The sequence below is a fragment of the Lathyrus oleraceus genome, chromosome 6 (genome assembly GCF_024323335.1).
Source record: "Lathyrus oleraceus cultivar Zhongwan6 chromosome 6, CAAS_Psat_ZW6_1.0, whole genome shotgun sequence".
In the NCBI taxonomy this organism is placed as follows: Eukaryota; Viridiplantae; Streptophyta; class Magnoliopsida; order Fabales; family Fabaceae; genus Lathyrus; species Lathyrus oleraceus.
In genome coordinates this window covers 6,025,534-6,097,622 of record NC_066584.1, presented here as the reverse complement: position 1 = coordinate 6,097,622, position 72,089 = coordinate 6,025,534, and the positions used below count along the sequence as shown (strand labels likewise).

The following is a 72,089-nucleotide window of genomic DNA, read 5'->3' as shown; positions in this document are numbered from 1 at the left end:
ATTTGGAACCAAGATCTCATGTGAAAGAGGATTGGAATTCATCAGAACATGGCTCAGTCCACCAAAACCCCAGAAAGGTCAACCGTGGTCAACTGTGGTCAACTGTGCATTTAATCAGGATTTGAAAGGTGTGAGATGGTTTGGAAAGTCTCATTCATGTCTATATGAGCCTCATTTGGCATTTCAAAGATCAAGGTTGAAGGAATTGAAGTCAGACAAAAAGTTTCCCAAAATAGAAATGACCTGTAATTTTCAGCTGCCAAAAATGGAAAGTTCTTCTCCTCAAAATTACATGTACAAGAAAGCTTCAAATCAAATTTTGTCCAGCATGAAAGTTGAAGATCTTGCTCTCGCCTTTCCAAAAAGTCCAAGAACACTCATTTCTCATTTGTGGTTGACAAGTTATGATCAAATCATTTTCAGAAAAAGTTGAAATTCAAAGTGGCATAACTTTTGAATGGAAAGGCCAAATTGGGTGATTCTTCTTTGAGCAAACCACATTTGATGTGTACTATCCAAATCCATTATCACATTTCATCAAAAACCTTCACATAAAAAGGTCATTTTTCAAGTGAACCATTTAAAAAATTGGTGGGAAAAAAGTCAAATTCAAAAATACATGGAATTTTTACACCAAACCAATTCAGTTCACTTCTAAACATGATTTGTGATGTGCTGCAAGCAGAAATTCACTATTCCATTGGCTACAAGTGCAAAAGGGCGATTTGGCCAAAAGGCATAACATGTGAACTTTGCTAATCACTCCAATTGGTGTTAATCATGATTAAGGCATTGGATTAACAAGACTATAAGAGCCTAATCATAACAGAAAACTCAGAATCAACAACATCACAATTTCAGATCCAAGACTTTTTCATCTCAAATTCTCTCAAATTCTCTCAAACTTTTTTCAATTTTTTCCATCGAATTTCTTGATTTCTCTTGCTGGCTTCTTGTGCTAATCGTCATATGCAGGCATTGTGAAGATCTGTTGAAGCAAGATCTTGGAGAATTCAGCAAGAATCGTGACTGTTGAAGCAAGCTCACTTCCATGGCAGTTGAAGATTTCATCGAGTTTGAGCATTGTTGAGCTATTCTGCAGCATTCATTCATCTTCCTCATCATCATAGATCATCTGTTTCACACTTCCAAGCCTTGATTTGCACGAATTCAGTTCTGCATCTTCAAGAGGTATGAAAATCGATCCTCTCCTTTCTTGATTTAATTATGTGATTCGCGTAGATCCTTCTTCTGTGAGAACACTGAGCCAAAAATCACTTGATTCCATGCTATAATGAGTGAGATTCGATGATTTGAATATTTCATGTTGATTCTTGATCTACTCGATCCGTGCTTGATAGGATGTTATTGGATGAAATAATTGTTGATTATTGTTGTTAGATGATAGATCTTTACAATGATATATGCCTTGCCAATTTCTGTACACTTTGAGAAATTCTGGAAAGTTTGTTGAAGCTCGCGCACTGTTCATCGTCTTCTTCATGAAGAAGATGAAGTTCTTCAGCCATGCGTCGACCATACAACAATGTTGCATCGACCGCTTGACTTCTTTGAGTCGACCGTAGCTGGTCTTGCGCTGACCCGAAGCTCTGGCTGTGTTTCTTTGAATCGACCATAGTTGTCCTTGCGTCGACCCTTCTCTGGTTAGGGTTTTGTGCTTGGCGCCTGTTTTCAAATATTCATGATATTTACAAGTTTGCCATTGTTGCCATTCATTTCATTTTAATTGTTAAATTTTTATTTCATTTCATCATGAATCTTCAAAAAATCATAACTAATTCATTCTTGATCCAATTTGAGTGAGGATTTTCGTGTTCATCTCCAAATTTTCTCTAGTTTTTTTAGGTATGATAATCAAAGTTGTGCCTGATTGATTTTTAATTTTGCCTAGAGACTTTGGACATGTATGCTTTTGACATATGTTTTTCCAATTCATTCATAAAATAATGATGCCTTATCCAAAATGTGTGAAATTTTACATGCATATTCTTGACTCTTTCCTGGTGATTTTGATGTATAGTTTGCTATTTTTGAGTCTCTAGTTAGAGAGATATGATGTGATCAAGTTGAGTGTGACAATGTATGTCACACTATGTTATGCCAACTTCATGAATTTTGTTTTCATGCTTATTGAATGCCATTTGCTCTGGATTTTTGCATGTGATTACATCTGTATGTCTAGTTTGACCATTATTTTTTGTAGGATTTGTTGATCAATTTCCTATTTGATTGGTATTTTTGTTTGCTGTTTACCATTTTGTGAACTTTTCTTAGAGTGTTCAACTTACATGACTTGTGAAATTCTCATGCATTATCATATGGAGCTGAAATTTTGTGGATTGGTTCTTAACATGTTAAATGTCATTTTGACTTTGGAATCATTCATTTCTCTTGTACCATTTCTGTTTTGCATTCATTTGAAGTTGGTACATGAGTGGTGGCTTTGTTTGAGTTGGTTTTTGCATACCATGACTTCTTGGATTTAATTTCCCTACTTCCACTAGTCCAAATCGCATGAAACTTGATATGTAGCTCATTGAGTGTGTCGTGTTTAGGATAGAATTTTTGTAGAATTTATTGAGCTGTTTTGATATTTGTTTGACTGAAATCTTGCTGTTTACTCATTTGTGATTCATACTTGCTTACTTTGAGTTGAATTGTGCATAAAATGAAATTGGTGCATAGTTTGGATATGAGACCAATTGGGATCTCTTCTTATTTGATTTATCTTGACTTTGATCATGTTTCACTTGCTGTTTTAAGATTTTTCCCTCCTTTGGACCCTAGGCTTGTCCTAGTGGTCTTGTTACTCATGTTTGAGTTTGACTTTGACTTTTCAGGTTAAGAAGCTAAAATGCTTAAGGAGGTTGATTCATAATTGAGTTGTTTCATTTGACTATTGTGAACTAACTTGTTTGTTTTGTAGGGTGCTTAGTTCACTTGAGCTTTGTGCTATGCATACATTGCATTATTGATTGTACATTGTTGTTGATTCTTATGTTGTTGTTTTGTTTATGTTGGGATGCTGATTATATTTGATTGATTTCAGGTACCCTTAGTTGCTCAGTTCTCTTAAGAACTTGCATTGCTTTGCTTGTATAGCATTTGCATTAAGGTAGACTCTCTTGTCTCCATGTAGTCTGGAAGACCTGACTTGTTATTTAGCCAGGCAACTGTCTGAAGTCCTCCTTAAGAGGCAATGCTTGTGATTGTTTATGTTTGTCCCCAAGCAGGTAAAGTCCTTTTAAAGGCAATTGGTGGATATAAGAGATATGTAGCCTATCTCCCACTATTCTGTGAGTCTTCTCCTTGCTCCCATTACATGGTTGTAGCATTGAGATCCAAGCCCAAGATCTATCGAGTCTAATTTGTGGAGAGAGTTCCATCTTTCTGAACTCCCACACCTTCTGATATTCAATACTCTCTCTGACCAGAGATAAGAGTGATGAGGCACACCCCTCATATCCTTTCATCTGCTTCACCTTAGCCCCTCAATGGCAAGGTTAAGAGCAACTTGAACCCTATTACAGTTGGCTTTAATGCCTCACCCTTTTGCTTGAGCCTCATTGAATGGTTATAGTGTGTGCTACTTGAATTTATGTGATTGATTACTTGATTCATTTATACATGATTACTCGGTTCGCCACTGTGCATTTACTATCATTGATTGCCATTGTGCATTTATCATCATTGTTTGCCATTAGTGCATGATCATTTCATTTGTCCTTGTGACATTGATGTTTTCCCATTGAGGACAATTGTAAGTCCATGTTGATTGGCTTTTGTTCCCATGATATGGAAGGATAGAGTGTAAGACCTCATTGGTCACCCATATCTTCTTTGCTCTTATTTGTTGTGTGAGAGGATGCAATTTGTAAGTCCCTGTGATGTGGCATTTGTATTCCTATGACCATACTTTGGAGGTTGGTTTAAGTCCAGATAGATTGGCATCCGACTTCCACGTTTTGTTTTACTTTAGGAGGTCGGCGTAAACCCAGTTATTGGTATCTGACATCCGCTTTTGCTTTTGTGAGATTGGTATAAGACCATTGATGGCATCCGGTATCATTGTTTTTATTTTAGGAGGTTGGTGTAAACCCAGTTATTGGTATCCGACATCCGTTTTTGTTGTGAGATTGGTATAAGACCATTGATGGCATCCGGTATCACCTTGCTTTATCTTTACTAGCTTTGTTGTCTCATTCCTAAGGACACACTTGAATCATCTTCTATGTGATTTCAAGAGGTGAACCTTTCTAAGAAGTTTTACATTCCATCATCCATACCCTCTTTGTCCTAAACTTTTTCACACTTTGCTTTCAAAAACTGTGACTTGTTGCGCAAACATTCTCACCTCTTTCCAAATTAGAAACTTGGACCTTAAGTCCTTGACTTTTCAAACTCCATTTCATAACACTTCTTTGAATCAAATTTTAATCATACCTTGACCATATTTTTTAAATAATCATAATCAATTAACTTCACCCATTCAATTGTTTTGGCTTTGTCCATTGTTAATATGTTTTCATACATTAGCCGTAGGTTTTAATTACCATAATGGTTGATGTAAACCTTACCTTATCCTTAGTGAGTTGATTGTAAGTCTTCCATACTTATTATAGGGTTAATCCCTCACTAGTATGTTGAAGCCGTCCTCGCATGGTGGATTGTTGATGTTGGTTGAGTTTTCTCCCATTGGTAATAAAAAGCCTTAGTGCTTGTGTTTTAAAATTGAATCCACTACCTTTTGGAAATTTTTAGCCGAACTACGGCGTTTTGATCCTTACCTTTGATGGGAGGTACGTAGGCAACGGGTTCATCCGTTCAAACCCAATAAAACTTGTATATTCTTTTCTCATCATCCCAATCATGTTTGCGCAATACTTATGTCATAACAAATAACAATTTTATACAACGAGTGTGAAAAGGGCTCCCTAGGAGTACCTAGGACGCAGTGGGTGCCTAACACCTTCCCGTTGCGTAATTTACCCCTTACCCAGATTCTCTGATCTTTTTATTAGTTTTCTACGTGTAAAACTTCTTAGGCTTTTGTTCGCTTTTTAGCCAGTCCTTTGGATAAATAAAAGTGCGGTGGCGACTCGAAAATTATTGTATGCTTTGCTTATGATTTAACCAATAGATCATATAGTAACGAATACACCGCTACAAGCAGTATCTAGCAACACATCACTGCTACCCAAGACACGAAAATATCATGTGATCTGACAAATCCTTTTGTGATAATACTTATGTGTAAAATTACCCTTTTTCCCTTATGTCTATATTGGACACAAGGCATAGACCGTGTCATCCTTGTCGAGTTCAATATTGGGCCCGTAGACATTTATCCTATTATGCAGAACGGACAAATTCCATCTAGGTCACTCATGTCCCTCAGCATGCTTCGTGGAGTACTCATCAACTGTCTTTATGGTCATCCAGTTACGGACAATGTTTGTTCAACAATAAGGCACTCGACTCTACATCTAGGGTCCATAGTGGTTTCAGGTCGAAGGATGGTATACACCAGTATCACCATGAAAATAACTTATGATACTTTGCATAACATTCTATATAGTATTCTCATAGCGAGTCAATCCAGTATAAATATTACTCTTAATATTTATACCTATGTTTAATACTTGATAACTCCTTATCTATGATCCATGAGATGCGATCATCAGTTTATATACATAATAGTCTTAATGCTTTAATGTTATCCCACTTTATAACAAAGCTCGACTACAGATACTTTAAGAATAGTGTCCTTATGTTTAATGGGATTTCATGATTAAGTCACACTTGATACATTAAACAGACTAACTATTCTAGCGACTTTATTAAACAAACATAATAAAGAAAAAACCTTTTATTAATAAATAATTCGATACAATTACCAAAAGTATTAGCCTATAGGGCTTACACCAACACTAACAATCAGAATTAATTATATGCTTGTGATCTTGCATACTTAAACATATGTTAGCATACTCATTTGTTCTTTAAACACTTTGTTATCATTAAAACCTAAGAGATATGAACAATCTTGTTTCAACAATCTCCACTCTTTTTTATGATGACAAACAAATGTATTTAAGAATAATAGTTGATCAATTTTAACTAACTTGACAACATCAAAGTCTGAGGTTTGTAAGCTTCCCCTAAGTCTAATAGTCCATAGGTTGAGTTTTGTAAGCTCCCCTTATGTTTTATCAAAGTTAATTTAAACTTATTTTGATATAAAAGTGTTAAGAAGAAATTAATATCAAAATAATTGAATAATCAGGGTTCAAGATTAATTGAAAGCATTAAAAAATACTTTTAACATTCTTGAGTATTCCCATAATTTTCTCTCCCTTTTGTCACCAACAAAAAGTGAGTTCATACATGTCAACAAAGAAGATGACAAATGTATACAATAATACAAACAGATATATGGAAAAGATTAATTCTAATAAAACATAATATGAACTACCCTTACACTTCCCAATAGTGAGAAACGGATAAAATTATTGAACTATTTATGCGTGTCTCGAGGTGTCATACGTCATTCAAAAGTATCAACCATTAGAAGTTATCATTGTAGGCATTAAATGATTTGATGTTCCATCTTCCCAAATGAAACGTATAAGACATTCAACTTCCTTTATAAAAGCACACGATCATAGACATACTTCTCATATTTTCATCGAACTATTCTTCTCTTCTTAGCAGTATGAGTTCTTCGATAGAGAAGGTGACCAACACCATTTCAGCGGAGCTCATATTACCACATTCGCAGCCACCTGTTGAGGAAGCTCATTCAACTAGGTCAACCTTTGCAAGGAATTATTTAAGAGTGGGGAAGCCAAATAAAAGCAAGAAAAAGTTGAATACGAATAATAATAATAATAATGATAATAATAATAATAATAATAATAATAATAATAATAATAATAATAATAATAATAATAATAATAATAATAATAAGAAGAAGAAGAAGAAAATAGTGCCAAATAGGACTTTCTTCTTTGATTCTGATGAAGGAAGTGAGGAACAAGTAGTTAAATGGGAAGATTCCGTTAGGGCTAAATGATATTGTTCTGATCTTGATAAGTTAATGTAATCCAATAACTTTTGTAATTTTTCCATCAAACAATGAAAGAAGTTCCCTTTTTTTTATATTATATTGACTCTGAATGACTTAATCCCTTTTTGAATGCATTTAAACAACAAGAGATTCTCAGAAAAATAATTCATCCACAAGATAACCAAGCAAAGACTATATCAAATATTTATCAGAAGAATAATAAAGATTCCCATATAAATATAGTTGAATGTAAAAACATTAGTAAAATAACAAGACATGTAAAATAGGTAAAGAGGAAAAAGATAAGATTTTATAAAAGGAATTAGTTTAAAAAACAAAAAAAAAATGGTTTCGATCCTAAGACTATGGTTTCTTCAGAAGATCCAAAATCGCCCATGCACCCATGATGTCTTGCATGGTATCCATAAACTTTATCCACTTGTCCATTTCAACCTATTTGGCAGACATGGCTTGTTGAGCATAGTGACAGAAGCCAATTTTCCTTCACAAGATCTTGCCTAGAACAAGATGAAGCAACAAACTGTAAAGTGACTTCCTTCAAATTCTAAATCACCGATGCAACAGATGTCTTGAGAGAATCCCATCTAGCAACATATGCTACTGGGTCAGATGCAAAAGGTCTTTCATCGATCAAACTCTGCATTTTATCTAAGAGAATGTTTTTTAGTACACTCGCGTTTGTTTGGACAATTTAAGAGAGGGATGAGGTGTTTGAATTGGAGGGTCCAAGTTTAGATTAATGGTTTGTAAGATGAGGTGGATTTAGAGAGATTTCAGGGTAAATGAGGTCAAAAGGGACCTGTGTTAGAGTCGACTGTATATTCATAAGCAATTTAAATTAGAGATAAATCATGAATAACTTATTCAGTTATAATCTGAAGTTCAAATACAACTTGATCTAAAGGTTGGTCATGAGCAGGGCTAGGTTTTTTGAGAGGGGATGTATAGGGTGAAGGTTGATATGGTGGTTGGGTTTATGAAAAAAGAGTGATTTATAGGTGGACATGGATTACATGTTCTGCTTCCCAAGTAGAACATGTTTGGTTAAAGGGTTGGACTAAAGGAGTGAAGACTTGTATGGGAATAACATGGATATGTTTGATGATATCAGGTGAAGGTTTTGAAGATTTTAGGTCAAGATGAGATTCAAACCATTATGCATCATACTCTGACTCATAGCTAGATGATGTAGCTTTCCCACTAGAAACATCTATGGGAGGTTCAAGCATTATGTTTAGAGATGTTGGTTGTTTAGAATCAGGAAATTAATTGATTCTGAACATCAGTGGGTTCATTGATAAGGAGTGATGTATGTTTTGGAGATTGATTTGGTGAGGGTATAAGTGAGGGAGTTGGATAAATGTGGTTAAGGGTGGTGCAATCAAAATCATCCTTAGAGACTAAGTTCAAATTTATACATGTTTCACCACCATTCAGAGCATTTGAAGTAGAAGTTTCTGGGACAACTTCTTTAGGAACGACAAAGGCTTCCACGATCTTTAAAACAACCATAACTTCAGCAGCCTGAACCTCGGCAGGTTTGAAATTACCAACAACATCTTTGTTACCTTTAGACACTTCTTCTTAATACTTCTCTGACTGGTCTAAGATGACAAATACTAAAAGTTGAGCACACTTGGGAGTATGCTCAATTCTACTCTTTTGAGCATAGTCATGAACATCTTTCTTCTTCCTGATCAACGACACACTTTTTTCCTCTTCTTTATCTTCATCTTCCTCAATCTCATCCAACTTCCTTAATCTCTTATTCCTTAAAGGTACTTATAAGATAATAGAAACATAAGTAGCATTATTAGGAGATTATCCACTCCTTGTCTTAGAGGGAATTATTACAGTGGTAGTAACCACTTCTTCAACTTCCTTCTCAACAAGTATCCTCTTAGAAGATTTTTGAACATCCTTCAAAACAACTTAAGACTTTTGCTTCCTTTTATTAGACAATTTAAAAACATGGGTAGACTTGTCAAGAATATCTTTGAGTATGATGATTTTACCTTCCTTGAATGACTGTATGATGAAATTCTTGATTACTTCAAGGCTATCCATCTTTGTGATGATAGGATGATCCTCAAGATAATAATAATTGGTACATCTAACAGAGAGAGGAATCTTTGAGGCAACTATCATGCTTTTCTTTATCAACTTCATGTTAGCCAAAACAAAAGCAAATAGGATATTTCTATAAATCTCCTTTAGATCTTCATTGTCAGGCAAGTTTTTAAGGGCATCAATTAGACGACCCTAAAAGAACAATTCTGACAATAATATAGCATAAGACACATTCTTCTTGTGGAGCTTTATGCTATCCTTTATAGCTTCACAAAGATGGTTGAAAATATAAGTTGATAGATTTATCTTGTTTTCATTCTTCAGGTAGAAAATGAAATGTTTGTGATCCCAACAAAATGACCAATACTTCCTTCTTTGGGAATCAGGAAACTAATTAAAATTTTGAATAGAATCCTGAATCTTTTATGCATCTTCTTGCCCATTCCATAGTCAGAAGAACATAGATTATTAGTATAATCAAATAAACACCACTTGATAGCATATGCTTCATGCCTACTATCTTTGGTGCCCATAACAAATCTACCTGAGTTTGGTGAACTTAAGAGTTTAGCAATCATTTTCAGATTAATGACCACATCAGTTCCCATTACAGCAGATCTAATTTCAACCTCTTAAAACTTCTTCAAACCTATTTCTCTCATTGTCTTTCCCTTCAAGGAGTTATCCTTTTCAATAAGAAGTCTAAGTTCTTCACATGTAGCAAGTTCATCAAAAACGTCTGCCTTAACCTAGAAATCTTTCGTAATATAAGGATATGTAGGATTATTCAACATATCAAAGATTGAAGACCATTCTCGAACCCTAAAGAAACTCCAAATATCATACCCATTTTGACTGAATGAGTTAAAGTCGATAATCTATTTTACCAAAAGTTTTAGGTCATCTTAATTCAAATTCATGGTCTTGGGTATGATAGTCATACTTTTGCCAGTTTTGACGACCGTATGTGAATTTGAAGACGATGCCATTGATGAACGGAGTTTTTAGGGTTACTTTTGAAAAGGGGGTTTTACAGAGAAGGTTAGAGAAAACAAAGGTGTAGGTGGTGAAGTAGTGAGGTATGTGATTCTAATATAAATGACATGTTTTTTAGTGAAAAGGAAATTTTAAACATAAAATTACATAAATGCAGTAAGGAACAAAAAGAATAAGCTAACTACAATAAAAACAAAAAAGAGAGGAAATATTTACCCAACAGATTCACTCCACATGTTAGAAGGCGTTTCACATTAATGACACATAGTTTGACAGGTGTCAGAGGTAGTTACTGCGGAGTGAATATTTGTAAACCAAATAGACGAAGTTACTTTTATTCATAGTATTAGAGGTTGTGATGCTTCATAGGCTATTTGTTCATTAGAACATGTTAAGGAGCTTCTAATCAATGTCGCTTCTAAACATCATCAAATTCTGAGATAGAAAAATATTATTTGCCAAGATTTTTATGATAAACAACTATTAAATTTGTTCAAGAGGAACAATATAGTTCTAACAATTCTCTTTTGTAAACTAACAAAAGTCTCTTCAAACTTCTCAAAACAATTGGATGAACTTCAGAGACATAACCAAGAATCTGAAGCACCAACTCACTTGTGGGAAACTTTCAGTCTTCCCAGTATCAGTGATCTTGTCTTACTGGTTTCTTTCAGATTCCATATCTCATTCCTCCTTCAGAGTTAGGATTTGGGATGTAGGCATTCTTCTTGTTAAAATTTGTAAGTAACCACTGTCTTATAGTAGTTGTTGCTTTGTTCTATCCTTTGAGCATATCTACAGCAAAAACAATCTCATTCATTGGTACCCATACTTTTATGGGTCCTCTAAGGTTATTTTTATAGGGATTCTCCATGCTTTATGCCTTCGCCTTATAGTAAGGTTTGGACTCCTTCCAGACTTTTTGTCTAAGATAAGTTTTAACCTTGACTTCTAAACCTTTAGGAACTTTAGATATAATAACTTTAAGTTATGAGTTTTTTACTATATTTGACTTGAGAATTTTAGGATCTAATATGCTTATAACTTTTTACCCTTAAGTATAAGATCTTAAATCCTTAAAAATTTGTGAGTTATTTATCACAGGTTCTGATTGGTTCAGAATTCTACCATTTCCAGCAACATGCATAAAGTAAGCATCCAACCCCTTTTGAGAAATCCTTGAAGAAGAAGGATCTGATGGTTTCACCAAGATATCATCTTTGGATTGTAAGGCTTTTAATGACAACACATGCCTTCCCATTTGCTCTTACTCATTCCATAAATCATGGAAGCAAGTTTGGTTCTATCATAACCAAATATAATGAAATCTTGAAGAGCTAATTCATTTTTATCCAGAGGGTTGTCAGACATATTTTTCATTGAAGGAATTTTTTTCTTTTTCGAGATTTTCAGTAATTTTCTTTATAAGTATTTAGCTCATCTTATCAAATATCATATTGCTTCTTTAATGTTTTTATATGTTTGTATTTCTGATGACATCTTTCCATAAGATCATAACACAGTACTTAAATCAGATTTGGAGAGATTAGAAAATACATGTTTTGTGTCTTCTAATTTAGAGTCAGAATCAGCTTCAGATCTTGAGTCTGAGCACGGTTAGGCCATCAAAGCAAGATTAGATTTTTCATCTTCTCCCTCATTGTCAAGTTATTCCCATGTTGCCATGAGACTTTTATTGAACTTGCTTATGAAGTTGTTCTTATGGAAGCTCTCATTTTTGCTTTTGTATTTTTAATGATCAGGACATTCAACAATGAAATAACCAGACTTCTTACAGTTGTAACAACCATCCTGATCTTTACTCCTAGAACTTGACCCTTTGAACCTGTCTCTCTTACCAGGGAATACGTTATTCTTCCCGGCCAAGTATTTAAATCTTTTGATGATAAAGGATAATTCATCATCATTAGGCTCTTCATTAGAAGCTTAATCACGAGTGGCTTCTTTGAGATTTTGAGAGGATTTCTCATATCCCCTCATAGATTTTAAAGCCACAATTTTAATATGCTTTTCATGATCATCTCCATTTAACTCCATTTCATGACTTTGGAGATTGCTAATATGACCTTCAAGACTTAAAGAGTTAAAATCTTTAGCTTCTTGAATAGCAGTCACTTTGGGTCTGTATTTGATAAGAATAATCCTAAGAATCTTCTTGATATGATCCACAACCATATAGCTTTTGTTCAAGATCTGAAGTCCAAACACAATAACTTTAAATCTTGATAACATATATTTAATGTTCTCATTATTTTTCATTATGAATAACTCATATTGCTGAACCAGAAGATTAGCTTTAGCTACTTGAACCTGTTGATTACCTGCACAGGTATCACATAGAGATTCAAATATAGTATATGCAGTAGACTTATCACTAATCTTTATATACTCAAAATAAGGTAAAGCATTAATAATAATGCCTCTCACTCTGTTATGTTTTCTATAAATCTTTTTTTGATCATGAGTGAGAGACTTTATGTCAGAAACCGTTCTAGAGTTATGCACAAGATCTTTCAAATGCATTGTGATGTTGTAACCTTCCTTTGGATCTCCAGCTTTCTTTTATAAAGACTAAGAAAGAGTCGTTTGAGGGTTTGAGCATAATGAGCAAACCTAGTGAAGAAGGATGCCAATAGAGACGTTGGAGAATGCATATGGTTTGAAGTTTTGACAACTGAATAATGACATTGTTCATATCACCTTTTAAAGTGCTAGGTATCTACCAAAAGGTGGAACAGACTAAAGATGTCACATCGCAATTCCTTTCGCATTGAAAAATGAAATCCTAGTTGACTTTGTCCAAAAATCTATGGCTTTAATAAGATAAGTTTGCTTCGATATATTGTACGAATCATATGCTCTTCAACCTTTTAGAATTTGAGTTGTCATCAAAAGCTGGGTCTTAAGACCCGAGTCTGATGCCTTCAGATGTTGATGAACCAATTCAGATTCTGATTAATCAGAATTAGACTAGCATTGCTTCTTCACATATGTTAACAATAACGATTAATTTTATGCTTGTGATCCTGCACACTTAAACATATATTAGCATACACATTTATTCTTTAAATACTTTGTTATTATCAAAACCTAAGAGACATGAATAATCTTGTTCCAACACAACCTTCTTAAGTGTAGTTTTTCAACTGATTGTTACGCCAAACATAGTGAACACATATCCAGAAATAACTTTTCTATAATCCATACAACATGCATAATTAGAGTCGACAAATCCTTAGATTTCTAATTTTCTATCATTACCAGAGACTTCACCATAAATGAGGACTCTGCTTAGAGACCCATTTATGTACCTTAGAATCCACTTCAATGCTTTCCAATGTGCCTTCCTATGATTGACCATATACATGCTTACAAGGCTCACTGTGTATGCTATGTCCGGTATCGTACAAAACCATATCATACATCAAAGAACCCACTATACTTGCATATGGAATTCTATTCATATAAGCTCTTTTGACTTCAGTATTAGGACTTTGAGTAGTACTCATCTTGAACTCGGGATTACTCGGTGTTACCACGGACTCTGAATTCGACATACCAACCTTATCGAGAAACTTCTTCAGCTATGTCTCTTGAGATAAGCATAATTTTGTCAGCTTTATATCTCTCTGGATGTTAATCCCAAGAATCCTAAAGGAAACTACTAGATCCTTCATGTTGAACTCCTTATCAAGTTCAACATTCACTTTCATAACATCTTTGACATTATTGCTTGCAATGAGGATGTCATCCATATAAAGCAACAAAATAACAAGTGAATTTCCATGTTGAAATTTGAAGTAAACACAATGGTCAAACTAGCTCTTAGTAAAAGCTATGTGTGTCATGAACTTGTCGAATCTCCTATTGCATTATCGAGGAGATTGTTTCAGGCCATATAGCAATTTATTCAGCTTGCACGCATAATCCTCATTTCCCTTTTCTGCTTACCATTTAGGTTGCCTCATCAGGATTGTTTCATCTAGGTCACCATACAAGAAGACAATGTTCATATCCATCTGTTCAAGTTCTAGGTTGAACTTTGCCATCATAGCAAGCAACATTTGAATGGATTTATGATTTACAACAGATGAGAATACATCATTGAAGTCAACACCTTCTTTCTGAGTGAACCCCTAGCAACAAACCTTACCTTAAATCGCTTCGACATCACTCATTTTCTTCCTTTGTTAACCTTGAAAATCCACTTATAGCTCACTAACTTGGCCTTTGCAAGTTTCTCAATCAACTCCCAAGTGTTATTATCATAAAGAGATTTCATCCCATCATCCGTGGCTTTCATTTATTCAGTCTTATTTCGACTCCTCATAACTTCCTTGTAATTTCTAGGTTCTTCATTAAGGACATCACTTGCAGAAATTAAGGCGAGTTCTATGAGATATATGTTAGAACACGATTTGGTTATACATCTATACCTTGAGTTTTGATGATAACAATGTTGTATTTGTGTGAGAATAATTTTGGCACCCTAATGGTTTATTATTGTGTATCTTTAACAACCAATTATGATTTTGATCATATGATGTGCAACATCATCAGTTTCTGAACTTTTCATTCCAAATTCGCTTCTGCGTTGCAATTAGAAGCTCTGAAAGACATAAATATTGCTGCTCCAATGTTATTTCTGCTTCTGCGTTATTTCACCCATCAGAAGTTTATGAGGAGACTCCATATTGCTGTTGCAATGTTCTCTCAGTTTTTGCTTCTGGACGTGACTCTAATCCCCAAACTTCTGAAGAATGGCAAACTTCTAAAGTTATGTTATGTAGCTGGAGATTCTGAAGATCTCAAGACAGACAATTGAAGTTATCAAGGTTCTGATTGAGGATTCTGAAGACTCTGAAGATTCTGAAGAACTCAAGCCAGACTACTTACGCTGTCAAGGTTCTGACCCAAGGTTCTGAAGTTTCTGAATCCAACTCTCTACTTCTTCACTTCATACTTCAATCATCTTTTATCGAAAGCTAATGAATTTGATGATAAGATCAAATGGAAACGTGATTAAATAGTACATAGTACAAATTGAACAACCTTTCCACCACCTGATTTCAAGGGCAAAAACAGTACGATTCATCACACATGTCACTGAATCTGTGGGCGAAAGGACAATACGTGAAATCATTCATTTCTCATCCAATAGTGGACATCCATTCAAGGATCTTTCCCCATTTTTTCCTCCAACAGTCACATGCTTACACTATATAAGCATGCATTGGAGACTTGAAGAAAAAACCGACCTGCACAAGTATTTTGACAAGCTATTTTTCTTTGTGAAAAGTTATCATCTTTTGTATACAATGTTCTTTAAGTATTTATTATTCATTTGTGTAAATATGCTTTTATAGAAGCATCTTATAACTCACAAACTATTATTCAAACTATTTGTTCGATTCCTTAAGGAGGTTATCCTTGTGAAGACAAAGAAAGTTGTTCTTTGTGAGTTCTTGGGGAGACTAAGGTTTAGTTGGATCCTTGAGAAGACAAAGAAGGGTATTCTTTGTGTTTATTGTAATATGTTGATTATAGTGGATTAAGTCCTTGTGTATAAGGCAAATCACCTTGTATATCACATGAATACCACACAATAGCATGCTAACTCCTATTAATCTAACATGTTATTACACTTATTTAACTAAAAAAAACACAATTATTCATACTTTAAAATCCCAATCTCGTAACATAACTCATGTTTATGAATGCATGACATATAAAACAATTACCCCACATAGAGTACATGAATTTGCAAGTAATCAAAACATAAAAATAAAACTGAAATCATGTTATTCATCACATTCATCATAACTCAAAGGAAGAACAAACCCCATAGGAGATTAAGGGTGTCTTTACTATATCCCTCATGCTTTAACACCCATTAGAGAAGCACATTTCCCCCCTCTTACCTTGTTTCCCAACAACATAAATAATTTGCATACAATTATAATTAAATAAAACACCGAAAATCACCATAAATCATCAATAATTCAAAATAAAATAATTAATAAAATTTGAGTGTTACAGCAGTCATGTATTTTAGGTTTAGAGATTCTTTAATGCTAACTATGGGTTTAGTCCTATAGTAAGAAGGAAAAAAATCTCTAAGTTTAATGAGATCTATAGAGGGATCAAACATAAGACCCATAAATGCATGGGTTTTCCCAAAAATGGAATAAGGAATGAGTACCTAAAATTTGTAGATTCAAAGTTTTTCTTCGTAGTTGGGTGATTCTCGTACATACCCTCGATTTCAAGTGCAAGTGATAGATTGAAGCATGTTAGCTAACGAAAGAGATTCTTTGGTTGTTTTAGTGTTCTTTGCTTTGGAAGCCATTATTGTGGATGTTGAGTTGATTGTTTGAAGAAAAATAAATTTTGAAGATGAAGTTTCTAATAACAGTGGAAGGAAAAGAGAAGAAGAGTGAAAGAAAATGTATTTATATTGAAGGAATAAAAATCTATTCAGTTTTGGCCTGACAAATGACACAAACTTTATTGACACGTGCCATTATTTAGAGCAGAAATTGAAACGATTTTGTACACCTAACAATGCTACCCTATGAAGGCGGAACCATGTTAAGGAGTTATGGGTTAGTGGAAAGATGCACGTTTTGAGGTGACAGTTGATGGAAAGGTCATGATGTCCACGACGTCAGTCCACTAGCTGAAATATTGTTTGAGAAAGTAAAAAAATGCCCTTATCTCCTTTTCGTCGTAAAATGCTTTTTTGGGGGGCTATTTGTTAGCTGAGATTTTCGATAAGGGCAAAAATCTTAGTACAATCAGACAACTTGGAACAAGTCGAGGTCAAGTAGATGTTTGTCGACATGTTATGGTACAAAAGTCAAAGTTTCAGAAAAAAAAGAATATTTCCTCTAACATTTCGACGACATGGCAGTTGGGTTTTCGACGACAACAAGATTTGTCAATTAATAGTTATTTGGGCACGAAAAGGCATTTTGTTCAAAATAAATAACTACTTCTCAGTCTTATCCCAAGGAACACGTCGGGAGTATTCATAAGTGAGGTACATGCTAGAATCTACATGGTGAAGGCTGAAGAAACGAACGTTATGAAACAATTATTTTACATTTGTATAAATATGAATTATAGTGTTAGGATTCATGGGTATTCATTTGATTTTACTACAAAATCTAAAAAATACTCAAAGTATCAGTGTTAAAGAGAAACGGGTTTCACTAAGAAAATATATGAATCTTGAAACACCATTTTCATTCAAATGCAAAGCTTTTTATTTCATTTTATATTATTTTCTAATTTACTTTTATTCATCTTTTAACTTCATTGTGATTTTACCCTTACTTTACAAAATTATAGCCTTTTTTAACATTGCCAAAATTACCTTTCACGTTGCTTCTCTAGACGAGTCGAAATCCTTTTATTTTCTACATAAACTATAAACAGAAGCTTTTAGCACTATATCATAGGATTCTCTAGTTGATCCTGTAAGTAACCTTCAATAAGAGACTAGCGACTGTTTACCAAATTTCGTAGTAAATAACAAGCTATGATGAAAGACTCGTTTGAAAATTATGTTATGCAAGATGATCAAAGTCTTGAAATAGGTTGACGTGGATGGATGTATAACCTTTTAAAAATTAACTTTTATCAATCATCAAGAATCAACATTTATTTATGGTGTAATAGTGCAAGCATAAAAAAAGAGAGTGCAATATTTTTCGGGATTATATGGAGGTTGAGGATAAAAATTTGAACATAAACTCATAATTCAATTAATAATTCGGTCGCCAGTCATATAATTCAAATGTATAAAATAAAAGAATCTTCAAATAACAATTATAAAATATAGTTTTTTTATAGAGGTAAAACGAATACCCCATATATGACCTATGACAAAAATAATATTAAACTATTTCTAATACAATCAACTAAATTACTATCAAATAAACATATAATATATGTATATGGTCCTTTTACGGTGGAGTTATTTAATTTATCGACATCCTTACATTATGTTTCAAATTACAAAACATAACATAATTCTCATAAACATTAAAACTACATGAGACTTATAACTAATGAATATATGAGAACATTGATATAAGTAATCAAATAATATAATAAAAAGTTGATGATTAATATACTATTCGCCAACAACATAAGATTAGCAAGTGTTTTTAACATAAAAACAATGAGATGTTATTTCTTGTTTTATAGACGAGGAATAAATATAATTATGACCTTGTTTTTTTTGGGGATATACATTTGCTTCGCTCAATATATTAATACATTTAGGCATTGTTTGAATTGATGTAATACAATATAGTGAAACAAAGTGAAATGAAATTAAAAAGAGAAAAATATAAATTTCACGATATTGTTTGATTCTTTGATTAATAATATTTCATTTAATTGCATACATTAAATTTGATTGAATAAAAAATAAAAGATTAAATGGAATGAATTCCATCCCATTTCATTTTCCTCTATCTATTATTTACAAATCCAAACAATACAAACTTATAAGTCCTTTATATCTTATACTACCTAAATATAACTTTAATCAAAATACTCATAATTAAAAAAAAACTCCAATAACACAAATGTAATTCAAACATTTGTAATTTAAATATCAAATGTGATGAAATGCAAATCAAAACTAATTTCACCCTAATAGATAAATCATAGAGTGAATATTTATTATAGTATCTAAAAAACATATTGAAACCCACATAGATCCGAAGAAAGAAAAAAAATATTTATAATATTTATTTAGCCCCTTACAAATATAAAATGAGACAAATTAGTCATTCTGTCAATTTTTTTAACTCAATCAATTTGCCCCCTCATTTTTGCATGACTTTTTTCAATAAATATGATCAAAATAAAATAATTTAGTGATCTAGTAATTGTGATTGAGTTACCATATAGTTTTTTAAACTACCACTATATATAAACTAAATCTATATATTAATAGAATTCTAACTTTTTTATAAAACTATTACATTAGTTATTAAACGGAGGCCCATATTCGAAAGCCCATAATCAAAGATCCATATTCTAAGGCCCAAATATGAGCTCCTTTATAAACAAAAACAAACCCTAAAAATGTTCTTTCACTCTCTACAGCTCGAGTCAGAAGCAACCTTGCAGGTGCCGCTTTTCTTCAATCTTCGTTTCATTTTTCTATTTTCGTTTCTTGTATTAGCGATCCATAGTTTTCTATGATTTTCAATACTTGTGATGTTTCCGTAAAGTATGCGGATTTTTCATATGATTTCTGTGAAGTTCGATGTTATAGCTATTATCATCAATTGCTTTTATTTTTCGCTAGATCAGTTTTAAATTTAGGTTTGAAGTTTATATTTCGTTTTATTATGATTACACTGTCATGTGCTGATTCATGAGATTTCTGCTAAAATTTCTCATTTTTTAGGTAAGGCACCATGGTTAAGCACAACAATGTTATCCCCAATGAACATTTTCGTAAACATTGGCAAAACTATGTGAAGACATGGTTTAATCAACCAGCAAGGAAGACCAGAAGACGCTTGGGTAATTAACTATGATTCATAGCTTTTGTACAATTGTTGAGTTAGTTCGATATTTTCTCAAATCGTAGGTTTAAATGTTAGTATTAATTAGTTATGTATTTTGAATTGTTAGTTTGAATTAGTTAGATTGATGCAATTGTGCTAGATTTATGAAGTAGTTCAATAATTTAATTTGTTAATTTGAATGATATAGTGTTGAATAAAGAAAAATGATGTTTAATTTATTTGTTGTCATTTTGTTTGGATTTCAGCTCGCCAAAAGAAGGCAGTTAAGATTTTCCCCAGGCCTACTGCTGGACCTCTTAGGCCAATTGTTCATGGACAAACTGCCAAATACAACATGAAACTCCGAGCTGGTAAAGGATTTTCTCTTGAAGAGTTGAAGGTAATAATGCTGGATTCTCTTATCTTTATCTTTTGTTATTTTTAGATTAATGGGGTTGTATGCTTCGATTATTGTTATCCTATTTTAGAGTCATTGCCTCCATATTAGTTTATTATGTTATTCAAATTGGAGTCTTTTCGACATTGAGAATAAGCTGTCTGTATTCGTTTTACTATAATTCTAGCTACGACAGGCCTCCTAAACTTTGATGAGTTGTCTTTTTTTTGCTGAACATTGGTGAATAGTCTATAAAATTTGGCTGTTTGATTTGGGATTATTTTCATTTGTCGCTTTTGAAATTCAATTGTGATTCAATATAGCTTGAACCAAAATAGAAATCTCAAGACTTCATAGGTTGAACTATTTCTTTGTTTTATATTTCAGGCTGCTGGTATCCCAAAGAAGCTTGCTCCAACCATTGGCATTGCCATAGATCATCGCCGCAGGAATCGTTCTTTGGAGGGTCTTCAAGCTAATGTGCAGAGGCTGAAGACATACAAGGCCAAATTGGTTGTTTTCCCAAGACGTGGACGCAAGACCAAGGTAATACAAGAAGTTCAATTTGATGTTTTATTAAGATGGAATTTCCTTAATGTTTTATCAGCATATTGCTCCAATAGTTGAAGTAGAAAGTATTAGACAGCAATGTGACTCCTTTTTGGTTTGCAGGCTGGTGACTCTACACCTGAGGAACTTGCTAATGCCACACAAGTCCAGGGATCATACTTGCCAATTGTGAGGGAGAAGCCAGCGGTTGAACTTGTTAAGATTACTGATGAAATGAAGGCATTCAAAGCTTATTACAAGCTCCGCCTTGAACGCACAAACAAGCGTCACCTTGGTGCTAGGCTCAAGAGGGCTGCTGAGGCAGAAAAGGAAGACAGCAAGAAGTGATGACCTTGAGAACTCAGTTGATAATCCATTCATATTATAGTTGTTTCAAGACAAATTTTGTTCGAAATTAATTTTCTTCAGAACATGCTTAGTCTAAATTATGGATGCTTTTGCTTACTTATTTTGTGTACCATTTTCTCAAGTTTGTTGAATTAGCTATTGCCATGTTTTGTCTGATGTGTTTATTTTATTAGATCTCTTTCTAATGCTTTCTTTATCTACCTTAATTTTAGTTTAAAACAAACATGGTGATTTTTTTTAATTACTTAAATCCAATTACTTCGTTAAAGAACTACGATTACAGAACTATATGAAGACTTGGCTATTACTTCAATGCTATCTCGAATTATCATTTCTCTTTAATAAACTTAAGCTATTACTTCAAAATACTTTGGCTATGAAATGCTAGTTTCTTCTCCCTAAAAAAACTTAGCTATTACTTCAAAAAACTTTGGCTATGAAATACTAGTTTCTTCTCTATGAAAAACTTAGCTATTACTTCGATGCTGTTTTGAATTATCGTATCAACAATTGAATTCAATTTTTCCTACCATTTGCTAGATGGTTTTATGCCTCGGAAGTTTTGGTGTTGTGACTAACAACCGGGCAGTTCCACCTTGATTGAAAATAATGCACAAGCTTTCATTGTTTTCACTGATAATCATACTCCATCATAAAGAGTATCAACATGTATATTTTCAACAAATCTCAACAATCTCCACCTTGATTGAAAATAATACATAAACTTTCATTGTCTTTACCGACAATCATACTCCACCATAAAAAATACAAATTAATTTTACTTGAGGCTAAACGACTCAAAGAATTTCACATTGTCTTTACCGATAATCATAGTTTTACAAAACTATCATACTCCACCTAAAGAAGAGTATACTTCACTAGAAGGTAAACCACTTCAAGAATTTTCACATGTCGAAAACCAGGTTAAAACATTATGGTGCAACTTCCTTTGGCAGGAAGCTCTTCAACCACCAATATAATGTTACACCTTGTGATTGAATTTTCCACAAGCCAAAAAAATTCTTCCAGCCAATTTTCTCTAGCCCAAACTACATAACGAGATTAGTGATTGCAGCTCAACAACTCTTTCACAATATTACCCTTCTTTTCTGATGTTGAAGATCATACAAAACTGCAACCACATAGCATATCAAGAACATGTATCCCCAAATCAAACCAAAAGCTCTGATATCAGTTGTTGAGAAAAAAAATAAACAAATCATAAAGAAAAAAGAAGAACACAATCACAACACAAGAACATATCGTGGAAACTCCAAAATCGGAGAAAAAACCACGGTCGTTGTCAATAGACAACCAGAGAATAACACTATGTGAAAATTAATACAACAAATAATATACCCTAAACTAGCCCTAAATACACCTACCCCTCCAATTTTAACTACATATTACAACACTCTAATACAAGATTATAAGAGAACAAAGAAAGTCAAATACAAGCTTAAAGTGCTTTTGATTGGTGTATATTGGAATAAAGAACTTGGACCATATATATAACCTTGAACTCCCTCTTCCTTCACAAAGATATGGAACTTCAAAGAACTTGTATCCTATATATAGTCTTGAACTCTCTTTTCATTAACAAAACTAAGAGATGTGGAACTTCTTCAATATGTATATTTTCAACCAACCCCAACAATCTCCACCATGATTAAAAATAATACATAAGCTTTCATTGTCTTCACTGACAATCATACTCTATCATAAAGAGTATCAACATGTATATTTTCAACCAATTTTTGGTCCTTAACTATGCCTTTGGATTCCGATTTGTCCCTTAATTTTTTTAGTATCACCTTGGTCCTTTAACTTTTGAAACACTATCAAGTTTGTCCTTCTATTAGTGGATGTTAGTCAAAACTAAAAAACAACTTCCAAATGGCATGTTACTTGATAACGTGGATAAGAGACTCAATATAGCAACCAAAATATTTTGTTGTTGTTCAAAATGAAGGAACCCTAAGTTGAAGATACACGAAGGTGATTTCGAAGGAACAATTTCGAAGAATGTCAATGTTGGAGTGGACTCAACCAATGTTGGAGTGGAATTAGACAATGTTGGAGTGAAAGATGTCAATATTGGAATGTGATCAGATAATGTTGGTGAGGTGCATGATGGTTATAATTCTGATGACAGTGAGGATAACAACTACCATTATGATAATGCTCTTGAATTAGCTTTTGAGGATGACTCTGACGGATATGATAAGATGGAGGAAGATAAACTTGCTAATCTGATTGCATATGAAAGTGATGGAAAGGGAAAAGGGAAATAAAAATGGGAAGAAGATAAAGAAAAATTTAAAGGGAGTGATAATGATAGTGAAGATCTGCAAAATGATTGTGAGAGTGATAATAATAATGGTGCTATAAGAAAGAAGTACCAAATTTTCAAGTTACTGAAAGATACGTCCAATTAAAAATGGGTGGTATGAATGTATTTTACTTCAAAAATTAATACTAAGGAAGCAATAACCTCACATGTTGTTCAAAATGGTAGAGACCCGAAGTTCAAAAAATATGACAAAAAAGGGTGAGAGTGAGATGTAAAGATGGTTGTGAGTGGGAGGTCTATTGTGCCAAGTTGTCAAATGGGGAATCTTGGCAAGTAAGGAAGGTAAATGACAAACGTAATTGAGAGGACTGATAAAAAAATGAGAAGAACATGTTTCATAGGACTGATAGAAAAATGAGAAGAACATGTTTCATAGTCAAGTGAAGTAGGTGCAAAAAAGTAGGACATAACAAATTAACTTGTAAGGTCACACCAATAACTCAAGTTTCACAGCAGGAAACTCTGAGCCATGTTACTCAGTAATCTCAAGGCAATGCAACTCACCATTCTCAGGGAAATGGTACTCAGTTATCTCCGGGCAATGCAACTCAAGGAAGTAGGAATGCTACTCAGCAATCTAAGGAAACTCAAGGATACATGAGTGCTACTCAATCATCTCGTTGGAAAAGGCCAATAACTCAACCAGCTAAGTAATCTCAGGGCAAGGCACAAAAGCTAGGTGTAAGAAGATCATTTGACCCTAAGACCAACAACAAGATTAACTACAACCAGGAATGTAGTTGGCCCAAAAACTAGGAGGTCTACTCCAACAAAGTGAATCACACCAAAGAAGAACATCCAGTGTTATTTAGCATTTGTCTAGTTAATGGTTTTAGCATGTATTTTGGTATTATGTCTTGTGAACATGTCATATCATTTTGGAATTATGCAAATCAATTTATATGTTATTAAAAGCATTTGGAATTCATGTTATGTGAATTGATATTGTAAACTAGTTAAGTAAACAACAGATGTTACATTGTGGTTATGGACTGGTTTATGAACTAATATTGTAAATTGGTTAAGTAAAACTGATATGTTTGTGGACTGGTACAAACAATAATCTTCCAAACAAACCATCTCATATTAAACTGATACAATGTGTTACATACGAACTCATCCATAACAATATAATGATTCAAACGATATTGATAACTGGTACAAATTGATACATACCACCTCATCCTTACAAACTGATACATACAAACTGGTACATACTTCTAAAACATCCTAAGAAACAATACACATAAGATTACAAGAAACATAATATTCCATGTTTTTTCCACTTTAAGATCTTGTTCACTTAAATTTGAAGTTCCATCACAACTTTCCCTAATTCTTCATTTTTCACCCTGACTTTTTCAAACTCCTTTTTTGCATCATCAATTTCCTTTGCTAGCTTTCCAACGTATTCATCATAAATTTCCCCTTCTCATCTCCCAAATCTTCATGTAACAAATTGAAAAAACCACACCCTATTTGTAAGGATCCCTGAAAATTTCATATATGTATCAAAACGAGTTTATCACACTAGGACATAAATCAAACTGAAATTAGGACTTACCTTAAAATTTGGACAACCCCAAAAATTCTTTCCAAATTTTTTATGAGTTATTGCATATGAATCACAACTTTGTCTCCACAATGACATTTTGATACACATCACGAGCTTGTGTATACACTGGATTCACAACTTTCAGAGTTCTTCTGCTTCAGAAACGAAGAACATTGGCCAGACTTCATGCTTTGAAGAAAATGAAAAAAATAATGAAAACGAAGTTGAAAACGATGAACCAATATTGCCCTAATTTTATTTTAGTTGCAAAAAACGGATACACACAGTGAAAAACGAATAAGAAAATTGGTAATAAGGAAGATAATGTACCATTGTCAATTCAGCTGCCACGTAGCTTAAATAAATGAATGTTTGAGAAAAAAAGACGAAAGGGACTCATATGCATCGATTAAAAAGTTAAAGGACCAAGGTGACACGAAGAAAATTAAGGGACCAATTTGAACCCAATGGTATAGTTAAGGGATCAAAAAGGGTATTTAACCTTGTCCTATTTTTTCTTAGTCTTTTAAGTCAACAACGATTGTCATTTACCTACATAAAAAAATGAAACAAAAATGAAAGGGGAGATAGAATTGGAAATTGGATCCCTTAACTTTTATTTTTCTATTTTTTCTAACTTTCTCTCTATCTCTCTTTCGATTTATTTTCTCTCACATCCTTTTCCCTCCAACATCATTATCTCCTCCACTTCATCTACATTTTCCCTAAAATTACTTTACATTTCCCTCCTAAAAGTTAGAGAATCATCTGGTAGAATCGACTAACAAAAAAGATAAGGCATAAAAGATTCATAATTTTTTTTGGTAGCCCATGACATTTTGCTTGTGGTTATTGGTTTACTAAGTGAATAAAATACCACACTAGCAGGTTTGATGGTAATATCAGTATCTTTGCAAGATTCTCCATGCATCATGTGAAACACACATAAGAATCTGTTGTTATTCTTAAAGATAATATCGTTTATTGAAGACCACCAAATAAAAAAAAGACATTGATCTCTAAAAGAGAGAGTAAATTCCTCATTTGAAACAATTGTATATGCAAGTTTTCTTGTCTACCTTGGTTGTAGTAAGAAAACTTCTTGTTATGACTCAAACCACAGTCTCGCAACCAAATGAAATATGTTGGAGAAGTCGAGTTGTCTATCACTCTCATTAACAATATCATTGTTATCATATCCCGCTTCTTCTTCATCCCCTGCTATGGCTTCGAGTGCTTCACTCTTACTAGCATGGCCACTTCCCCACTCATAATGGAAGGACCTATCAGTAGGCCATTGCAAATAGCTGCTAAACTCGTCCTAAGTGGGAACTTGCTCTAATGAAGCATGTGGCTCCTGCATTCGTAGATGTAACATGTTCAAAGAATCATTAATAGACAACTTACCTATATGGTATGCCTCAGAGACATCCCAACTATAGGAAAAATAGGCTTTCATAGCAAGATTCATAATATTAAAACTTATTGACTCTAGTTGAGGTTCAATAGGTGTAACATGAGGCTCTTGTGGTGGTGGTGGTGGTACTCTTTCTCTACGTCCTGTGCAGTATCGTGTAATGAAATTCTCATCCAACATAATTATATTCATGAGATGAGATGATCTAAAATGTCAACACCTAGATGTCTACACAATCCTATCACTAAGCCAAGGAATCCAAGGACACGTTTCTTCGTAGAATCCACAATCAACCAAATTTTATTGGATATTATTCAGGCAATGTCCACTTGTTTCCCTTTTAATATATACCAGATTAGTTGTGCGGTTTTTAAGGTAGAAGAAGAGGTGTGACTTACGTGTATAACATTGTTGACAAGGAATGTTATCCATATATGTGCTTGAATTGTCAGCTAAAATCTTCTGAAACGGACACGAAGACTATTTTGTCCCAGTTGGTATGTTTTCCCTATTTCAAAAATATCAACGACTATTTCATGATATTTCCAATTTTATTTTGCTAATTATAATGCAAATGGATCCAAATCTATAGGGTGTGTCACATTGTTGTCCTCAATGTAAGCATGGATGACATCCCTAACATACGAGACTTGTCTGTCTCGAACCCAATAAACTCTTGCTAGTGGTGCGTCATTAGCGGGTTTGGCGTTGACATAAAAATACTTCACTATTTCCAGATTAACAAACTCATTAAGAGTTTCCAAAACACCCCCAACCTCATGTTTTAATTTATTGCATCATATCATAATACTTTCCAGGATCCTCTAACTCAATTGTCTTTTCATGAATGGTGTTTATACTTTCTAGTTCAGCCTAAAATTACTCGTGAACGAAGCTTCTAAACCTATGTTCATCATATGGTATGGAAGATGAAACTGGTGCCTGAGCTATGTCATTTTTGTCCAATGAATGATCTTCCAGAAGCCATATGAAATAATCAACAAACAACAAATATGGAATTTTGACATGTTAGCAAGTATAACTAAAATTCCTTCATTTACAGTTTTCATGACTACATTGTGACATAGAAACATCTAGGTATGCTATTTTAATATACATGCAACGGATATTTCAAACAATACATATGTTTCTCTACACATGAAAATACCCCCAATTTTCATTATAGAGCATCCAATTGATTTTCATGTAATCAAAACTACCTTATCCTATTTTAACACCATGAAGCTTTAAAGTGTCCCTAATTTTTGTCTAAATCACAACATCCACTTTGTTTTTGCAGCAATATTCATGAATATGGGAGTTTAAGCAACAATAAAGTAAATTGACATACCTGATTAAACTCTGAACTAGATTAAAATGAAGATTGGTGAAACTTTTACCTTTGATTGAAATCCTCTAGTATATGTTAAGGTTTTTCGCAAACGGGGGAAGTGAGAAGTGATAAAAAAAGAGTGAGGAAAGTTAAAATTAAGTGTGGTCGTGTTTCCCAATGTGTTGTAATGAGTCTTTCGCTAGGCGACCTAGTTGAGAGCTCATGTTCTAACTTCTGAGTTTTCCCCTCAACACGCTAGGCAAGGAATGATCTGGCCATTGTGCGCTTAGCAAGCCTACATTTTGTTGGTTTGGCTTTTGGATTTTCATCAAAGTGTTTTTAATTGAAATTACCAAAATAAAGACTAATTCTATAGAAAATTTGTAAAATGTGGTTGGGTTGCCTCCCCAAACGTACTTATTTAACGTCACTAGCTTGATAGTGACCATTGTTACTTAACACCAATTACCTTATAACATACTTCACTATCTTTGATTATGACCATTACTTCTCATTTCTCAATGTCTATGAGCATCCTCACAATCTTCATGAAAGATCTTTCTAAGATACAAGGTATTTTTGGGTGTGCCTTGACATCTAGTATTAAAATTTGTACATGAAATGATAACTTATCAATATGTATCAATATATCCTTGACTATTCCCTCTGGTGTCTTGCATGTTTTGTCTGCAATTTGGAGTTTTATTGCATATGGCTCTATCTACAGATACCCAATCCTTTATACCACTAATAGTGGCATAATATTCAAACTTGCATCTAAGTCAATAAGTGCATTTCCAATCTTTATATTACCTATAGATACAAGTAATGCAACTACTCTAAGGTCAGCCTCCTTCCTAGGTAGGTCCTTCTGATCAACAATGCGTGCTTTATCTTGCACTATTTCTTTAACTGGTTCTCCTACTCTTTCTTCTGGTATTTCTTGCTTAGTTTTGACAACAACTTCATTATCCTTAAGAATAACATTGTGTTTTCCCATGGATTGTTATACATGTGTTTTAAGGTTTTTAATAGAGGCTTATGTATTTTTGTGACTGACCATAGACACTTGCATGAATTGATTAAGTATGTCTTCCAGCTGTGTTACTTCGTCTTGCTGTGGAGGTGCTTGTGAGTAATGTTGAAAAGGTTATCTATTGAATGGACCAGTCTCAAATCTCCATCCTTTATTAGCATTATTGTTTGGTAGGAAGTTGTTATTCTGGTATTGACTATCCCTTTGATTACCTACATAATTTACTTCCCCATTAGTAAAGGGTAGAATCTGGTTGGATGGTCTCCGTTGCAGATTTCACAAAATGAAATTTGCCTTTATTGAAGTACTTATGCATCTCTTTTAGTTGTTATGGAAACTTTGATATACATTTTGAGCAAGAATGGCATCATTGGTCTTCAATTATATGATATCGTTTTCTATGAGAAGGGTTTCTATTGTGTTGTCCTTAATGATCACTAAGCTCCATTCGCCCAATGATTGTTATTGCATTGCCCGAGCTTTTGAACATAAGAGAACCCCCAACAATAACATCTACCATCAACTTTAGTTGTTGTTAAAGTCCATTTCTGAAGACGTGTATCTGATTGAGTTTGTCAAAATCGTAGTTTAGACATCGGCTCAACATAGACTTGTACCTTTCCCATGCTTCACAAAGAGTTTTTGTTGCGCCTTGGGAAAACACTATGGTGGTTATCTTGGTTTCCATGAATTTGTTGTGAGGAAAGAATCGGTTTAGGAATTTTTCCTCCAACAAGTTATAGTTTATCATCATCGATGTGGGTTGATCTAGATGTTGGTGTAAGCCCTAGAGGCCAATACTTTTGGTACTTGTATCGAATTATTTATTAATAATAAAAAGTTTTTTCTTTATTATGATTGTTTAATAAAGTCCCTAGAATAGCTAGTCCGTTTAATGTATCAAGTGTGACTTAATCATGAGATCACATTAACCATAAGGACACTATTCTTAAAGTATCCATAGTCGAGCTTTATTGTGAAGTGGGATAGCATTAAAGCATAAAGACTATTATGTATATAGACTGATGATCACATCTCATGGATCATGGATAAGGAGTTATCAAGTCTTAAACATAGGTATGAATATTAAGAGTAATATTTATACTAGATTGACCCGCTATGAGAATACTATATAGAATGTTATACAAAGTGTCATAAGTTATTCTCATGGTGATAATGGTGTATACCACCCTTCGACCTGAAACCACTATGGACCCTAGATGTAGACTCGAGTGCCTTGTTGCTGATCAAACATTGTCCGTAACTGGATGACCATAAAGATAGTTGATGGGTACTCCACGAAGCATGCTAAGGGACATGAGTGACCTAGATGGAATTTGCCCATCCTGCGTAACAGGATAAATATCTATGGGCCCAATATTAAACTGGACAAGGATGACACGGTCTATGCCTTGTGTTCAATATAGACATAAGGGGAAAAGGGTAATTATACACATAAGTATTATCACAGAAGGATTTGTCAGATCACATGACATTTTTGTGTCTTGGGTAGCAGTGATGTGTTGCTAGATACCGCTCACTATTTATTATGTTAAATGCGTGATTTAATATAATTGTCAATGCCGCGAAAACCTACATGGTCACACACAAAAGGACGGATTGATGAGAGATAGAGTAACTAAGGAACACCGTAAGGTACGGTGCACTTAAGTGAATTGTAGAACATCGTAAGGTACAATGTACTTAAGTAGAATACGAAATATGGTAAAGTACCACGCGCTTAAGTGATTTTGACATATTATAAGATATGGGCCGCATACACTTAAGTGGGTTTTTTAGCTTGCAGCCCACACAAGTGGTTCTATAAATAGAACCCTTGTGCAGAAGCATTTGTGTAGTTGCAATTTCGTTTCTCTCTCTCTCTCTCACTCAAAGTCTTCATTCTAGCAGCTAGCACTGAGATTGAAGGAATCCGTTCGTGTGGATTGAGTAGAGGCATTGCCATCGTTCAACGTTCATGATCGCTCCGTAGATCTGCATCAAAGGTTTTAATCATCACAAGAGGTAACAATTCTATCACTGATCATGCCCATTCGTAAGGATCACTAAAGGAGAAAATTTTAAATTCCGCTGTGTTTTGGATCGCTATTCTCCTACAGTGGTATTAGAGCCATTTATGAAACCATGCATCTGATAACTGTTTATTTTTTGTATTAATATGATTAAAAGACAGAATGAATCAAAGAATAAACGAGTAATTAAATTGGGCATCATGTGTGTATGATTTGGATGATTGATGTTGACTATGCTTCGAAATCTGACATTAGTATGGTGAAGCAGCGATACATTGATCGTCCATAGGTTACACAATTGAGATCGATTAAGTTATATATATGATATAAGTAATCCTAATGCAAAATACGGTATATATGATATACTGTTTCTGTTTCGTTCATTCAAACACTTAATGATTGTTTTCCTTTGAGCGATCAATGGTCGTTTGCTTCTTGATCCGACATTAGTATGGTGAAGCAATGACCTGTTGATCAATCATATTGAATCAACAATCGAGGCGTGTTTGATGGTCTGAAATTGGTGCATTAGGGTTAGTGACGGCACAAGGGTTGTGCTGTCAAAGAGTTATGAATTGAGGGCTTGTTGGATCACGTCTGTTGACTGTTTCAAAGCGCTGATTTTGGCCGCGTGACGTTCGTCATGGGCCAGTGACGGTCGTAACAAGCTGGACGTGACGGTCGTGACATGCTTTGTGACGGTCGTCACATTCACAAAGTCTGCATTCTCGATTTTTCTGTTTTGTGACCGAACAGCGGACCCCGGCTAACTCTGCGTAGTATGATCGGTCGCCGAAATTTAATTTGGTTTTAATTAATTAAAAGAATTAAAATTAATAATAATAATGTGTTTATTATTATTGTCTTGTGGTGATCGGTTATGGCCTTAGTTTTCCTTTATTTTGTTTTGGGATTTTAATATACGACCTGCGTGTCGTGCCTCTCTTTTAATCTCTTAATGTAACTTCTTTTCTCATCTCACTCCCTCGTATGTAAAACGAGTTTCTTTTTTGTAATGTAATGTTATGAAGAAAGAGAAGAATTCAATATCAAAGGAGGACAACCTTGAAGATCTTTCTTGGAGAAGCTTAGATCGTTATTAGGTTAGCTTAGGTTCTTTCATTGGCTTGGGAGAACAATTGCGTTAGGGGGCCATAACTGTTTCATTATATATGTTGATGCATGTGAATGAATGTTCATGCATGTGAGAGACGATTTATATGATAAATAAGCCGGTGAGATCAGAATAATTGCGAATTCCCTCAAATTAAATATTAAGTTTATGCTTTCCATGTTTTAGCACTCATCAAGACTAGTATCAGATAATGTAGGTTTCGCCTACGCGATGTGCATGTTCTATATTAGTAAGGTGAGATGAGATAATTGTAATATCCAATTGCTAAAACAATGGGTCAAACTTAACTAAACAAATTATAATAATATTATATGTGTTTAGAAGCAAGAGTTGGAAATGATTCATGTGATGGATTGGAATAAGGAGTTATTCACCCAACTAAAATATTCAAGAGTTGTATTAGATACAATTGGAAGGAGTTCCTACCTAAATAACCTAGTGTTGTGTAATCCGCCTACGCGGACTTAAAACAAAGTGAAATGTGGATCTCGACCCACTAGAAAATCTTCCAACGGAATTTTCCGAATCAAATGGTGAGGGTCATTTGTTTTGAGTAAAATAGTGGGAGCATATTTAATTAATGGTCTAATTAAATATGTTATTGATACTTATATTTTTATTAATTTCATATAGATTACCATGACAACAAACACCTCTAATAACATTTTGCGATCAATCCTTGACAAGGAAAAATTGTCTGGGACAAAATTTCTGGATTGACACCGAAATCTGAGGATTGTCCTCAAACATGATAGAAAGCTGTATGTCTTGAAGAAACCTGTTCCTGAAGAGGAACCTCCTAGTTCTGCACCTAAGGCAGAAAGAGATGCTTATAAGAAGCATGTCGATGATGCCAATGAAATTGCTTGTCTCATGCTAGCTACCATGAACTCAGAGTTGCAAAAGCAACATGAGAACATGGCAGCGTTCGATATGATCGAACACCTGAAGATGCTCTATCAAGAGCAAGCAAGGCATGAAAGGTTTGGAGTTTCAAAATCCCTTTTTCAAGTCAAGTTAGCTGAGGGAGCCCTTGTAGGTCCCCATGTGCTCAAGATGATTGGGTATGTGGAAAACCTTGAGAGGTTGGGTTTTCCCCTCGGAAAGAAACTTGCGACTGATTTGATCTTGCAATCGTTGCCAGATAGATTATGTCAATTTGTCCTAAATTTCAATATGAATGATATGGACAAATCTCTTCCTGAACTGCTAGCCATGTTAAGAACTGCTGAGCAGAATCTGAAGTCAAAAGGGAAGTTCAATCTGATGATCGGAAATGGAAAAAGACAGAACAAAAAACCTACCAAGCAGGGTGATAAAGGGAAAGGCAAGGAAGTTGACAAACCCAGACCCACTATTGCTGCTTTGAAGCCTAGTGGAGGCATAGCAAAGGAAGGCACCTGCTTCCATTGCGGTAAGACCGGACACTGGAAGAGAAACTGCCCAAAGTACCTGGAAGATAAGAAGAATGGAGTAGAGACTTCAACTTCAGGTATTTTTGTTATTGAAATTAATTTATCTACTTCTGCATCATGGGTATTAGATACTGGATGCGGTTCTCACATTTGTACAAATGTGTAGGGGCTAAAAAGGAGTAGAGATTTGGCAAAAGGTGAAGTTGAACTACGAGTTGGCAATGGAGCAATGGTTGCTGCTTTAGCCATAGGAACTTATGTATTGACTTTACCTAGTGGTTTAATAATTCAATTAGAGAACTGTTATTATGTGCCTGCAATTAGCAGGAATATTATTTCCGTTTCTTGTTTGGACAAGTTTGGTTTTTCATTTATAATAAAGAACAATTGTTGCTCAATTTATTTGAATGATATATTCTATGCTACTGCACAAATGAATAATGGACTATATGTCCTTGATCTTGAAATGCCTATTTATAACATTAATACTAAAAGAATGAAACCTAATGAGTTAAATCCAACTTACCTTTGGCATTGTCGATTAGGCCACATAAATGAGAAACACATTTCCAAACTCCATAAAGATTGACTCTTGGACTCTTTTGATTATGAATCATATGAGACATGAATATCTTGTTTAATTAGAAAGATGACAAAGTCTCCATTCACAGGAAAAGGTGAAAGAGCTAATGATCTTTTGGCCCTCATACATACTGATGTATGTGGACCACTGAACATACCAGCCATAGGAGGTTTTCAGTACTTCATCACATTTACTGATGATTTTAGTAGATATGGTTATGTGTATTTAATGAAACACAAATTAGAGTCCTTTCAAAAGTTCAAGGAATTCAAGAATGAAGTACAAAACCAACTAGGTAAGAATATTAAAACTCTTCGATCAGATCAAAGTGGTGAGTATTTAAGCCTAGAGTTTGATGACCATCTGAAAGAGTGTGGGATCCTATCCCAACTTACTTCTTCTGGAACACCCCAATGGAAGTGTATCTAAGAGAAGAAATCGAACCCTGTTAGACATGGTCCGATCCATGATGAGTCACGTCGATCTTCCAAACTCCTTTTGGGGACATGCACTATTAACAACAGCTTACACACTTAACCGTGTTCCATTCAAAAAGGTTGAGAAGACACTATATGAGATATGGAGTGGTAAGAAACCACATATGTCTTACATGAAGATTTGGGGTTGCGAAATTTATGTGAAACGACAAATTTCAACTAAGCTTGAGCCCAAATCTGACAAATGCTTATTTGTGGGGTATCCTAAAGAAACAAGAGGGTATTACTTCTACAATTCTTCTGAGGGCAAAGTGTTTGTCGCTCGAACTGGAGTTTTCCTAGAAAAGGATTTTATTTCCAAAGGAATCAGTGGGAGGAAAGTAGAGCTTGAAGAAATTAAAGAATCACAAAGCATTGATACACCTATGGAGGAATTAGAGCAGGAAATACAAGTAGTTGTGGAAGAGCAACCTGCTCAAGTAGAACAAGACCAGCGTAGGTCAAGCAGGATACGTCACCTACCTGAGAGATATGGATATCTCATAACTGATCAAGGTGATGTATTACTCATGAATCAATATGAGTCTGTGACCTACCAAGAGGCCATAACTGGTCCCGAGTCTGAGAAGTGGCTAAAAGCCATGAAATCTGAAATGGATTCCATGTACACAAACCAGGTTTGGACCTTGGTAGAGCCTCTTGTGGGAGTTAACCCTATAGGATGCAAATGTGTCTTCAAAAAGAAGTCTAACATGGATGGTAAGGTACATACCTATAAGGCAAGACTGGTTGCAAAAGGATATAAACAAATTCATGGGGTTGACTATGATGAAACCTTTTCACCAGTTGCAATGCTTAAATCTGTTCGGATTTTACTTGCTATCGCTGCGTATCATGATTATGAAATATGGCAGATGGATGTCAAAACTGCTTTCCTTAATGGGAATCTTCTTGAGGATGTGTACATGACACAACCTGAAGGATTTGACATATATGAAGAAGCCCAAAAGATATGTAAGTTACAAAGATCAATCTATGGATTGAAGCAAGCTTCCAGAAGCTGGAATCTTCGTTTTGATGAAACAGTAAAACAATATGGATTCATCAAGAACGAAGATGAGCCTTGTGTCTACAAGAAGGTTAGTGGGAGCATGATCGTTTTCCTGGTATTATATGTAGATGACATATTACTCATTGGAAACGATGTCCCTACCCTACAACAAGTAAAGTCTTTGTTGGGGAAGTGCTTTTCTATGAAGGACTTAGGTGAAGCAACCTATATATTAGGAATCAGAATCTATAGAGATAGATCACAAAAACTGCTTGGCCTAAGTCAGAGTACATACATAGACAAAGTGCCGAGACGCTTTAATATGCATGATTCCAAGAAAGGATTCATACCTATGCAACATGGTCCATGTCTATCAAAACACAATCCCTTTCAACTAAGGAAGAAAAGGATCGCATGAATAAGATTCCATCTGCATATGCAATAGGATCTATCATGTATGCCATGTTATGTACTCGACCAGATGTCTCATATGCTTTAAGTGCAACGAGTAGGTACCAATCTGATCCTGGTGATGCTCATTGGATAGCTGTCAAGAACATCCTTAAGTATTTAAGAAGGACTAAGGACTCATTCTTGATATATGGAGGTCAAGAAGAGCTGGCTATAATTGGATACACCGATGCTAGCTTCCAGATAGATAAGGATGCCTTTAGATCGCAATCTAGTTATGTATTTTTCTTAAACGGTGGCGCTGTGAGCTGGAAAAGTTCAAAGCAAGATACAGTTGCTGATTCTACAACCGAGGCCGAGTATATTGTTGCCTCAAGTGCAGTAAAGGAAGCTGTTTGGATCAAAAAGTTCATTAGTGAACTTGGCATAGTTCCTAATATTGTGGATCCCATTGATCTCTATTGTGATAACAATGGTGCTATCGCACAAGCTAAGGAGCCTAGATCTCACCAACGATCTAAACACATACTTAGGCGTTATCACCTTATTCGAGAGATAATAGATAAAGGAGATATGAAAATATGCAGAGTACCTACACTTGACAATATTGTTGACCCACTGGCAAAGCCTCTTGCGCAGCAGAAGCATGATGGCCATACTAGATCTATGGGTATTAGGGGTATGCCTGATTGGCTCTAGTGCTAGTGGGAGATTGTTGATGTAAGCCCTAGAGGCCAATACTTTTGGTACTTGTATCCAATTATTTATTAATAATAAAAAGCTTTTTTCTTTATTATGATTGTTTAATAAAGTCCCTAGAATAGCTAGTCCGTTTAATGTATCAAGTGTGACTTAATCATGAGATCACATTAAACATAAGGACATTATTCTTAAAGTATCCGTAGTCGAGCTTTATTGTGAAGTGGGATAACATTAAAGCATAAAGACTATTATGTATATAGACTGATGATCACATCTCATGGATCATGGATAAAGAGTTATCAAGTCTTAAACATAGGTATGAATATTAAGAGTAATATTTATACTGGATTGACCCGCTATGAGAATACTATATAAAATGTTACGCAAAGTGTCATAAGTTATTCTCATGGTGATAATGGTGTATACCACCCTTCGACCTGAAACCACTATGGACCCTCGATGTAGAGTCGAGTGCCTTGTTGCTGATCAAACGTTGTCCGTAACTGGATGACCATAAAGACAGTTGATGGGTACTCGACGAAGCATGCTAAGGGACATGAGTGACCTAGATGGAATTTGCCCATCCTGCGTAACATGATAAATGTCTATGGGCCCAATATTGAACTGGACAAGGATGACACGGTCTATGCCTTGTGTTCAATATAGACATAAGGGCAAAAGGGTAATTATACACATAAGTATTATCACAGAAGGATTTGTCATATCACATGACATTTTCGTGTCTTGGGTAGCAGTGATGTGTTGCTAGATACCGCTCACTGTTTATTAAGTTAAATGCATGATTTAATATAATTGCCAATGCCGCGAAAACCTACAGGGTCATACACAAAAGGACGGATTGATGAGAGATATAGTAACTAAGGAAGACCGTAAGGTATGATGCACTTAAGTGAATTGTAGAACATCGTAAGGTACGATGTACTTAAGTAGAATATGAAATATGGTAAGGTACCACGCGCTTACGCGATTTTGGCATATTATAAGATATGGGCCACATACACTTAAGTGGGATTTTTAGCTTGCAACCCACACAAGTGGTTATATAAATAGAACCCTTGTGCAGAAGCATTTGTGCAGTTGCAATTTCGTCTCTCTCTCCCTCTCTCTCTCTCTCTCACACTCAAAGCCTTCATTCGTAGCAGCTAGCACTGAGATTGAAGGAATCCGTTTGTGTGCACTGAGTAGAGGCGTTGTCATCGTTCAATGTTCTTGATCGCTCCGTAGATCTGCATCAAAGGTTTCAATCGTCACAAGAGGTAACGATTCTATCACTGATCGTGGCCATTCGTAAGGATCACTAAAGGAGAAAATTTTAAATTCCGCTGTGTTTTAGATCGCTATTCTCCTACACTAGATACCACTCATTTGCTTTTCCAATTAGAGAGTGTGGAAACAATAATAGGAATGCCTCTTCCTCATTGTCTAGAGCTCTTAGTATTCCAACAATTTTGTAGAATTTTGTGAGGTGTGTGTATGAGTCTTCATGATCTAAATCTGCAAAAGGGCCAACATACAAGATTTGCAATAATTCCATTTTTATTTCACTTTCTTGGACATTCCTCTGAGTTCTAGTGAGATGAGCTAGACGTCTGGGACTATTATGACATGGCGTACCATAATTGTTGTTTCCATTGTTGTTGGTGTTATCGTCCACTTTAGCCATGGTTCTTTATTTTGAGATAAGAGACTCTTCTAGATCTAGAATTTTGACTCTTTGTTTTTCTTTCTGTTTTTAGTGAGGTTTCTGCGCGCGGTTCTTTCGATTCTAGAATCGAATAACAATTTTTATGCAGGAACCTTATAGCGCCATTTTGCTACGTTTGCAATAAAAGTAACTTTTACAATTATTGTATCGACATAGATTGATGGTTTAAAATAGCCTTCAACGTTTTTTTTTAAATTTTAAGTAGAGAAAGGGTTGTGTATTGACTGTGATAGGCAGAATTAAATAACATATAGATAAATGACAAAAAGTAAAATGGAGATTTCACTGTTAATAATACGAAAAGTTGTTGGGGGTAGATTTCATAATTGCATATTTGTCATGCACATCCTTAGGTCAGTAATATGTTCCTCTACTCAACTATTAATAGATATACACATATATAAACAATACTTAAAATAATAGTCACACCTACCATATGGTCCTCCACTATAGCCGGTACCCGAACCCCCGGAGTAGAAATAGGAGCAACAACAGAAGTAACCGATATGCGACTAGACAAGCCAGTTGTAAGACCCTTATCCTGAGCGAACGTGAGGGCCTCCTACTACTGATCCATGTTATTTATAAGGCATAAGTTACACAGTAAAAAAAAGGGTGCTCTGGATCCCCATCCTCACCAAATAGTTTTTGTCTCTCGAAATGACCAGACACACTAATTGCCAAGTAAGTATCTATTTGCTTCTTCTTCTGTTGAAAAGAGAGTACTTCACTGGGACCAAATCCTTCTTCATATCCGAGTCCCTGATACCAGACGTCTAAATCCTCTTTCAGCTTTACCTCATCGGAGGACAAAAGAGTAAACCCAGAAAGGTAAGAAGGAAGAGGCAGAAAGAAATGAGCTACAGACCAATACTTCAGAAAACCACCTCTGCAAGAGCGGGCACACCCCACTGAGGCCAAAGAAAAACATAAGGCAAAACGAGCCTCAAAAGTGACAGGTTTCACCAATATGAAACGCTTAAGGAAAATACCCCAGTCAGAGGAAAAATGGCCGAACCAAGGTACCTAGGGGCGGAGGGAGATTAATCCTTGATCCAAAGCATTACCCTGCGAGGGGACAACTTTCAGATGGTCCATGACAACCACCTCAACATCAGAGAAGAGCTAGCGTATCCTCAACCCGGTGAAGATGCACTTGTATAAAGGAACTGAACAACCCTCAAAAGAGATGCATATCCTCTCCTCTGGGCCTCATAGGAGAATTGACCAATCCGAGGGATTGCCAACCGTGATGTCAACTTTGGTTACAACCTCGGTAGTGTTCAAAACAGAAGGAGCCTCAACCATTTCAACGACCACCAGTGGAATATATTGACATTAGTCAGCTCAATTAGCCAAAGTCACTTACAATCCAATACATCAACTTTATAATGATCACCAGGACTGACCCAAGACACATCTCTCAACTGTCCCTAACATCCCAAATGACGTGCAATTTCAGTATTGCCAGGCTTGCGAACATTCATTCGTTTGTATAGTCAGACAAAGTTACCAGCATGATCCCTCATTTGACAAGCAACTTCCACTCATGCCTCAATTAAGACACGTGAAGACATCAATTTATCAGTAGATTTTTGCCCCTTTTAGTTTTTTCTGGAAATAGAGTCTCTGAAGAATCCTTAGAAAGAGCTTCATCCAAAAGTGATCCTCTAGACGTCTCTTCCATTTCCGAATCATCACTCAAAATAATAATCTCCGATTTAAAATCCCCAATGACAGAAGGGAAGGAATGCGATTCAGACTTTGTTCCCCTAATTGAAGATGAAGAAACACTACCCTTCAGATTGCTCTCAACGATAATGGGATTATCATTCATCGTGAAGGAATTACAATAAATGTTTGACTAAAAAGATGAGGTGAAGAGAAAGTGCCGAAGCAAGGAGAAGGCCGAAAAGTCGAAGCATTGAAGCTTTAGAATTTTGAGTATGTAACAACAGTTACTTCTGAAGAAAGCACTCTCAGAGCAGAGGGAAAAACTGAAAGAGACAAGGGAAACTTAGTATAAAAAATAGCGAAAACGTTTATCCACACTCTCTCTATCCACACTATCTCTATCCTTATATGGACAAAGACAATCAGGCCGATCAGATTGAAAGAAAGAAGCAAAGGTGAATCAACAATCAGATTTCATCTTGGGAATACAACCAAACTCAAGTGTACAGTAAGTTGTGTCACGTCAACCCATACCTTTGCAGAGCTTTATATAGCTTAGACGATTGAAACTGCTTCAATTTAATCCAACATTTCACGTCGATCATTATCTGACTAAATCTGACGATGAAAAACTCTACGAAGATTGAAATTACAATATTTATACTTGTCTGAGGTCATATTTGTTCTTCACACCTTTCCTCGTAGTACTTACTATTAGACCTCAATCGATGAGTCTTCTGTAGAACACTTCAAATGATTTGAATGAATATTTTTAATAAAATAGTTGTAACACACCTTATACTTTTCTTTTTGAATGGAAGTAACATCTTATACTTTTAAAAATATATATATACACTAAGGGAGATTAAAAATAATGTTTTGTAAAGGAAGTTCATGTTATTTGTTCCTATGACTTTTGTGGTTGAAAAAAAAGTGATATTAGAGTTAAGGTGTTTGTCCATATCGTGGGATGGTTGGACCAAACATTTTTAGCGTGATATTTTGGTGGAAGAAAGTAAACAAAAGTTATAGAGAGGCAGGACCTAAAAAGTTTGATTGACATATTATTTATTTTGTGGAGGAAATTTCTCTGAGCATTAAAGATATTTTTATGCTCTTCTTGGAATTTTTCTCATGACTTTTTCTACAAGTGGAAATGCCACAATACATTATAGTCCACCCACCTAACACTTTCCTTTATAAAAACATAATAAAAATATTTATAACTAAAATTTCTTTTTAAGAAATTCACAAATTATACTCTTAAAAAACCAAAAAACTCGTTAGGACATATTTGTAATATTTCACATAAATGGGATTACTGTAAAATAATTAAAAAAGAAAATGGAATTTGATGTCATATTCTCATATTATTAATTAAAAATTTAAGTTGTTATATTTTTATTAACCTGTTAAATGATTAAAACCATTTATTTTATTTTAAATTAATCTTTTTTATATTTTTATTAATTATTTTTTCTCTCTATTTTTTTCCTCTTCTCTTTCCTACTATTTCATTATTTACTAAAAAAAATTATGAGTACCTATCTTGAGATTTGTTAAAATACAACTGACATTCTAATTAATTTTAAAATATAATATCATTTATACTTACGATTTTTGAATGTCACTCAAAATAAGAGGATATCCGTTTCATTTTAATAGATTACAAAAGAGATCGATGCATATTTTAAAATTAAACTGCATGTCAATATCTTTTTAATAGAACTCATGGAATAGTGAAATTTCTCCAATTTATTATTTATTATTTTTATCTTTTCTTCTTCTTTTGTGTATCCATTTTTCTTCTTTAAAATTTTTAATCTAACATTTCAAAATTATATTATATTTTTTCTAATTTAATATTCAAAATTTTCTTTTTTCATTACTATTATTCCAATTTAGTTATTTACTATTTTCTTTTATATTTCTTTTTTATCAAATAATATTTACTATAATATCATATATAGTTGACATGATAAATATGATTTTGACTTAATTTAAATTTATGTTATTGTGTACAAATAAAATATAAAAACACAATAAATACAAAAATACGTGATATATTAAAAATTAAAAAAATAATTGTTAGAACCTTAAATATGTTTTTTAAAATTACTGACTTATAAATTTTAATAATTCATTTATATAAATAAATAATGTTGACAAAGATTGAATTCAACGTATATTTATCATATAAAATAAATAAATATTTTTATCTTTTATAATATCAATATTTTTACATAAATTATTAATGTACATAATTGTGTAAAAAGTTGCAAATATCAAGGAGATCCTTGTGTAACAAGAACAAGAGATCCGCAATTGTTTCTAGAAACACATTTCATTTTACATTTATTTATTTTTGTTTGGTCAATGTGTGACACTGTTTTTTTGTTTTTATTATTTGGAAAATTACTTTACAAGTGTTTCACACACGACACATGCACTTCCTCTTTCTTTCCTCACTCTTTGTTTCTTCTTCTCATGCTTATTACAGGTTCTCTTCTAACTTCCTTCACTTTCCATACTTTCTTTTTTCTGTTACAGATTTTATGATTTATTTGCTTATGTGTGTTAGAATGGATTAAGTATATTATGAAACATTTAATTCTATGCATTTTATCTTTATTTTTTATGGATCTGTTATTATAATTGAAAAACGCTCTATTCATTCCGATGTTTTTCTGAGATTATATTTTGATCACAAGAGATTTTAAAAATTGAAAAGAAAATATTAATTAAATATTAAACTCTCCTGGAATTTTGGATTGTGAGATGGTAGAGTAAATTACTGATAAATCCTTGGTGGATTCTGTTATGTGATCTATGATATGAGATTCTTGAGAATTTGGTATATTTATCTTTGTTTTCTCTTGTTATTGAGATAGGTTTTGGTTGTGAAAACTGAAAAAAAGTTATAAATATAAGAACTGGTTTAGAAGTTGAAGGAATTTTCAGTTGTCATGTTTAATCTCTGGGGGAGTTCTCAACAAGATCAACAAACCAAAGATGCTCTTGCTGAATCCAAGGTAAAGTGTTTATGCGGCGACAAAAAAATTGATTCGGAATGAATTGGATTTGTAAAATTGATTCCGGTTAAAATTGAGTTGACTATAAATTGATTTCCTTTTGGATGAACTATTCGTATAAAAGCGAGTTGAATAATAAATCCGAGTTTGTAGAAGCAAAAACTCCAAATCTCTAGTTAAGTTAGAATCAATTCTGAGGAGAAAATTATTTTTCTCGAGAATATTGAATCACGTCATCAAAATCAATTCTACGCCTATAGAACGAAACATACACGTCGACATCATTTGGTGATGTTATGTTATTAGTTATTGCCTTTGTTAGGTTGCATCATGGTTCTGATTTCTGAATATTGAAATTTTATAACCAGATAAAAGAGCTCAAGGTTGCAATTGGACCTTTATCAGGAAACAGCTTGAAGTACTGCACGGATGCTTGTTTGCGGCGATATCTAGAAGCTCGCAACTGGAATGTCGACAAGTCAAAAAAGATGTTGGAAGACACACTCAAGTGGAGATCAGTATATAAACCCGAGAAAATCCGCTGGGTATGTTTTGTGTTTGGTCTCATTTTTTATGATTTTCGTGCACGAGTATTGTCTGATATAATTCGAGATGATGTAAATGATGATTTAGGATGAGGTTGCAGAGGAAGGGGAGACAGGGAAAGTTTATCGAGCGGGTTTCCATGATAGACATGGAAGGACTGTTCTTATTTTGAGACCTGGAATGCAGGTATGATCGTTTTGAGATATTCGGTTTCACTTTCGGACTGTTTGGATTGGCTTCATCGTGAACACTTATACAATAAGCACTTATTTCAAAAAATAGTCGCTTATGTTATAAGTGTCGAATTAATCTGTTTAGCCAAACAAGTGATTTATGATTTTCTAAGTAAGTGTCTAGCCACTGGATGTTTGATGTGTTTGCAGAACACTTCTTCGATGGACAATCAGATTAAGCATCTTGTGTATCTTTTGGAAAATGCTATGCTTAATCTTCCACCGGGTCAAGAACAAATGGCTTGGTTGATAGACTTCACTGGCTGGTCAATAACCAACAATGTGCCTCTCAAATCGGCTCGAGAGACCATCAGTATTCTACAGAATCACTATCCCGAGAGGCTTGGAATAGCGTTTCTTTATAACCCTCCTCGAATTTTCGAAGCGTTTTGGAAGGTTTGTTATCTTTTCTCTCCATAGCCACTCCTATTGATATCATTGAATTTCGCATCCGAATTCCCTGCAATCAGAAAAACACACATTTGATGCAGTCACGGGATTTGGAACGCCGAATCGATATTAGACAGTCCATGTTTCAACTTTAGTAAATTTGGTCCAAAACACAAAATAAGGACGTGAACTGTCTATTCTTGATCCTTTGGTTCATATCGTTGACTGCATAATTTCGTAAATGTACAAAAGGCAAATCTATAAATTTTACCTTAACTACAAATATAATACCGACTCCGTTGCTTTTTAGTATCAAATCTAAAGATTGTACTTCTTTTTACGCAGATAGTGAAGTATTTCTTGGATAGCAAGACGTTTCAGAAGGTGAAATTCGTGTATCCGAAGAATAAAGATAGCGTGGAGCTCATGAAATCGTATTTCGACGAGGAAAATCTTCCAAGTGAGCTAGGTGGAAAAAGCATATTGAACTATAACCATGAGGAATTCTCGAAATTAATGACTCAAGATGATTTAAAATGTGCAGACTTTTGGGGTTCTGATGAAAAACTCTCAAACCACATGCATTGTGCAGCAGAAGTAGCTCCAGAAGTAGCTACCTGAGGAACTTAACCTTGTTTTAACTTAGTAAAGATATAAGTACTAGTATAATCATAAAGCTATTAGCTCTAGCCAAATTAAGATTAAGGATATTTAGAATGCATTATCCTTTGTTTACAATATTTGTAATGTAGTAATAGTGCACTTGCTACTTTGCTAGTAGATTAGCTCAAGTTGAGGAACTTTTGAAAATATGGGAATGGCAATATTGCTGATTAAATAATTGTTTTACTGTAAAAACTACCACGTCTGTATTTGAGTAAGCCAATGTATCTTTTGTACGCAGTTGCAGAAACTAATATCTCAAAATAACGAAAACCATTTAAGAGAGTCATATGAATGAATAGTCAATACAAACAATGACTTATTATAAAACATCCGTATTAACAATGAATTCAAATTCAAATTACAACCAGCTCGAATAGAATGTATGAATCACATTTTCATGTTGAAGTGTTGCAGAGTGTCTGATCATCTATGTTAACTCTCGCTAGTTCTAGTTTAGAACCGAATATTCATACATAAGTGTCATATGATTCGAATTGATAACGATTGAACTTTTATCCTATCCTTCAAAACATTAACATTTCTTTAAAAGCTTATGAAGGGAACAAAAAAACAGAAAAGTCATGAGGGTAAAAGTATAAAGTACTAGAATTAACAAAAAGAAAGAAAGATTGTAACCAAAACAAAAGGGAACAATCAAGTTTTCCACAAATAACTTGTGGCCATTTTCTTTATGTCTAGAAATTTAACTCAGAACTATAAGATTTACAATATTCGCACACTCAGCGTCCTATAAACTCCATTTTACAAAAGAGGTTATATGAACTTCCTCTTGAAATTACGAGTAGTAGTTTGGTAAGAACGCGCCAAAAGACCGACTCCTATGCCAACTCCTACACAGATGCCAAGTCCAATTCCAACACCAACTCTTACACCAGCATTGAACCATGATAGCTCACCACCATCTTCCATATCCATATATCCTGTTCTTTGCCAATACATGTTATTGTAATCCTCTTCTTGTTCTGTTTTGAACTTTCTGTACTCAGATCCCTATGAACCAAAACAAAACAATCAATAACACAATTTTAACCAAAAATCTAACGAAAAGCTAAATGCACATTCAGTATCATAGTAGATTTGCCGAAATCACTGTGAACCATCGTGATTTTCCAAAAGCTATGTTTAGAGAGCTTATTAAAACAATTGGAAATCAGCTTTTAAACATGTTATAAGCTATTTTTTGGAAACTATCATAAGTAGTTATCACATGATGAAAATTATGATATCTCTAATAGACCAAACAGAAAAAATTCTGATTCATGAAAATTAAAAGCAATTATGTTATGCAAATTTACCTGTAAATCAAGTCCATCATGATCATGATCATGATCATGATCATCAGAAACATCTTTCTTATACTCAGTTGTTTCGTATTCCGGAATCACATCCAACATACCCAATTTCCTATTCTGCTTCTTCCTACAATTGAACTCCAGTGTCCTAGTTAAGATTATAGGTGTTCCTAAGAAACAACCAGCAACATAAACCTCAATTTCAGGACAACCTAATTCAGGAACAGAAACATGTTTTCCTTTGAAAAAACCACTATTCGGTTTCATTTCCGTTTCACAATTCATACTCCAAAATCTCTTATTCATCTCAAGAACACACGAGAGAATACATTGATCTTTATCGCAAATCTCAAACTTCACGCTACCATTCAATCTTATACTATCTGTATTCACAAAAGTGACTTGTTCCGATTTCTTATCAATTCTATCCCTTCTTAGAATCGAAGAATCTTCATCATTGTTCATGTTGCTTCGAACACCGTTTATTTCTAAAAGTGTATCGGGACTTAAAGGTACGTGATGAAGATATAGAAATCGCGATGTTGATTCATCATTCACTTGAATTCCACTAACTCTTACATAAAAAACTCTTACATCAAACCAAGGTAATGAAAATGATGATAATTTCATGCAGGATGATTCATCATAAGGTGAAGAATATTCAATTATTTGAAGATTTCTATTTCTTGATTCATAAGATCCTTCCATCTTCATCTTCATATCCAAAATCATTGAAACTTTGAATCCATTCTAATTTTTCTAATCAAAACCTGTATCACAATCAACGAATCAGTTAAAGGGTCACAAACGTTATATTGTACAAATCAAACAAAAAAAAAACAGAAAATGAAATCTTAGTGAATATTGTTTTTTTAAAAATTAGAATGGATTGAGGATGATGAAGTATATGAAAGTGAAGAGTATATTAATTTATGTACCAAAGGATTAATAAACACTTCATTTAGTAATTACTAGGAGAAAAAAATGGAGTGTTTATGACCACAAACAAATATAAATTCCTATATTTCTGGAAATGAACTGAAACCATGAAAACTAAACTGTTGATGTACACTCTTTAATTTGATTATGATGAATGATGTTTTGTTATCTATCTTTTATCACAACCACGCATGCTTCTATGATATCAAATTCTTAATCCAAAGTAGCTTTCAGATCTTAGTCCACATAATTTCTTTTGTTTCAATTAAGTCCTGCCACGTGGTTGTTGCAGGCTGGCAACAATATAAAAGATATATGTGTTTTTCTAGAGTAAGCATAATATATATTATAGTATACATAGATACATTAAGAAAGTATATACTTGTAGGATCATTTTTAGGATGCAAAAAAGACATTTATAAAAAAGGCAAAGAAAACAAAAAGAATCAATGTTCTAAAGACAAAAAAATAAATAAAAATAAACGTGTTATAATTAATTTAATAATAATAATTATATAAACATGTTCAACAATAAAGATTAAAACTATAATTTTAGTGGAAATTATATATATATATATATATATATATATATATATATATATATATATATATATATATATATATATATATATATATATATATATATATATATATTACAAAACATAAAATATAACGTTTGTGATTTTAGTGATGTTGAATTGTAATTTCTTGTGTCGAAGCAGGTTGTTCCACATAATAAAGAAGTGTCGAACCATCTAGTATGTTAAGTTGTGTTAGTGTGTTGAAGTGTCAAAGTATGTTGCCTCGCACATGATTTCGACTTATGCTTATTTTAGTAGTGTTAGCTATTTTTGCCTTTTATAGTTTTGGGTTTTGCCTTGAGGTCCAAGTTAACCTAAATCTATAAATAGAGAGAGTAACCCTTATTTTTGTAATAAAGTGAATAGAGTATTCACAACATTGTATTCACAGTATTTTGCAGTTGCAAAGTGAATAAGAAGTTTTCCACAATTTGTGGGCAAAGAGAAACTCTGCAGAATCATATTACTTTTCTCCTTCATCGTTCTTTACACTCTTTCTTTCTCCATTGTTCTTCTTTTTTCATTGCTATTGTGTGGGTAATAACAATCTTGTTCATCAAGATTGATTAAAATTCTCCATAAGTTTTGGGGGATTTCTAACATCTGGTATCAAGAGCTCCGGTTTAATCGATTCGTGACAATGAATCATCCAAACATGTATTTTCTAGCAAATCTTCCGATTCTCAAGAACAACAATTATGAGAATTGGTGCAAGCAAATAAAGGTTGTGTTCTATTATCAAGATCTTTGGGATCTTGTAAAGGAAGGAATAACAACGCTTGCAGAAGCCGCGACAGATCAAGAAAAGACTGCACATAAAGAATTGAAGAAGAAAGATTATAAAGCTCTCTTTATAATCCATCAATGTGTTGATGCAGATAACTTTGAAAAGGTTAGTGATGCAGAGTCAGCGAAAGAAGCATGAGAAATTATGGAGAAATCGTTTAGAGGCACAGGGAAGGTGAAAGAGGTGAGGTCACAAACTCACAAAAGAACGTATGATTTGCTTCAGATGGATGACAATTAAAGCATAACTGATTTCTTCATCAAAGTTACGAAACTGGTGAATCAAATCAAGGTATGTGGAGAAGTGTTGACATCAAGATTTGTTGTTGGAAAGATCTTGAGATCGTTGGCTCCAAAGTTCGACCACGTGGTAGTAGCCATAGAAGAGTCGAAAGATTTGTCAAAATTGATAAAGGAAAAGCTTCAAGGGACGCTTGAATCTCATGAATAAAGAATGGCTGAAAGAGCTGCATGAAAGTCGAAGAGTGTGTAAGACCCCAATTTTGGCCCTAAGATCCCTCATGGCCCATATCATCTCATATCATGGCCTCAAGGATTATTGCATACCCTAGCTTCCCGCATAGTGGGTGGGTTACCTTGTGAGTGTGATTCTTGATCACCAAGCATGTATAGCAGTTGTATGTCATTTGCCTTTCATATGTTTACTAACCAAAAGTACAAAAATATTGTCATCTAACCATGTTGCTTGCAGACGAAGCTAGCTAGATCAAAGCAGTTAAATCAGGCCTTGAGCATTGGATGGTGACCATTCTTGAAGAATTTGGACACCATGATCATTCATTGAGAGTTCATATAACTTGTGATATCATTTGGAACCAAGATCTCAATTGAAAGAGGCTTGGAATTCATCAGAACTTAGCCCAGTCAACCAAAAGTCAACAAAAGTCAACTGTGGTCAACTGTACATTTAATCAGTGATTTGATGATTGGAATTGGTTGAAAAGACCTCATTCATGTCTATATAAACTTCATTTGGCATTTCAAAGGCCAAGGTTGAAGGAATGGAGGTCAGACAGAAAGTTTCCCAAGATAGCAGGTGACTGGTAACTGAAGTTTCCAAAAATGGAAAGTTTTTGACCTCAAAAACAGAAGTCCAAGGAAGCTTCAAATGAAAAATTGTTCAACATGACAGATGTAGATCTTGTTCTCACCTTTCCAAAAAGTCCAAGAACTCAAAAATCCAATGTGTGATTTGCAAGATATGATCAGATGAATTTCAAAAAAGACCCGTAATCAGGAGGCCATAACGTCCACATGGATTGTCCAAATTGCAAGTTCTTTATATGCACAAACTCCATTTAATATGTACTCTCATGGTGCATAATTGGATTTTTCCAAAAGTGCTCAATGCAAAAGGTCAAATTTCAACTGGACTGTTAATTGAACCAGGGGCAAAATCGTCCAACTTGTGAAATAATTGGAATTTTTGAGTGGGGATTTTTGCAACACCTCACAAATGGCATTTGAAATTTGTTGGAATATTCACAACATGCCTAGGCCTTGTGGTTTGAGAATTGGGTTTGAAAATGAATTGGAAAAATGGACACATAAGCCATCACATGGTGAAATTGGAAAATATTGGGAATTTGAAAATAAGGCCTATACCAACAGCTTCCAAATGCTATTTTGACTTGTTTCAAGTGATAAAATTCTGCAGGAATTGCTTCCAAGTATAAAAGGCAAAAAATCCAAAATTCACACATAAACCATTTCTCACTAATTCATTTTTGGTTAATTATAATTGGATTTGGATTAAGTGCTTGATATATATACTTAAATCCTAACAGAATTTGACTAATGACATTTCTCATAATCACTCTCTCACAATCACAATCAAAAAACTTCACGTTCATTCTGCACAATCTAACAGAAAAATAACAGAAAAATTCTCCCAAAAATCCTCTCATTTTTTGCTCTACACACTCTTGCTCAAATTCATCAAGAATCCATTGGTTCTGTGCATTTTTTGCTGTGGATTCTCAATTTGCAGGTGGAAGAGAGTTTCTGTTGATCAAGATTAGAGGAAACGGTGACAAGATTGAGCTGCTGCGAAATCTTCTTCTTCCATGACAGTCGGTGATTCGTGTTAATCCAAGCATCGTCGAGCTGAATCGAATACTCTACGCATCTCCCACGACACTTTGCAACAATTGTTTCGCCATTCAAGCTTCGTCTCGCGCGATCTCGCTACCGCAACCTCAAGAAGGTTAAATTTCAATCATCGCCGTTTTCCAAATTGTGTTGTGGCTGTTGTAGACTGTCTATTGTAGATCATGTATCCGTTTGTAGATTGTATTTCTATTGCGAATTGCATGAGCTATTGTGGATTGAACTTTCGTCGCCGTCATTTCTTTCACCCGATTTGTACTATGTAGTAATTGATAGACAAAATCGATTATGTATTCTTGTTCCTGAGCTCTTACCGGTTCGATCGGTGTAAGGATTGCGCATTTCCGTTAACTTTTGGCCAAAACCCATTCCTGGAGATGATGAAGATCAAGAACGTTGAAGAACTTCAACTCTCTGGGATTTTTGCTCGCGTTTGATCCGCTGCCGTCTTGTTTCAGTGTGGATTCGTGTTTTTCCATTGCCGGATCCAATCACAAGCTGCCACGTCTGATTAGTGGTGCGCAGCGTTTTAAGCGTGGCTTCAGTAATTACACATTAGGCCATTTCATTCAAAATAAATTAATTAAATCATTATTAATCCAAATCAATATTCAAATAATTACTTAAGAACTTCTAAAAATCCATATAATACTCAAATTTAATCCAAAAAATACAATACTTTTTTGTTGATCTTTAATTCTTCTCTACTATTTTATAAAAATCAAAAATGAAATTGTGCTTGGGGAATTCTTAAAATTGACATAGAGGTCCTTTTAATGTACATATTTCCATACATATTACCAATTTGATTGTACAATCCACATGCTTAATCCAAATTAAGTGAAAATTGAAACATGGATTCTTGACTCTTCTCTGGATTTTTGACATAGGTTTGGGAATTTTTTAGCCTATGGTTTACTATATGTGAATTATGGAAATTGGATATGTATATATGCGACATAGTTTGGTATGCTGAATTCCCCAAATATTTTCCTATGCTTCCCATTGGCCAATGGCCCTAATTTTTTGCAGGAAGTTTATTTGACATGTTAGCTATCATTGATAATTTTCGTGGATTTTTTACAATCAATTTTCAAATTGATTCGTATTTTTTCTTGCTGCCTAGCATGTTAGAATTCCATTGGTGTAACCTTTAGCATTTATATTGCCATATCCTCATAATTAATCCAATGGACATGAAACTTTGTAGGATAGTTCTTAACATGTTAAGGTAGCTTTTGGCTTTGGTCCCATGAATTTTGAATGTAACAATTGCTGTTTGCCATTAGATGGAAGTTGGTGTATAATTTTTGACTTCATTTGATGTAGTTTTTGCATGCTGTACCATGTTTAATTAATTCCTATTGATCTATTAGTCCAAATGACTTGAAATTTAATATGTGACTTGTTGAATGCCTTCTGGTTAGGATAGAATTTTTGTGGATTTTTTGGATCCTTTTTGACATGTGGTTGGATATGATCTTGCTGGTTGTTTGTATGAGACTCAACATTGCTTCATTTGCCTTCTAGGTTGCATAATTTAAAATAGGAACATAGTTTGAATATGGGACCAATTAGGATCCCTTTGTATGTGATATAACTTGACTTTGATCATGAATTGGCTGCTGTTTTAAGATTTTTCCATCTTTTTGACCCTAGGCTAGTCCTAGTGGTCATGTTACTTACATTTGAAGTGAATTGTGCCTTTTCAGGTTAAGGGGTTAAGGATTAAGGAAATTGTTCCACATCTTGGATTGTCTTATTTGACATTTGTGGACTAACCTATTTGTTTTGTAGGATGTTTGAACTTGGTTCATGTGAGCCTTGTGCTATGCACACTATTGTTTGATTATGATTGAACATTGTTAATTGATTCTTATGTTGTTGTCTGCTTATGAATGGGATGCTGATTTTATTGGATTGTTTTCAGGTACCCTTTAGTTGCTCAGTTCTCTTAAGAACTTGTGTTGCTTTGCTTAAATAGCAACTTGCATTGAGGTATAGAACCTTCTTCTTCATGTAGTCTGGAGACCCGGCCTGTTATTTGGCCGGGCAAATTGTCTGAAGTCCTCCTTAAGAGGCAATGCTTGTGTATGTTTATATTTGTCCCAAGCAGGAAAAGTCCTCATTCGAGGCAATTGGTGGAAGGTAGAGATAAGTAGCCTATCTCCCACTATTCTGTGAGTCTTCTCCTTGCTCCCATTACATGGTTGTAGCATTGAGATCCAAACCCAAGATCTATCGAGTCTATATATTGGGGAAAGAGTTCCATCTTCCTGAACTCCCCCACATTCTTATATTTACATGCTCTCTCGGACATGAGATAGAAGCAATGAGGCACACCCCTCATATCCTTTCATCTGCTTCACCTGAGCCCCTCAATGGCCAGGTTAAGAGCGACACTTACCTCTTACAGTGGACTTTCATAGTCAAACCCTTTTGCTTGAGCCTCATGAATGGTTATAGCGTGTGCTACTTGAATTTATGTGATTGATTACTTGATTCATTTATACATGATTACTTGATTGCCATGGTGCATTTACTATCATTGATTGCCATTGTGCATTTTACCTTTGATTGCCATTAGTGCATGTTCATGTCATTTGTCCTTGTGACATTGTTTGCTTACCCATTGAGGAACCAGTTATAAGTCCCTGTAAGGTGGCATCTGTTCCCATGACATGGAAGGGGTAGAGTGTAAGACCTCATTGGTCACTCATACCCATTGCCTAGTGCATTTACTTGTGTATGTGAGGATTCATTGTAAGTCCCTGTGATGTGGCATTTGTATTCCCAGGATCATACTGTGGAGGTTAACATAAGTCCAGATGGATTGGCAGTTGACTTCCCTGTTTTGTTTCTGTTTTATTCTGATGGAGATTAGTGTAAGTCCATAGAGTGGCTTCTGATATCCTTGCTTGTTTTAGGAGACAGGTATAAGACCATTGAGTGGCATCCAGTATCCGCTTTTATTTACTTTCATCTGTTACCATGTTCACATTATTGCTCATTTGTAGCCTATTCCTAAGGACGCACTTGAGTCATCTTCTATATGACTTCAAGAGGCGGACCCTTCTAAGAAGTTTTACATTCCACCATTATCCATTCATCCCATTGTGTCCTACCTTTTCACACATGTTTTAAAAACTTGAAATAAGTGTTGTGCAAACATTCTCGCCTTCTTTCCAAATTAGAAACTTGGACCTTAAGTCCATGATTTTTCCAAACTTCATTTTTGTAAATACTTCATTCTGAATTGACTTTAATCATACTTTGACCTTTTTGTAAATAATCCAAATAACTTCACCCATTCAAGTGATTCTGTGGCTTTGTCCATGTTTGTTAAGTTTTCATACATTAGCTATAGGTTTGATTTACCCTAGTTGGTTGATATTAATCTCACCTATTTGTCCTTAGTAGATGAATTGTAAGTCTTCCTTGCCTATTATAGGGTTAACCCCTCTCTGGCAAGTTGAAGCTTTTCTCACATGGTGGACTAGTTGTTATATAAGGTTGAGTTTTCTCCCGTGGGTAACGTAAGACCTGTGAGCTTTTGTTTTAAAATTGAATCCACTAACTTTTGGAAGTTTTTAGCCGAACTACGAGGTTTTGATCCTGTAAAGGTACGTAGGCAATGGTTATCCATCCAAACACAAAAATAACTAACTTGTATATTCTTTTCTCATCATCCCAATCATGTTTGCGCATTACTTATGTCATGACAAATAATAATTTTCAAACAACAAAGTGTGAAAAGGGCTCCCTAGGAGTACCTAGGACGCATTGGGTGCCTAACACCTTCCCATTGCGTAATTTACCCCTTACCCAGACTCTCTGATCTTTTTCATTAGTTTTCTATGTGTAAAACTTCTTAGGTTTTTGTTCGCTTTTTAACCAGTCCTCAGGATAAATAAAAGTGCGGTGGCGACTCTAATTCATTGTATACATTGCTTATGATTTAATTGATAGATCATATAGTAACGAATACACCGCTACAGAAAAGTGGCGACTCTGCTGGGGATACACATTAGACCTTCCTTGGTGGTATTGCCTACTTTTCACCTTGTTGTGTGATATATTATTATTTGTTATTTGACATATTTTTGTACAATTTGGGATAACTGTATTGATTGTAATGTTTGAATTGCTTGATATACAAATGCTGTTTGCTTTGGTGATCTCTGTGAGATGAGTTCTATACCCGAACTCGAGTGCACTCTAGGATAGGAGAATGGCATAGTCTTGTTGACTGGTGTGGAGTAGTCCTTAGCCAGTTGACTTGCGAGTCCATTCACTTGGTGGAGGTCATGTTGGATTAATAATGTCACACAAGTTATTTGTGGTTAGGCATTATTCTTTCAATCATGTACCTTAGAAGCCAAGGACCTTAGTTTACCAAACCCATCTTGGCCTATTTTTAGGACGTAGTGCGGAGGTCGTTCAGATGTAAGTTCTGATACGATTGTTACGCGATACTACACTCATAAGAGTTTCTCTTGAGAATATTTTTGGAATACGAGTATTCGTTCCTCCGATAATATTCGAGAGATGGGACGATGATTATGGGAACCTCTGGTAGAACATGTCTGGCAGGTTTAAACCCTAGTACACTCCCTTTGGGTGGTTCTTAACCAAGACTCCATGCTCGTGACTCTCAGCAAACCCGTGATTCGTGGTTGAGTCGTTCAAACATCGTTAATATCAATGGATCCCGGATCAGGTGTAAAACCTAAAATCCACCAAAGCGGCTGGTTGATATTAAGGATGTTTGAGCCGGTTCATGTATCGTTAATATCAATGGAACTTGGGTATTGATAAGGTGTAAAACCTAAATCTACCAAAATGGATGATTGATATTAGGGATACATTGAGCTTTCCCACGACCTTTGTTTGGTGTGCTTTGCTTGATCCTTGAGTGTGATTGTTGCATTCATGCATTCATACATTCATCTGCATCCATATCATCAGATAAAAAGAAAATTTTCAAGGAACTCAAAGGAGTTTATTTGCAAAAATTTCCAAACATGAAAAAACCGGGAAAATTTTTTCACCTGATATATTCGATGAGATATTCTCATGTACAATCAAAATGTTAATATTTCAAAGTTTGCAAATAAAACCCTCGAGCTCCTTTGAAATAAAAAACAAGCATATGCATAAACACTTCATGCATCATTTGCATAAGCGAGTGTTTTGTTCCGGTCTTCCGTCCTGTGGTCTGACCCTGCGATCTTCATTTATTTTGGAGACGCACTTCCCGGTATCACACAGAGCCAATCTCTGTCGGATTGATGGATCATGTTGAACAAGAGAATTGTGAACTCGAGGAGGAATTTTCCAGACTAAGTACTGTTGATGGATTTATTCCTGGTTAACCAATCCCGGGCTGGCATTGGCTACTGTTCTGGGGCATGTAATGAGCAAGGTTTGTTCGCAAGTGGAGGATTCATCCATGATGATCAGTCTGTTGAAGAAGAAGCTGCTGCTATCATTGAAGAAGATGCAGAAGATATGAGCAATTTTGTTATTCCTGGTGGTGTCTGCCACAATTGGGTCGCTGTGGATGTTCCAACAGTTATCCATAACTCAGAGTAAATATGCTCACTTTGTTCAAAACCCTTCTCCCATGCCAAAAGGAGAAGTGATGACATTGTTGGCAGCATTTAATACAATGATGTTTTCATTCAATTAATGCATTGTTAAACATTTGTTTTCCCATTTGTTTTCACTTTTTGCTTTTGCATGAAATCAGTGATCACAAAAAACCATGAAAAACAATAAAAACAGCTTTTTCATCTGCATAAATGATTTGCTTATTTAAATACAAAAGCTTTCCATTATCCAGAATCATTATGCAGGGATTTCTAAACCCATTGAACATAATGATCCAACGCCATCTCCCAAATTTGAATTCCTTGTATTCGAGGCAGAGGAAGATGATGTTGAAGGGGATTCCTGATGAGATTACCCGCCTTCTTGAGCACGAAAGAAGCTCATTCAGCTGTATCATGAGAATCAGCTAAACAGTCAAACTGGGGCATTACAAAATGTAAAAAAAAAAAAAAATAACAAAAAAAAAAGAGAAGAGGGTGGAAAAAGATGAAAAATCAAAAATCAGCAAAATTTTTTCAAGATTTCTTCAAAAGAAAAAAAAAAAGAAAAATGATACCCTCAAGTCCTCAGTTGACTGATGCTGAATGGATTCAGAGTCGTTATGACCAGTTGAATCTGATTGAAGAGAAGCGATTAACCGCCATGTGTCATGGACAGTTATATCAGCAGAGAATGAAGAAAGCATTCGATAAGAAGGTCAAGCCTCGTGTATTCAGAGAAGGTGACCTTGTTGTTAAGAGAAGGTGACCTTTCGTACCCGATTCCAGGGGCAAGTGGACTCCAAACTACGAGGGTCCATATGTTGTTAAGAGAGCCTTTTCAGGCGGTGCTTTGATGCTTACAACAATGGATGGGGAGGATTTCACTCGTCCTGTAAATTCAGATGCAGTTAAAAGATACTTTGCCTAAAAAAAAAAAATATATGCAAATGAAAAACAGAACAGCTCGCTAAGTTGAAAACCCGAAAGGGCGGCTTAGGCAAAAATGAGCGTCTCGGTGGAGAACCCGCATGGGTGATCTAGGCAAAAGTTAGAGACTTGATAAAAAAGCATATTTGCATCCCGATAGATTGAGTACCTCACCCTGGGGCAATCTAGGCAAAAATTAGGGATCAGGCAAGTAACTGCGTCCTGACAAGACTTTCTGTTTCACCAGCCGTCTTTTCGTCAGAGGATTCTCGATTCGTCGTCAACTGAAGCTTCGAATACATCGAGATTCAAATTGGTAGAGAAAGGATCATTATGTTCAATGTAGCCCTCTTCCAATATATATCACTGATTTCAAATTTGTACAGATCTATGGAGTCTTGCCATTTGCAGACTACCATTCCATCAAATCAATTTGAGCTTTTATCCAATTATTTGCACTCTTATTTGTTTCAATTCAACAAATGTTTTGCATGTTTTAATTGATAAAAATATCATTGTTTTAAAAAACAAAATTTTTCAAAGATTATTGTTTTAAACAGTGAACATTCACAATGATAAAAGGATACTCGAGGAATTTCTCAGTGCTCTCCCAAGGGTGGCATGGTTTCCAACAGGTAAGACATTTGTTCATACTCCTGGTTTGGTTTGTATCCTTCTTCTCCAGATTTGGTTGTTGGGGTTGTTCCCCAAGTAGAGATTTGGTTGTTGGGGTTGTTCCCTAAGCAGAGCTTCTGTGGATTTTGACTCCCCGAAGCAGAGTGGTGTATTGAAGACTCAGTCTGTTCTCCAGCAGTAGTCTCTCCCCGGCTTGATTGCTCAGGCGTTCAGAATGGTTGTGGTTAGTGGGTTGATATCCCCGTATCCCGTATTTCTCCCCAAGTGAGTTGCTAGCATAATTGCAAGTCGAGTTGTTGGTGGGGTTGCTCCCCAAGCAGAGTGTTGTTGAAGAGTCAGTGTTCTCCAACAGCAGTTTTCCCCAGCATGGATGCTTTCCTTGGGGAAGATTCGGCGGTTGATGGTTTGCATTCCTTGGTGCCTTGCCACTTTCTCTAGTGGGTCGCTATGCCCAGACTTTATTTGTCTCCTTGGCACAGTAGAGCTGTTATTGATATCCCCATTGCAGTCGCGAGCAGAGTTGTTGTCACTCTCCCCAGCGCAGTTGCCAGCGGATTTGTCTGTTTTCTCAGCATGGTCGCTTTCCTTTTGGAAGACTCGGTAAGTCAGTGGTTTGATACCCGGTACTTTACCTTTTCCCCGAAAAAATCGTCAGTGGAGGTGTTTACTTTCCCTCTATCAGAATGGTTGATCTCCTCAGCAGAACAGGATTTATTTTCCTACTCAGTGGTTGATTGGGTTGAAAAGGCAAAGGAAGTTAGAATGGCAACAAAGGCAGAGGAGGTTACAACAATTCGACTGATCGAATTCAACAAGAAGGAAACTGGTCGAATCAGAGAAAATCCTGGAACCAAGGCAACCAAATGGGTGGTGTTGCAGGTAGAGGAAAATGTGGTGTTCAAAAGCCAGACAAGAGTCACATTTAGTGTTACAATTGTCAGAAGTATGAGTGATTATCCAGAAAACCAGAAGAATCAAGAAACTTATGCAAAGCTGGAGAAACATGAAGAAGAAGAAGAGACGTTGCCGATGGTTATAACAAGAGATGAAGAGAGATTTAAGGACCAGTGACACTTGGATTCAGGATGCTCATCACACATGTTTGGAAGAAAAGATTGGTTTGTCAACATAAAACCCTCAATGAAGAACCTGGTGAAATTTGCAAATGACAACACTCTAGCAGCTGAAGGTGTTGGTGATGTTCTGATTATGAGGAAAGATGGAAAGAGGTTAGTAATTTCAAATGTGTTGTACATACCAGGCATGAAGAGTAATTTTCTCAGCATAGAGCAGTTAGTCGAAAAGAACTACAAGGTGTCGATCGAAGACAAGATGATGAGAGTTCTCGACTTAAATGGAAGGTTGATCTTGAAGGCTCCAATGTCTCATAATAGAACCTTCAAGATTGAACTAAATGTAATGGAGCATAAGTGCCTTGCAACAACAACCAACAAAGATGAATGGATATTGCATTACAGACTTGGCTATCTCAATTTCAAAGACATCAGAGATTTGAAAAGAAGAAATATGGTTTCAGGATTACCAAAAATCGACATTCCTGTGTGTGAAGAATGTATGCAGGCAAAGCATCATAAGAACAACTTCAGTAAGGATGCAGGAAGCAGGTCGAAGGAAATTCTTAAAGTCATATACTCTAATGTATGTGGTCCTCTCCAGGTGGATTCGGTTGGAGTTAACAAATACTTTGTTACAGTCATAGATGATTTCATTCGAAAACTGCGATCTTACCTGATCCAAAAGAAAAGTGAAGTGGTCGAGGTATTTTCCAAGTTTAAATCTATGGTCGAAAGACAGAGTAGTCGAAAGATCAAGATTTTGAGAACTGATGGTGGTGGAGAATATGTGTCGAAAGACTTTGATGCATTATGTATGAAAGAAGTGATTGTGCATGAGGTGGTGCCACCCTACACTCCACAACAGAATGGAGTCATAGAGAGGAAGAATATAACCATTATGAATATGGTTAGAAGTATGTTGAAAGGCAAGCATCTACCCAAAGAATTATGGGGAGTAGTTGTGTCGACTACGACATATATCTCGAACAGATGTCCAACGAAGGAGCAAGAAGGAATCACGCCAGAAGAATGTTAGTCTGGTGTCTAGCCTAACTTGAGTCATTTGAGGGAGTTTGGATCTATAACACATAGACATGTGCCAGATCAATTGAGAAGAAAACTTGATGACAAGTCGAATCAGATGATCCTGATAGGATATCATTCGACTGGAGGATACAAGTTGTTTGACCCAGTGAATAAGCAAGTGGTGATCAGCAAGGACGTGATCATAGATGAGCTTAAGGAGTGGGATTGGACTGAGAATCTCAAGAAAGATTCAGTGAGAATATTTTGTGATGAACCAGCTAGTGAAGTCGAAAGAGAAGTTTGATAGGAAGAAGTCAGAGGTGAAGCAAGCATAAGCAGACCTCAAAGAACAAGACACATGCCTGCAAGGTTGCAAGAATGTGTAATTAAATCAGATGATATGGTCAATGAAGAAGGTGAGCTGGTACATTATGCTTTCTATGCAGATGTCGAACTTGTCAATGCAACTAAGGCATTGAAAGATTCGAAGTGGATGAAAGCAATGGACAAAGAACTGAAGTCAATCAAAGTCAACACTACTTAATCACTTGTCAAATTTCCCCAAGACAAGAAGGCAATCAATGTGAAGTGGGTATACAAAGTGAAGTTGAATCCCAGAGGAGAAGTGACTCGACACAAGGCGAGACTTGTGGCGAAAGGATTTCTTCAAAAAGAAGTAACCGACTTCGATGAAGTTTTTGCACTTGTTGCTAGGACCGAAACAATCAGTTTGGTTGTTGGTCTAGCAAACATGAACAACTGGCATATGTGTCAGATGGATATGAAATATCAATTCCTTAATGGCCCCTTAGAAGAAGAAGTTTATGATGCACAACCAGCTGGGTTTATGAAACATGGCAAAGAAAGAAAAGTGTACAGGCTGCATAAAGCCCTACACAGACTTAGACAAGCTCCAAGAGCTTGGAACAAGAAGATAGATGGCTTTCTAAGGGAGAAGGAATTTGTGAAGTGCACAAGTGAACATGGAGTATATGTAAGAAGAAGCAAGAATGAATTGCTTATACTATGTCTCTATGTCGATGACTTGTTGATAACAGGTAGCTGCAAGAAGAAGATCGAAGACTTCAATGGTGATCTCAACAAGAAATTTGAAATGTCAGATCTGGGTGACATTTCATACTTCCTTGGCATCGAATTCTACAAGAGTGGTAGAGGTTTGATGATGTATCAAAGAAGGTATGCAGGCAAAATTCTCAAGAGATTTGAGATGCAAGATTGCAACCCAACTTCGACTCCAGCTGAGCCCAGATTACAACTATCGAAAGATTCAGATGAAGATGATGTCAACCCAACCCAATACATAAGACTTATTGGGTCACTTCGATACCTTTGTCACACAAGGCCTGACTTAGCATACAATGTAGGTATGGTGAGTAGGTTCATGCAGAAGTCGAAGATATCACATCTAGCAGCGGGGAAGAGGATACTAAGGTATCTGAAAGGAACTATCGACTATGAAATTTTGTTTCCTGCAGCTGATGAAGGAAAAGAATGCAAATTAGTGGGATACACCGACTCAAGTTGGTGTAGTGATGCTGGAGATCGAAAATCCACAGCGGGCTATGTGTTAATGCTAGGTGGTGCACCAGTTTCTTGGAGTTCGAGAAAAGATCCAGTAATGGCATTATCATCGTGAGAAGCATAATACATAGTTGTTTCTCTTTGTGCATGTCAAACAATATGTATGGTGAATCTGGTCGAAGAGATAACAACGAAGAGTCATGGAGCAATTACCATGAAGATCGACAACATGTCAGCTATCAATTTGGCGAAGAATCCTATAGCACATGGTCGAAGCAAGCACATCGAGATGAGGTTCCATTATCTTTGAGAGCAGGTAGCAGATGGGAAGATGAATGTGGAACACTGCAGAATTGAGAATCAGATTGCAGGCATCATGACGAAGGGAATGCATGTGAAATGTTCAGAAGACTAAGAGCTATGATGAATGTAGATAGCTTAGACACAATGAATTAGATGGTGTGTTGAATTGTAATTCCTTGTGTCGAAGCAGGTTGCTCGACAGAACAAGGAAGTGTCGAACCACCTAGTATGTTAAGTTGTGTTAGTGTGTTGAAGTGTCAAAGCATGTTGCCTCACACATGATTTCGACTTATACCTATTTTAGTAGTGTTAGCTATTTTTGGCTTTTATAGTTTTGGGCTTTGGCTTGAGGTCCAAGTTAAACTAAATCTATAAATAGAGGGAGTAACCCTTATTCTTGTAATGAAGTAAATATAGTATTCATAACATTGTATTCACAGTATTTTGCAGTTGCAAAGTGAATAAGAAGTTTTCCACAATTTGTGGGCAGAGAGAAACTCTGCAGAATTATATTACTATTCTCCTTCATCATTATTTACACTTTTTCTTTCTCCATTGTTATTCTTTTTTCATTGCTATTGTGTGGGTGATAACAATCTTGTTCATCAAGATTGATTGAAATTCTCCATAGGTTTTAGGGGATTACCAACAAGTGATTTGTACAATATAACATTTGTGATCCTTTAACTGATTCATTGATTGTGATACAGGTTTGTACAAGAATTTATTTATCCAAATAATATTATAAAACATTAAGAAGGAGTGACTCCCACTAATCTAGGACATCCTTAGTGACAACAATCATATGAAATACCTTATATGTCATGTTTTTATTAGTAAGTCAGCTAACATAAAATTTCTATCTATATGTTATATCCTTCAACAACAAAAACTTATAAGTCAATAAACTTTATAAAACAGTTGTTGAAATATTTTATAAGTGACTCATGTCACAATATAGCTCGAATTATCTTTCAAAACCTTTTACTATATGCAACCCAGTGGCATAAATACTTATAGTCATTTCTTGAGTTAGAATGTCCATTATATATATACATCCAAAAAGATCAGAGTCAAACATCTTAATGATCTCCAAATTATTTGATCTCTAATATGTGAGCATACATTCTTCTGTTCTCTATAACAATCCTTATGGTTGCCTCATTTCAACAATTCAAATTTTGAATTTTCGTATTTACCAAATGATCTCAATATATACGCTTGTTCCTGATGAATAAACATAAGATTCCCAAAAACTGAAAAAGTATAAAAAACTTATTTTTCTAAAATTCCAGATTCTATTACTTGGACAATGATTGAGATTTAATAGTCTCTCTTGATAATTGAGACATACCCTAATTTATTGTCTTTCATGTCGGTTATATATATATATATATATATATATATATATATATATATATATATATATATATATATATATATATATATATATATATATATATATATATATATGTATATATATATCACAGAAGATGAATGAGGTATTCTGATACAAGAAGGTAGTGGATCTCAAAATGCAAAGAAGATAACAAAGAAATCTCCAAAGAAGAAATCAAATAAGTAGTTTTATGTAATGACTTTTGTAATCACTTATGTCATTTTGTAATAACTTTTTGTGCCATTTTGTAATGACTAATGCATACTTTTTGTGTCATTTTATAATCATATTATGAACTATTAATCTCATTACTTTTTACCACAATTATAGAATGACGACAAAATGAAACATTTCATTAATACAAAGGCTTTTTACATTGTCTGCATAATCTTTAAAATGCAATAATTCATTTTCTGCATAAACTTCATAATACACCGAGCTACAACAAATTACAACAAGATGAAAATTACATAAACTTGTACAACATTGCAAATATAAACCACAAGATCAAAAGTCCCATCTTCAAATTGAAATATTTCTTCTTCTGAACATCAATCTCCATCTTTGCTTTTTCTAACTTCTTTGCTGTGATTTCTAACTTCACATTTGCCATCTCACAGTTTTTGCAACTTGCTGGAATATTAGTATTCGCATTCATACCGTGTCAAATTTCATCATCCCACACAAACAGGTCACATCTATTCCCATTATGCAAACACAAACAACATTTACACACAAATATCACAGACTAGATTTTATGATGTGCAACATTAACTTTCTTACCCATACATTATGATATCTCCAGAATTTCCTATTACAGTTTTGAACAGTGTTGGTAACCCACATATTCATTGCACGATACATCCACACCCGGGTAAAGATAAAAATCCAACGGAAGGTGTGTTGCTGCTTCCAACTGTGTTACTTCCAACCATGTTAGCTTCAAAGCAAATCCGTACCAGGGAAAAGAAGAAGATGAACATATACGCGAACAGAAGAAGAAGATAACGAAAAAGCGCAATGTATTTGTGAGCCCTAGATTTCACGGGGAGTAAATAAAAAACTGAAGCAATGTGTGAAAATAAATACATAGTTAGCAAGTTGCCTAATGCCACGTATGCCATTTGTTTATATTAGTACTCCAATTCTATTTTCTTTTAACTACTTGATGTGGGACTTGGATGAATATACTATATGACCCAACAAATCCTCCATTCATAAAAGTCTCACATATCTTCACTTTGTCTTCAACTTCATCTTAAAAACGATCATTATAATTATAATGATTAGTCCCATTTCTAAAATTATTACTCTTCAATCTTTTTGTCTTCTTCCTCCCTTGATCAGAATAATTGTTACTCTTCCTTCCTCCCTTGATCATAATCTTAGCTCCGATACCAGTTGTTATGTCACGAGGAAGAGTATCAACATTGGGTCAAGAGAAATACAAAAGTGAGAGAGACACCACATATTTACCTAAAACCTTAAGGTGGTAGGTGTGCAAATTCTCCAACTTATAAATGCTCAAGTCTCCATATTTATAAGTAATGTGGGACTTTAAATCACACTTGACTTATTATTCTTAACACTCCCCCTCAAGTATGAGTCCATAATACTCTCTCTCAAATGGAAAATATTTGTCCACATACACTTGTGCCGCTGTTGACACCTCTTCTTTGGTATTTCGATACACCTCTTCTTGGGCATTTCAATACAAGTAAGTCGGACCCTTTATTAGAACCAAAGAATCATGATACCATTTTGTTGGGTCATGAGCATTTTGATACACCTCTTCATGTATATTTCAATTTAAACTCGACACCTCTTCTGAGGCATTTCGATACAAGTAAATCGGCCCCTTTATTCGAACCAAAGGCTCTGATACCATGTGTTGGGTTTTTTTTTTCACTAAGGAGTATTGAACATTGTGAGACTTCTTCTTTTTTTAGAGCAACACCTTTGTGAGAGGCACACCATATATTCATCCAAAACCTTAAGGTTTTGGGTGAATATGTGGTGTATCTCTCACTTGTGTGTTACTCTTAGTCCAATGTTGATTCTTCTCTTCATGTCCCAACAAATGGCTTCACGGGCCTTTGGTTTGAATAAAGGGACCAACTTACTTGTATTGAAATGTCCAGGAAGAGGTGCCTCTTTGAAATCAAAATGCTAAGGAAGAAGGGTTCCGTTGAAATCAAAATTCCCAGGAAGAGGTGTATCAAAATGCATAGGAAGAGGTGTCAACGACGATATAAGTGTATGCAGATAAAAAGTTTCAACTCGAGGGGGAGTATTATGAACTCACACTTAAGAGAGAGTGTTATGAATAATAAGTCAAGTGTGAGTTGGAGTCTCACATTTGTTATAAATGTGGAGACTTGAGCATTTATATGTGGGAGAACCCACACACCTATCATCTTAAGATTTTAGGTGAATATGTGGTGTCTCTCTTACTTGTGTGTTGCTCTTAGCCTAATGTTGATGATCCTTCTCATGACCCAACAAATGGTATTATGAGCCTTTGGTTTGAATAAATGGACCAACTTACTTGTATCGAAATGCCTAGGAAGAGGTGTTCCATTGATAACAAAGTGCCCAAGAAGAGGTGTCTCGTTGAAATCGAAATGCCCAAGAAGATGTGTATCGAAATGTCCAGGAAGAGGTGTCAACGTCGATAAAAGTGTATGTGAACATAAGAGTTTTCACTTGAGGGGGAGCATTGTGGACTCACACTTGAGGAGGTGTGTTAAGAATAATAATCAAGTGTGACTTGGAGTCCCACATTGATTATAAATATGGAGATTTGAGAATTTATAAGTGGGAGAATCCACACATCTATCACCTTAAGATTTTAGATGGATATGTGGTGGCTCTCTCACTTGTGTGTTGCTCTTAGCCTAATGTTGATGCTCCTTCTCATGGTATCACGAGCCTTTGGTTCGAGAAAGGGACAAACTTACTCGTATCGAAAGTCAACGGTACAACAAGGGTGGTGAGTAAGAAGTGTTCATTTAAAGAGTGTCAACGGCGCCACAAGGATGATGAGTAAGAAACGTTTAACGCGGTACAAGAGCTTGTGGAAGTAAGAAGAGCTTCCATTTGAGGAGAAGCATTGTGGACTCACACTTGAGGGGAAGTGTTGAGAATGTAGCAAGTGTAGGTAATGTTGTAATAGTCCCACATTGATTGAAAATGTGGAGACTTGACCATTTATAAATGAGAGAATCCATCCACCTATCACCTTAAGGTTTTGGGTGAAAATGTGGTGTGTCTCTATCAAAGGTGTTGCTCTAAAGAAGAAATCCTATAATATTCAAATGCACTCTAGTGAAAAATTTCTCACTTGCTTAAATTTCTCACAAGTGTCAAGATCCGAATTCAAGACTTGTTTAAATTTGATTAAGTTCGTTGAATAATGATTCCAACTTTGAAGATAACGACTAGTTGATTGATGGTTAAATTGACATCACTATCAGTTTTTGAGTCAAGATGGAGAATTTTAGAAGTATTTCTCAAAATCTCAAGTGATGATGAGAAAAAAGATTCTTCTATAATGTCAAAAAATTGCAATGAGTTAGCCTACAGTGGAATGGAAGTCGATCAAAATTATAAAATTATTGACGTGGTTGATATATATTCAGATTTCAAAATGCCAAACTTGAGTCACTTTGTAGAAGAATGCATGTCTAAGAAGGTAATTAGGGAGAAAATTACTGTTAAATAGAGTGGTGGGGTCAATCTTATCCGATAATAATAATCCATAAATATACAAAGAAATTGCATTTACGTTTCATGAAGCCGGCGGCGTCTAAAAGTATATTAAAAAAACGACGACTTTCTGTTTACTATGAGGTTTAGGACATTAATTAATCATTTTACTATATTGATTTAAATTTAAATCATAATTAGATTGGATAATATCTACATTCAGATTATCACTGGTTTATAGTCTTCATTCAATCTATTAGATTTTTGTGTAATAAAATAAATATATGACTTGCTCGGAAAACACGTGAGTTTGATTTTTTATTGTTGTTATTATTAAAAATTATTTATGTGTTTGATTTAATAATTTATATTATCCAATATAAGCAAATATACATTGTTCCGTCCGATGTATATATATTATCATCTCTCAGTTAATTCAAGTCAGAAAATAAATATCATATTCTCTATATTTTAATCTTTCACCTAAACTAGTCATTAAATTACGATCATATAACTAATATGCTTTTTTTTTTTTTCATTTTTTTTAACGTTCACCTAGCAATTATAATAGTAATATTATTTTAAAACAGGCAATTGCTTAAAATGCTTTAGATGCGACATGTTCATGCTTTCTTAATATGCCTATAAATTTACTAAAAGTTGTAATTTATGTGTTTTTTTGGTCAATAGTTTATTTCTCTGCTTACATCTGTTGGGAAAAGCAGGTTTTGCTGAAGCTTTTTGATTGAAGTTAATTGGTGGGATACTATGGACGTTACAATTTACTCTATTTGACACATTCTATTGAGGCTGCATATTTGCTACTGTCGTCTGACTCTTTAGGCTAATGAGGTTTTTATTTTATTAATTTTATTGCAATTTAGGTTTTTTTTATTTACTTTTTTTAGATTTGATTTTTCCATTTTAAAATTTGGGTTTTCATCTAAAAGTTTTTTTTTTTGGATTTTAGTTCCTCTTTTGATTTAAGGTTAAATTTTAATAATATGACAATGCACTTGATGATGTGTCAGTACCACATTTGCAATAATTAATTTCAAGTCATTTCCGCTACTCTCTCACACAAAGATAACATTAACCGTGCATAAGAGATGTCGCCCTTCGGCCGTTCGTTATGGATTTTCAAACGAGCTATAACACTTGTCCCTCAAGCCCTTGTCTCTATTTTGCAAGGTGAGGATTTGTCGTGTATGCTCTTAGGCCGGTTGTTGGCAGGAACAAGTGAAGAGTCTTGATGGGACGTCACTATTATTGGAAACATACACATCAAATGTATTTTTAGTAATGAGTGCGTTTTGAAGGGAGTTTCTCATGTGTGTCCCTACACTAGTCAATAATGGTATCTTTTCCATCTTAGGATTCTTTAGTGTCTTGATTAATTCGTGAGGAGGACATGATCATTGATGGTGTGATTTGAGCCTATCAATATAGTGGATTGTATGGTCCTATGTGCCTGGGACGCATGTAAAGAGTTCCTAAAGTATTATTTCTCCCATTTTCGTCATTTGTGAGTTGTATAAGTCATTCCTCTTCGGTATAATCAACTTCCCTTTTTCTTGTGAGTTTTTTTACCCTGATTTTTCTTTGAATTGTAGAAGTTCGTTTGTGATCAACCTTATCTCTTTAAGGTAAGGTATGTGTTTTCCTTTTATTTCCACTTATGTTTTCTTTATTAGGATTTTTGGGTAGTAGTTTTTTTTGGGAATACGATATTCAAACCTTTGTCATTGACATGCTAAAATAGGTGTTGAATCTTCACCCCTTTGTCATTGACATGCTAAAATAGGTGTTGAATCCTCACCCTTAAATGTGTATTGTGTTATTTATTCACATTCACCTTTTCTATATTGACAGTATCCTTTATAATGAAGATTCCTCCCACCATAATCTGTAAAGCATAAGGGCATGGCTCATCGATAGACTGGGAGGCATTGGATGCCTCCTTTGCTTTTATTTGTGAGACCGGTTTAGATCGCGCTTTTACTAAGGTGGACCTTCGTCCAAATGGGGAATGCTTGTTTTTGACGAAAATAAGAGGGTATGCATCAAGCATGTCAAATGAGTTATCCCTCGTTATCCCTCTTTACGAATGTTTTCTTTGATAAGACATTCGTTTCTCTTTCCATGATTTTGAGATTAGAGTTTTTAAAATCTTTCAAAAATGATGTAAATATAAAAAGAGGTGTCGATCTTGGTGTTCTTCTTCTATCTTCTCAAAACTCAACTTCTTCAACAAAGAGTGAGAATTTGATATCTCTCAATCAGGATATTAGAATTTTCAATGTTTACTCATCATCATGCGTAGTATCTACGTGTGTATCAAAGAAAGTTAATTTATTTGTTATCTTAATGAGAAAGTAGAAGCCAATTTCTATTTTGATTAATGGGTACTAATTTGTAATAACAATTAGAAATAACAACTCAAAGAAAACTCATAAATAAATGTAAAAAAAACATAAACAACTGATTATGAATTTTAATATTTTGTATCCTTGTAGAATTTCCGTGTACTATGGCTCGACTCAATTGAAATCTAAAATACACTTGTTCTGTTTTTTTTAAGCTCGAGCCTTTGTCCACTTGTTGGTAAATGTGACTCATATGTCATTGTTCTACACTCATATAACAAAATGAAGCAAAGTTAAGACTATGATCATGACTTCTTTATGGTACATCCTTTCTATTTTGCGTTGGTCCTTAGAAAAGTTGAAAACTCAATCAAACCTGAGTTTTATCCCTATGCTATACTTTATGTGTCATTTATTTATTCTCATGTAAACACCAATATGCATATGGACAAAAGATAAAAGCTCACGTTACAAAGTTTTATAAACAACACTTTATTAAATAAGTTGCAAATAGTATTGCAATACAAACTAAAAATATTCATAATTAACATAACAACCATCTTCTTAATAGTACTAAACATTCAACCTATGCCAAAACTACAAATTTTGAGTTTGTAATTCAGCACAACCATAACATTATTTCGAATTAACCTTAATATTAATCTAACTATACTAATGTAAATTAACCAACAATCTTGCTTAGGACTTTCCATTATCAATCTCTTCCTCAGGGAAGCTTTTCTTGTCTTCTGCAGAATCCTCTTCACCAGTGCTTTCTTCTTTCTCGCCCTTCTTCTTCGCTTCTTCCTTAGAGCTTCTAAGTGCTTGAATCAACCTCTTCAATGATGTTTCAACATCTTCATTAGCTACCTTAGGCATCAAGTTTTCAGCAACATCAGCAGGTGTGATATTAGTCTCTTCCAACAAACATCGAACCGTCTCGAACAAAGGATGTGTTTCAATACTCATATAATTCATAGCCAACATTCTGAATCCATCAAAACAACAATAAGATAACTCAATATGCATATCCATTCGTCCTCGACGAATCAACGCTTTATCCAGTTTCTCCACACAGTTAGTAGTGAAGATAATCAATCTCTCACCAGTACTAGCAGACCAAATCCCATCAATGAAATTCAACAATCCAGAAAGTGTTACCTGACTCGTTTTATTCTTATTTGCTTCCTCTTTTAGTTGAATCATAGAAGCAGCAACAACTTCATTATTCATCTCATTTTTCTCATTCTTTTCATCTTTTCCATTTCCATTCTCCGAATCTGTCTTCCTCTGACCGGTTAGATCGAGGGAACAATCGATATCTTCGATAACAACAACAGACTTACTCGTGATTCCGATCAAAAGCTTCCTCAGCTCAGCATTTGTTTTCACATTAGTTAACTCAATATCATATATATCATACTTCAAAAAGTTAGCAATAGCAGCAACTAATGATGATTTTCCAGTTCCTGGAGGACCATATAGCAAATAGCCTCTCTTCCAAGGCTTACCAATTCTTGCATAATAGTCCTTACCTTTACTAAATGTAACAAGATCATCCACAATCTCTTTCTTTTTCTTACCATCCATCGCAATCGTTTTGAAAGACGAAGGATGTTCGAAAATCACATGACTCCATTTACCTCTCTTATCAGAATCACCAGTGCAATTTGTGTAAAGCTTTCTCTGTCTCTTACTCAAACCAATGTCCTTACCTTGTTCAAGAACATGGTTAAGGTAAGTTCTCACCACGAATTCGCGGTTTCCGCGATGAAAGGTTAGAAGGTAATACCTTTTGTCATCAGCTGGATAGAATGAAACCGAATTTGTTTTTTGAACAAGGTTTCTTAAACTCCAAACAACGTGAATCCCTTCAAACTCATCATGAAACTCTTGTCTTTCGTCCATTTTCAGAACTAAAGACTTTCTCACAGATTCGCCTCGGAGTTTCTTTGCTTGGTTGGTTGGTTTGGATTGTAAGTAGTGTTCAATGAAAGTAAAAGCTTCATTGGTTCTATAGTAATCACCAATGTACTCAAAGAATTTAACCTCAACATAAGGGTAGACAAAGTTGGCTAATTTTTGTGAGAGTTTTTCTATGAGTGCATGGATTTGATGAGGACAATATCTTTGAATCATAGCCCATATGAACAAAATGCTTGCAAGCTTTGAACCAATAAGACCCCAAATTTCACCCATGTTTGTGTTTTTTTCTTTGTTGAGTTTGTATGTGTATATAACATAGTTAAGGATCATTTGTTTATCGTGAGTTTGTTATAGTTAAGAACAAAAAGATAATCATGAGATTTTGATAGTTCAATTGAATGAGACTTGCATGTCTTTTTCATAGTACACTGTTTCATAACAGCTTTGACTTTGACCACATGCATAAAGTAAAACTAACAAAAGTTTCATGAGTTTACAAAAGTTATATAATTATTTTTGGAGATATTTTTAACATGATATTTTTTATAATAATTTTAAAGTAGGTATGGTTTAATATTTTATAAAAAAAACTTATTAATTTAACATGTACTTTTTTTAGATAGGTGAGAAGTATTCTTTTTTTAATAACTATAAGCACGGATTTGTTATAAATATCGATATATATTTAAGTGTTAATAAAATATAAATTATATAATATATTTAATTAAAAAAGTAAGAATTATAAATTATAATTGATAGTTATATTACATAATTAGTGAAAGATCTATTTAAAATTAAAATTTTAAAATCTTTCAACTTATAATTGAATAAAATGATAATAGTCATTGTAATTTCATTTTTGATACGTGTATCAAATTGTTATGGTTAACTTTTATAAATTAGTAACATATTTAATTTTTAGTTTAAATATTTATTTCGTATTCTTTATGTATAAATATTTATTATATCTTTTATTTTATATTTATCAAAGATATTTATTTATTCATGATCTAATTTATATTTATCGATGACAAATTTAATGTATTTTCCAATCAAATGG

The 72,089-nt window shown here is 34.6% G+C and overlaps 4 protein-coding genes and 1 long non-coding RNA gene across 8 annotated transcripts; 2 read left to right on the top strand and 3 right to left on the bottom strand.

Moving 5' to 3' along the window:
- The first annotated feature begins 19,207 nt into the window (after positions 1-19,207).
- LOC127096690 (60S ribosomal protein L13-1) lies at positions 19,208-21,205 on the top strand. The gene is made up of 5 exons (XM_051035243.1): positions 19,208-19,348; positions 19,632-19,750; positions 20,001-20,134; positions 20,519-20,677; positions 20,804-21,205. The coding sequence occupies exons 2-5, from the start codon at positions 19,642-19,644 to the stop codon at positions 21,026-21,028; spliced, it is 627 nt and encodes a 208-aa protein (XP_050891200.1). The 5' UTR covers positions 19,208-19,348; positions 19,632-19,641; the 3' UTR covers positions 21,029-21,205.
- A 3,257-nt stretch (positions 21,206-24,462) lies between these two features.
- On the bottom strand, positions 24,463-28,094 carry LOC127096689 (uncharacterized). 3 transcript variants are annotated; one of them, XR_007792768.1, is made up of 4 exons: positions 27,726-28,094; positions 26,037-26,314; positions 24,967-25,146; positions 24,463-24,893 (listed from the first exon to the last, which is right to left on the bottom strand). It is a non-coding gene; the product is annotated as an uncharacterized LOC127096689 (long non-coding RNA). The 3 variants fall into 3 exon arrangements; XR_007792767.1 differs by having other exon boundaries at positions 27,775-28,093; XR_007792766.1 differs by having other exon boundaries at positions 26,037-28,090.
- Positions 28,095-42,254: 14,160 nt separating this feature from the next.
- Positions 42,255-44,952, top strand: LOC127096688 (uncharacterized). Its single transcript, XM_051035242.1, has 6 exons — positions 42,255-42,410; positions 42,802-42,942; positions 43,311-43,487; positions 43,576-43,674; positions 43,872-44,117; positions 44,457-44,952. The coding sequence occupies exons 2-6, from the start codon at positions 42,877-42,879 to the stop codon at positions 44,730-44,732; spliced, it is 864 nt and encodes a 287-aa protein (XP_050891199.1). The 5' UTR covers positions 42,255-42,410; positions 42,802-42,876; the 3' UTR covers positions 44,733-44,952.
- Positions 44,953-45,359: 407 nt separating this feature from the next.
- LOC127096687 (uncharacterized protein At1g01500) lies at positions 45,360-47,273 on the bottom strand. 2 transcript variants are annotated; one of them, XM_051035241.1, is made up of 3 exons: positions 47,150-47,273; positions 46,094-46,860; positions 45,360-45,788 (listed from the first exon to the last, which is right to left on the bottom strand). In XM_051035241.1, the coding sequence occupies exons 2-3, from the start codon at positions 46,820-46,822 to the stop codon at positions 45,552-45,554; spliced, it is 966 nt and encodes a 321-aa protein (XP_050891198.1). In that variant the 5' UTR covers positions 46,823-46,860; positions 47,150-47,273; the 3' UTR covers positions 45,360-45,551. The 2 variants fall into 2 exon arrangements, with proteins under 2 accessions (XP_050891198.1, XP_050891197.1); XM_051035240.1 differs by having other exon boundaries at positions 47,029-47,234.
- Positions 47,274-69,672: 22,399 nt separating this feature from the next.
- On the bottom strand, positions 69,673-71,308 carry LOC127096686 (AAA-ATPase At3g28580). Its single transcript, XM_051035239.1, has one exon. The coding sequence runs from the start codon at positions 71,300-71,302 to the stop codon at positions 69,803-69,805; it is 1,500 nt and encodes a 499-aa protein (XP_050891196.1). The 5' UTR covers positions 71,303-71,308; the 3' UTR covers positions 69,673-69,802.
- Between the last annotated feature and the right edge of the window lie 781 nt (positions 71,309-72,089).

What these genes read in the sequence shown, in the direction of transcription:
- LOC127096690 (XM_051035243.1), top strand. Translation starts at nt 19,642, where the DNA reads ATGGTTAAGCACAACAATGTTATCCCCAATGAACATTTTCGTAAACAT. An exon ending in TTTCTCTTGAAGAGTTGAAG is followed by an intron (nt 20,135 to 20,518) that starts GTAATAATGCTG and finishes TTTATATTTCAG; the next exon opens with GCTGCTGGTATCCCAAAGAA. An exon ending in GACGTGGACGCAAGACCAAG is followed by an intron (nt 20,678 to 20,803) that starts GTAATACAAGAA and finishes TTTGGTTTGCAG; the next exon opens with GCTGGTGACTCTACACCTGA.
- LOC127096688 (XM_051035242.1), top strand. Translation starts at nt 42,877, where the DNA reads ATGTTTAATCTCTGGGGGAGTTCTCAACAAGATCAACAAACCAAAGAT. An exon ending in TTTTGAGACCTGGAATGCAG is followed by an intron (nt 43,675 to 43,871) that starts GTATGATCGTTT and finishes ATGTGTTTGCAG; the next exon opens with AACACTTCTTCGATGGACAA. An exon ending in TTTTCGAAGCGTTTTGGAAG is followed by an intron (nt 44,118 to 44,456) that starts GTTTGTTATCTT and finishes CTTTTTACGCAG; the next exon opens with ATAGTGAAGTATTTCTTGGA.
- LOC127096687 (XM_051035241.1), bottom strand. Translation starts at nt 46,822, where the DNA reads ATGATTTTGGATATGAAGATGAAGATGGAAGGATCTTATGAATCAAGA. An exon ending in ATGATGGACTTGATTTACAG is followed by an intron (nt 45,789 to 46,093) that starts GTAAATTTGCAT and finishes TTTGGTTCATAG; the next exon opens with GGATCTGAGTACAGAAAGTT.
- LOC127096686 (XM_051035239.1), bottom strand. Translation starts at nt 71,302, where the DNA reads ATGGGTGAAATTTGGGGTCTTATTGGTTCAAAGCTTGCAAGCATTTTG.